At 35.3% G+C, this 72,089-nt stretch overlaps 1 protein-coding gene and 1 non-coding gene across 4 annotated transcripts; one reads left to right on the top strand and one right to left on the bottom strand.

Annotated features, from left to right (window-relative positions):
• Positions 1-22,793: 22,793 nt before the first annotated feature.
• Positions 22,794-27,340, top strand: LOC131076605 (probable vacuolar amino acid transporter YPQ1). 3 transcript variants are annotated; one of them, XM_058013874.2, is made up of 13 exons: positions 22,794-23,189; positions 23,288-23,369; positions 23,576-23,618; positions 24,942-24,968; positions 25,104-25,202; positions 25,323-25,468; positions 25,653-25,824; positions 25,939-26,079; positions 26,234-26,347; positions 26,547-26,567; positions 26,672-26,730; positions 26,842-26,932; positions 27,070-27,340. In XM_058013874.2, the coding sequence occupies exons 2-13, from the start codon at positions 23,353-23,355 to the stop codon at positions 27,154-27,156; spliced, it is 1,017 nt and encodes a 338-aa protein (XP_057869857.1). In that variant the 5' UTR covers positions 22,794-23,189; positions 23,288-23,352; the 3' UTR covers positions 27,157-27,340. The 3 variants fall into 3 exon arrangements, with proteins under 3 accessions (XP_057869857.1, XP_057869856.1, XP_057869855.1); XM_058013873.2 differs by having other exon boundaries at positions 22,794-23,046; XM_058013872.2 differs by having other exon boundaries at positions 22,794-23,369.
• Positions 27,341-28,946: 1,606 nt separating this feature from the next.
• On the bottom strand, positions 28,947-34,169 carry LOC131076604 (uncharacterized). Its single transcript, XR_009372549.1, has 12 exons — positions 33,773-34,169; positions 33,357-33,399; positions 31,729-31,755; positions 31,506-31,592; positions 31,181-31,387; positions 30,662-30,842; positions 30,406-30,543; positions 30,191-30,319; positions 29,790-29,810; positions 29,616-29,674; positions 29,408-29,498; positions 28,947-29,234 (listed from the first exon to the last, which is right to left on the bottom strand). It is a non-coding gene; the product is annotated as an uncharacterized LOC131076604 (transcript).
• Between the last annotated feature and the right edge of the window lie 37,920 nt (positions 34,170-72,089).

A 72,089-nucleotide genomic window follows, 5' to 3' on the forward strand; every position in this document is an offset into this window, starting at 1 on the left:
AATGAAATTACAAGCACTCCAATGCCTCAATTGCCTGTATCTTGTAGAGATTGCATTCAACTCAGAAGTCAAATACAATTGGCTGACTAGTTCTTCATAGAAGAATACACTGTGTTAAGGTTTTACGGATCAACAATAAAACCCTACAAACTTCCAATACATGTGACAGAGGGGGTGCATTGGAATATGTACGACAGTTGGAGAGCAAAGATAGGCACTTCCATGGTCAGCAAAAGAAGAGCATATTTCCTTCCTTGCCTTTCTCATGTGTAGGGTTCACATTTGAGAGAAAAGCATTCAATGTGGTACATGATTTTTTGATAGTTTTTAGCTTTGGTGATGAGGGTCTTTGGCAGTATGATCCAATCGGTGTAGTTCAAGCAAGGCTTAAGAAAAATGGGAACTCTTCAGCTTTATGTCAACATGAAAGTAAACCATTAGTAGAAAAGCTTAGAAACATGGACTCCTGGGATGAGGTAAAAAAAGAGATGGAGAAAATTGCCGTTGACAATAACATTTCAACAAAAGAATTGTCATCACAAATTATGGCATTGCACACATAGAGGACAAAAAAGGAGGGCATCCAAAATAGGAGGTCCTACAATTTCTACCAAAAAACTGCTAATCCATCTAACAAATCTATTCCAAAAATAATTCTGCAAGAATGTAAAGATAGTTATTGGACTCAAACCAAAATAAATGATTTTTGGACTATGAGGAAGAATCTCGGTGAACCAAAGACCAGTGCAGAATTTGAGTCCATCGACGAGGATGAAGAGTTTAGCAAATTATGGAATATGGAGCATCCCACAACAACATATGACATGAGTGAAGATGAAAATGAGTATGAGGTTGAGCCCACTCCAACAACTACTACAGTCCCTAAAATATTAGGTGGAGTCAATGAGTCCATGAAAGAAAAATATAGCAAAGGGGAAAACATTGTGGAAAAAATGGGTTTTGAAGGTGGTGGTCTAGGTCTCAGAGGAGAAGGCATTTGGTATCCACTTGAGGTACAACTTCCATCAGATTCAAAATCAAAAGCTCCTGCTAAACCAATCATTGGACTTGATTCGTTAGATTCATCATAGAAAGGTACTACTCATTACCCTCAGGGTCCACCTGCATTTGTTATAGGTTTAAATCCACAACCACCACCACATCATGGTATTCCCATTGGTGGTGAATTAAGTGCCACTGCCACTGGTGGGGAATCTGGGGATAGTATTCCTATTAGTGTTCAGTCAAGTGCCACTGCGATTGGTGGGGTTGGCATGGGTACTACTATTGATGCTAGTTGTCTTGGTGTTGGACAAGTGCAACAACAAAATATCTCTCACAAGAGGCCACTAGTGGTAGATACTCATACTACTCAAAATCCTATATCAAGTGCCACTGACACTACAAATCTATCATTTGCAGCTTCAGAACAGACTCCTCAAAAGACTATAAAAACTACACATGCAAGTGACAGTGGGACAGGATCAGGAATGGTTTTTGGTTCTCCTCGTAATGTATTAGTTAAAACCACAGGCATAGGTGGAATTGGAGCCTTTTCTATTTCACCTTTCAAACATTCAATTGCTTCAACAAGCCCAAATTTTCAATTTCATGATTACTATGAAAAAATTGAACACACAACAAATGCAAATAAAGAAAAAAAGAGAGCATTGCATAGGGTTGCCCTGACTGAAGTTTTAGACGAACAACCTACAAGGAACAAGGTATTTCCAACATATGACCCACACAAAGATATGATGGAGTTCATGGTTGTTATGCCCCCAAATAAAGATAAAAATCCACCACACAGTTAGATAGATCCCTCTAAATTTCAAGTTAGCACCCTCCAAATGGATTTTTCCAAAGTACAAAATGTGGACAAAATTAGTGTTTCAAAAAGGACTAATGAAGTGGTCTACACTTCACTGCTAAAGGTGGAGAGAGAACAAAATAAATTGGAGAAACAAATAGAAAAGTTACAGGCAGAACCTGGCAAACGAAAAATCAAAGAGGAAAGAAATAGATAACAAGTGCAATGATTTACAGAAAAGGATAAAAAATTCGGGCTCTACAGTAGAAATTGCAGAGTAGGAAAAGATGGATGTATAATTGAAGGACCTGAGTGAAAAACTGGCTAAAACAGTAAAAAAATTGATGATGAAAAAGCCAGTTTTAAAAAATTATACAAAAGTTATGAGTTTGCTGCTGCCAAAATAAGAAAAATACGGGACCTATTGGATCATGAGAAGGAAAAAGAAAAACATTTGGAAGAGGAAGAAAGAAAAAAATGTGCACAAATGAAAGAAGACCCGCACAATACAAATAATAAAATTAAAACTTCGAAGGATAGATTGAAAGATAATATGAAAAATATAACGAAGTATATACAAGAAAAAATTTGGGGGCAAATAATGCAGAGGAGTGACAAGTTGTGTGAATGGTTTGAATTGAACGAAAGTCTGAGATTAATTTATATGAAAATAATAGGGCACATTGAGAAGAGCATACATGTTTATTCAACAGAGGATATGGCAAAACAGGTTTTGCAAGTAGTCTAAAGTACCAGTGACAACTATTTGGCATCTAAGGGAATTAACAACCGCATTGATGCCATAGTTAAGACATCATCTATCCTTAAAAAATGCCAGAAACTAAGGGAAACATCAGAAGTTATGGGTAAATGTGACAAAAAGATATTGAAGCTACAAGAAAAGACAACTACTTTGATTAAACTTGGTTTGCCTAAGACCGTTGACCCATCAAATAAATTCATTGGAAAAGAAGCTCACAAAAAAAACATGGAGATAAAAATGAAGTCTGATTTAGACTTGCTTCCTAAGAACACAACTCCCCAAAGCTTTCTAGAATTCATCAAACCATTTACAACTCTGAATGCGGTATTGGGTGAAACAGTGATGTCAACTCACTCTTCTAAATATAGACTATTGACGAAGTCAAAGTTGAATTTTCATAGTTTAAAGAATATTGACCTTCCATCAGATGAAGAGTGGAGAACCCTACAAAAATTGGCACAAAAATCTCAAGAATCATAGTATGTATTACACAGTTTTCTGCTTTTACTCTTAATTTCAAGGTTTTATGTTTTTCTGTTTGGAATTTGGCATCTCTTGAAATAACTTTGTTTTATGAACAGGAAAAAACTAGTACTCGCTATTGCTAATCCAGCCTATGAATCTATGATGCACAATGCAAACTTTCAACCTGTAAATTTGTATTCTCAAATTCTCCCAAGTTTTAACATTTTTGCATTTCTCTATTTCAGATTACTAGGTTTTGGGCACTGCTATTATCTATATTTAATTTGTCATGGCTTAAATTAATATTTAATTTTGAACTCTTTTTTTTGAACAAGAGACATCAGACATGTAGCAGTTGTTAAATTGTTAATCCGGCCTGTGATGGCCATGTAAATTTGTGCCGAGTTTGTGATACTGATGGCAGTCAGGATGATATATTCAATGTTCGGTGCCTTAGTAATTGATTTTGATGTTGAGTGTTCACATGTTGCAAATCGACCTGAAGCTGTTGTTGCTCCCTTGTTTCTATAAAAGGGAATTCCGGGTCATTTGCAAAGGGTTTTGAAACTTTGTATTGACTTTTGCATGGAGAATCACACATAGTGGTGTATTGAATGAATTGTATCATATGGCTATATTTTGAAAGAATTAATGAAAATCTAAGTTCTCAACATGTCTAAATAAACATCTCTGTATCAATAAACACATTATGGTCTTTTATTATGCTATTTTAAATCTTGAAATAGAAAGTTGAAAAATACAATTACAAATCAATATTAAATTTTAATTCCAAAAAGTTGACAGACTCATAAAATATCATCAAGTTATCAACCATAATAATATGCTTTTGTAATATGAATGATGGGATACAGTAATAAGACTAATAAATACTAGTCTCTTATAGTTGCCATTCATCCTCATCAAATTCAAAGCTTTCTTGTTCCTTGTCTGTGTTTTCTTCACTCCGAGTCTGCATACCTTCGTTGAACTGCATCTCAATGCTACCAATAGGTCCAGTACATGAGTCAATAGTCCGATTGACACTTTGGTTTGAAGTGTTGCCCAAACCTCTTCTTTCACATTTGGACCTCCAGATTTTTAGTGCCCTATCGTAAGGAAAAGTGTGGACATCATACCTAGATGTATAGAGCCTCAAGCAATTTTCCAAATTTTTGTCTAGTTTGTTTCTTAGCTTTGATTTTAGGAACCCCAAAGCACTGAAAACTCTCTCATCTTCCACCAAACCCAATATCATGGTAAGACATAAATCGACAAGCTTCAAATATTCTGGCATTGAATCACGCAATGCTTCGTTCTCATCTATATATTTCCAAAGCCTTGTTATTGATCCCTCTTCACGGGGGTTCTCCATTCTGCCATATTGTTCCCTCATAGTGTATGCAAAACAAGATTATTTCTCTCTAAAATGAGTTTCATCTAATATTTCATTATTTATAGTTACTCCATTCAATTCTCTGGATATGCAAAATTGTTTTATCAAAGTCAGTAGCTTACTTCAAAAATCAGCTGCACTGTTGAGGCTCCAATATTGAGGAAACACAATAGACATGGCTTTGAGTAGGTTGTCAAGAGGGAATCTACTTCTAATCTATGAGGAAAGATCATAGGCAATTTTCTTCACAGAAGTAGTTACAAACTCAACAATCTTGTCAAAATCTTCCCTTGTAACTCTTGCTAGTTGCTTCCCAGGGCGCTTTCCTGGTTCCTTGGGGTTGACCGTGGCATAGAAGTGCATTGGTATCTCAACTCCCCATACATTGGCACATACCTCCTCATTTGCACCGATTTATAAAAAGTTATCAGGATTGTTCAAATCTATGAGTGTTCGCCACTTAACAAATTTTTCATCAATTAGTGTTGGTTGATTTCAATAGAGATTGTCGAGGGTCATGCATGTCATCTTACACAACGTAGCATATTCTGCAATATACAAAGCTCTTTTTTGGGCAACCTTCATAATATTCCTCATTTCCTCTAGCACGGGCAAAAGAGCTGCTAAAGTTAAGAGTGTCTCTAGATTACTTAACCTTCGAAGAAAGTCAGGAAATTTTGGTTGCTCTGATTTGTCGTGAGTTGTGTGAAATAGTCCAATCAAGGATGGATATTCTGAAAAAACTCGATGCACTGGACCATTTAAAGAGATCCATTTGGTATCATTATCCTTGAGAAGCTTGTTCCCATTAATTATTCCATCAGCAAAGTGTTGAAATTCCATAAATCACTTGGGACTTCGACAGAAGTGTGAGTAGAGCTCTCTGATTAAAATTTCAATTTTTTTTACTGAAGCATACTTGCTCACAATTCCAAAAGCTAGATTCATTCTATGAGCCATGCAGTGAATTGCACTAATGTACGTCGCAAAAGAAGTTTCAATCTTTGTACAAAGACCGTTCCTGTGACCTTGTATTACTGAAGCTCCATCTGCTCCAACACACACCAATTTTTTGGCAACCGTCATGTCATCCATACCTCCATATTCAATTAAACATCTCTTTACTAGTTGAAATAAATTTTCCGCTGTCGCACTATCCTTCATTTTAGCAATAGATAGTAGATGAGGTTGGCGGGCATGATTCTGTACAGTATAAAAATGCATGCATACCCATGAAGTATTGTCTACTGCCGTAACTTCGTCTAAAGAAAATTCAATAAAGTTTGACTCTCTTATTTTTTCCTTTACGTCTTCTTTTTCAACCCCAACAAGACAACTTGCCCATTCCCATCCACTGTTTACTGACCAGTGACTATTAGGATAGTTAGGAACTTTCAAAAAGTGTAATAAACCACTAATTGATGGGAAATCTATCATAGCATGCCCTCTACTCAAAATATAAAAAACAACACTTAACTGAACAACTTTTCCCAGTTGTTCTATTTGTATTGCTTTTCTAAAACTAGCTTCAATAGAACCTTTAACTTTAGCAGGCTTCATTTGTATTTTGTCATGAAAATAATACTCTTCGGCATTCCTCACATGCTTACATTCCTCCTTTGTTTTCCATCTTATCACTGATTTTTCAACTCCGTCTATCATTTGTTTTTCATAAACTTTACCCATATGCTTTTCTATGGTGTCAAAATTTAGTTGCAATCTAATTTCCTTGTTATGTTTCCAAGTGCAAATCTTACACCTGCATTCTATTGGAGGCTCGCCTTCAATTGGATTCTCCACTGGTTCAATGAATGGATACTTTGATGCCCAATTAATTTGAAAATTCCTCACTGACATATCCCACTCCCGATCCTTTTTTGATTTTGGTTGATCCTTTTTTGATTTGGCTTTTCCTTTCCCCTTCAGTGCATTATCATCAATGGCATTATCACCCAAGTCGATTATATCATTCCGACTAACTTGGGTATCTACCAGATAATCTTCTTCAAGATCATCCCGATCTGAGATATTAGGTTCGCCGTCGTCTTCAACATGCAGTGTAGGTTGTGAATTTTGTACTTGTACTTGTGATGATGTACCTTCCTGATTTTCACCACAATCTTTTCCAAAGCCATAGTACGAAGACAATGTTCTGCATTTTGTTGGCCTCTCTTAGCCTTCCCTACATTCAAGTTTCCTACCCTTCTTCCTGTTCGACATCTCCAACGAAATAAAGGCTGCAAAAAAAATATCAATTTGTTGAAGAAATAAAGTATAATATATGTTTCATTGGCCCTACGACCTACAATCTAGATGTCTAAGGTTTGAATCTCTCGGCTGACCACTTGGCACTGGCGGGTCCCCACTGAATAAGAATGAACTCAACAGTGCAAACAAATATAGATAAATTCAGAATAATATAATAACACTTCAAAAATATGATCGCTCACCTTTAGGTCACTAGCAGTCGCCAATGCAGTCAACAACAATGATTTTCCTTGGTCTGAAACTTCGCTATTGATTCAAATTCAGAGCCTAGAACCCACCAGATCGTGTGAAGATAGATCTAATCTTTGAATGTATTTATACTAATCCTTATATGGTGAATTTTGCAGGAATTTTATATGGTATACAAATATTTGGCGAATCCCACTTAACTATAGCATGACTCATGTAATTTTCGAGGCGAATATGGGTCGTCCAAATAATTGGCAAATACAATATAGTTGGCAAAAATTGGGGTGAATGGAGACACGTGTCAGCAAAATGCCAGGCGAATTGGGTCCTCCTAGCTAACAAATCTTCATATGCCTATAGGCGAATTATGGTCGTCTATTAAGACAACCTCGAAGAGTGTAGGCGAAAAAATTAAATTTACCGTGTGTCCACCATATATTGTATTGGCGAAATCCTCACATAGAAATATTTAATTACATAAAACATATTGCGATTGAGCCATGAATTTGATGGAAATTGATAATGTTCTAGCGACATGGCCACCCCCAGTCGGTACAAAATATTCACCATTTCCCAGGTCACCAACATGAAAAATTTGCCATTGGCAAATATTTGCCACTAAAGTAATCTCTAAGTGTGTTGAGCGAAGTTGAATCGGGTTAGGGTTGATCTCCGTGACTTGTGGATCATTGGAGATGTTGCTTTGGGCCTTGGCCGGTATTCTTGGAGGTCCGCACATCATTTTATGTTTTGGAGTTGTTCTTAGTGATTTGAGCCAACATGTTATCGTTGCATGTTTCATGAACCAGTTGGTCTTTGGGTTGACTTGATCAAGTTGTTATTATTTGTCGATGCCATAAAGAGAAGTTTTGTGAATCATTTGAGAAGAGAGAAGATTGAAGACAGAGTTTTGAGATTGAGCGAAGATGTAGATCCGACGAGATTCTGATCTGGTAGGATTGAGGCCGGAAGGTTGAGGTCTGGATAGGGTTGAACCGAGAGACTGTTTTAGGAAGTCGATTCTATATGTGGATGATCTGCAAATCTTGTAATTGTATTGTGGCATTATTTGTATCCTGGACTGTGATCCAACATGTGGCATGTGTAATTCTTCAATCTGTTATAAGATTCATTCATATTGTTTATCGGTTCTGTGTCCTGTCTTGTTACCAGTTGTTCTTTCTGCTGCTTTTGGCATCTTGTTACTGGTTATCAATATCTCTTGCATGGTTGATGTGTTAAGCTGCAAGGTTGGGCTGTTCTTCATTGGATCTCCCTGCCTTGATTGCATCAAGTGGTATCAGAGCTGGTTTGTGAACCTATTGTTGGATATAGTGTTGATTGTGCATCGGTTGGTTGGAGAGAAAGTTGAGGCATCTTGTGGACTTGTTCAGATTACCGAACGTGAGACAGAGCAAGGTTTGCAAGTAGACCGCATATCCTGAGCTGAGCTTGAGGCAGTTAGTGGGTGGAGACTTGAGTAGATCATCGATTGAGGCAGATTGTAGTTTGGACCGGTAGATCGATGTGGAGAGGCAACCAGAAGCTGTAGTCAGATTGCCGAACGCCCTGAGGCAGTTGCAAGTACCTACTGATAGATCACCGAACCATATCAAGTGATAGGACTCACTTTTCTATTAACCCCGAGAGTCTAATGCAGGAGCATCAGTCTAGTTCTTACCGATTGAGGCAATTTTCAGTAGAATTGCTTGAGAGTGTGGCATTTCTTCATGTTTGAGATTTTAGTGTTGTGGATTTGGATTTATTCCCTTGTGTTCATGGTCTTTATCATGTTAGAGTTTCATAGCATTTGGCTTTGTTTCTGGTATTGGCCGGTTGATCTGTTCTTACCGGTTACTCTAGCAATGTATCAAGCGAAGTTGAATCGGGTTGCAGTTGATCTCCGTGACTTGCAGATCGTTGGAGATGTTGCTTTGGGCCTTGGCCAGTATTCCCGAAGGTCCGCACATTGTTTTATGTTTTGGAGTTGTTCTTAGTGATTTAAGCCGACATGTTATCGTTGCACGTTTCATGAACCGGTTGGCCTTTGGGTCGATTTGATCAAGTTGTTACTATTTATGGATGGTATAAAGAGAATTTATGTGAATCATTTGAGAAGGCAAAAGTTAGAAGATTAAAGACAGAGTTTTGAGATTGAGCGAAGATGTAGATCCGACGAGATTCTGATCCGGTAGGATTGAGGCCGGAAGGCTGAGGTCCGGATAGCGTTGAACCAGCAAATTGTTTCTAGAAGCCGATTCTATATGTGGATGATCTGCGAATCTTGTAATTGTGTTGTGGCATTATTTGTATCCTGGACTGCAATCTGACATGTGGCATGTGTAATTCTTCAAACTGTTATAAGATTCATTCATATTATTTACCGGTTCTATATCCTGTCTTGTTACTGGTTGTTCTTTCTACTATTTCTGGAATCTTGTTACTAGTTACCAGTATCTCTTGCATGGTTTATGTGTTAAGATGCAAGGTTGGGCTATCCTTCATTAGATCTCTTTGCCTTGACTGCATCACTATGATAGGGTCAATTAGAATTTTCTTATTAAAGTTTTGATGGCCTTTGGTTTTGAGAGGAAATTTCTAGAAATAATTTGGTAGAGCTTCTCTCTACGCCTAAGTTTTATGTGTTAATGAATGGTTCTTTGTCTATTTTTTTTAGTAGCTTCAAAGGCATTAGACAAGGAGAACTCATTTTTCCTTTCCTCTTTGTTATTATGGTTGAAGCTCTAGGGAGATTTTTGCAGAAAGCTATTGTGAATGGATCTTTGAAAGGGTTGACTTCATCCTCTTCCAATTAGGTGTGCTCTCTTCAATAATTTGTTGATTATAATATTTTGACAAGGGAAGCTTTTATGGTTGAAGCCAAAAATCTCAAATTTACTCTACTTAACTATGAAGCAACTTTGTGTTAGAAGGTTAGTCTCCCCAAAAGTACAATATTCTTTTTTAATACCCAGAGCCTAGACAAAGAATAATTTCAAGAATTTTGGATTACAAGGTTGGTTGCCTCCCTTTTGCCTATCTTGGTCTCTACCTTTGTGATAAAAATGATGTAGACTCTTTCCAGTTGGGAATTATTGCTAGATTCCATACTAAAGTTGTTGGTTGGAAAGGTGCTTTGCTTAGCCAAGCAGGGAAGGTTCAATTGATCAAGGTCACTCTTTAAAATTTACTTGCTTATGTTGAATGTGTTTTTAAAGTCCTAAGTAAATTCATTGAAAGGATTGATCAAATTCAAAAAAAAAAAATGTGGAATGGGATTGAGGAGTGTAAGTGGCTGAATTTGGTTTCTTAGGACCAAGTTTGTAAACCTAAATAGGTAAAAGGATCTTGGTATAAAAAAATAAGGGAGTTCAACTTTCCCTTGTTATCTTAATTGTCATGGAGACTTTTGACTAAAAATAAAGAATGGACTAAGATTATGTTTCAAGCAAGTATTTGGTTGGTCTACATAATGTCGAAACCATTTGTAATGTCCAAGCTCTTCCATTGGGTTCGACCTTGTGGAATAATACTCTAAAGTCTAGATTTCTCATCTCCAAAGGTTTAAGATGGCTTTTTGGAGATGGCAGATGTATTGACTTTTGGGAAGATTACTGGTTTGGAAATGGCTCGTTGGAAAAATGAGCCTTGGGTGCTTCCCTCTAAAGTTGTTTGTATTAAAACTTTTCATAGCTATTTGGTGAACTACTTTTAGGATGGTGGTTGGAAAAATTTGGTTGCAATTGATCCTAGCCTTTTTAATCTCCAATGTGTTCTTCCTTTTTTCGCACATCTCAACTTCTCTGGCTAGTGATAGGTTGATTTGGAATCTCACTCCTTCTGGGAAGTTTTTTGTTTCTTCATACTTTAGTTTATTTTTTGATCAGTTTTCTCCTCCCTCTTTTTGGAATTCTAATTTGATTCTTGAGGTGAATATTCTCCTTTGGCTCTTAGCTCAAAACAAAGTGCTTAGCTTGGATAACCTTTGCAAAAGAGGCTTTGTGTTACCCAACAAATGCTCTCTTTGTGAATCTTATTTGGAAAATAACTCTCATTTGTTATTGGGTTGCAACTTTGTTAAGTAAATTTGGGGTCATATTCTCTCTCTTTGGACTGTTAATTGAGTGTTTTCAAACTCCATTTTTGATCTTTGGCTCCAATGAATAGCCTAGTCTAAGAATCCTATTATAATTTTCCTTTGGTCCTTGGTCATTCCCCATGTGGCTTGGGGTCTTTGGAGAGAAAGGAACAATAAGGTTTTTAAGGAAGCTTATGTGAATCTCAAAAGAGTTTATCTCAATATTTGTAGGGTTGTCAAGGAAAAATTGCTCTTGAGGATAGAGTGTATATCTTTGATTATGACAATTAGGTGGTTAAGAATTAGAATATACCTTTGGATGAGTTTATTCCTATCAAGAAAGTGAAGAAGTCTAAAGAGAATATTGTATGGCATCCTCCTCCTATAGATTGGGTCAAGATCAACTTTAATGAGGCAACCAAGGGTAATATGAGGCCTGCTAGCTTTAGGGGAGTGTTGAGATATTTTAATGGTAGGTTCATTTCAACAGTGGCACTCCCTTTGGGTACCTAGGTTGACCACCTAGTTGAAGCTATGACAACCTATCACATCTTGAAATCGGATTTTTCTCAAAAGTTTCACAATATTTGATTGAAAGGGACTCTCTAAATATTATAAATTGCCTCAAACATGGAAGTATCCCTACTTAGTCCGTTGAATTTAAGTTATCAAGGACTCCTTGGCCATCCTTAAATCTTGGAGGCTTTTTATATCTCCCACATTTATAGGGAGGGAAATGACCTTGTTGATGCATTCACAAACATGGGGGTCTCTAGTGACTTAGCTCACTTTTGGCATAATAATGAGACCTTACCTCGTAACATCAAATACATCATTAATAATGATGAGGAGTGAGGAAGCATTGTAAAAATCAACTAAGGCTATGATGGGTTGGGTATTCCTCACACAGATTATGAGTGTTGTTTTGGGCTCTTTTCATGGTTTTCATTAGTGGGGTTGCAATTCTCTCCTCACTTTCTCGATTTTATCTTTGGTGATCACCATGGGTGGCGACAAGAGCATAATTGAGCCCCTCTCTTGTGATAGTATTAAAAAAAAGGAAGGATTTGAAAGATTGGATGGCAAGGATATTACCCCTTGCTTAGAGAAACTAGATGGGTATAACCTTGAGATGACCAATATTTTTGTGAGAGGATGGAAAGATCACACTCTAGTAGTTGATGGGAAGGTAATAGCTATCACTAAAGAGATCATTGTTGATATCACAAGCTTATCTACCAATGTTAGGAAGATTTTCAAAGACAAAAAATCCTTTGACAAAGCCATGAAAATGTTCTTCAAGGGTAAGGAATGAAGTAAGCTTTTTAAATTTTCTTCTAGTGGGTATAATAGAACGTCACTCAAACTAGTTTGGGCCAAAGTTGTTGAGGTACTGTTGTGATAATTCACTCTTGATGATTGTTTTACTACTGTCTCTGACATCCATTTTATTTTACTTAATCATTCTCATCGTAAACAATATGTGTCCTTTCCTTTTAATTTTCTCGCCTACTTGGAATTTGGGTTGAAAGAGCACATTAAGAATGCTCAATTTCCTATCTTGCATGAAGGTCTTATTTTGTTGATCATGGAACATTTTAAAACCCTTCCTTGACCTTTTAAGAAACGTGCGAGTGGCCAAAAAAATTATACTTTAGAAATTTCTTTTGACTTTCAAACAGATATTGAGGGGTCTGAGAACAATGAGGACTAGAGGGTCAAGGAGGAAGTTGAAACCTTTTCCATTCCTCCCTCAGAAGATGACAAAGGGAAGAGGGTCAAGCCTACTGAGAAAAGAAATAGAGCCCATAAAGGGTCACATGTGGGGGTAGAAGATTCCACTAAAAATATGTTTGCTTCAATTGAGAAAGGAAAAAGAAAAAATTAGGGGCCGATAAAGGCAAAGCTTCCTCTAAAGGTAAGGGGAAGGCTAATGTGACCCATAACAATACAATCAAAAGTCTTGACATTTTACTAGAGAATGCTAGAGGGAATCTAGGTCTTTCTCGCTAGAGCTCTCAGAGAGTAGGAAGAATATTTATAATATGCTTGGCCTTACAAAAGATAGCGTGTTATGGTTGGCTAAATTCCTAAAATTTTAAGTCTATTATATGTGCTTGCAAGGTTAAACCTTGCACCCTTGAACCTTTGTGTGCTTTGCATTATATTTTTATGTTAACCGACTCTTTCATGCTGCCAATTGTGTTAGGCATAATTTAAGTCATTTGTAATGTTGTTGCAACTAACCCTTTGACCCTAGTCTTTTGGTCATCTAGTTGATCAATATTCCCTAAGTCTTATATCCTTTATGACTCGCGACTATGTGTCCTCTCTTGCGGTCCCTAGCCCCTAGTCGACTTACATGCTTATTTCATTTTGAAGTCATTCTACAGTGTGTCGAACAAGTGGGCCCCTTTCGTCTTAGTCAATGTTTTTGCTAAAGCTATACTGTTCGCTAGAACCTTTTTCTTGTTCCCATTAAGTGAGTAGAATGTCCTAAGTGGCAGTTAATATACTGAGGTTTGTATTTCACTACAATTGAAGTATTCGGACTAGAGTTTCTTCCAACCTCCTGCGAGCTGTGGAAATATGTGAATATCCAACATGGTCACTGACTCAACATATTGTATTTTTTTACTGGAGTTGCTCCCTTCGTTGAAGCCATTTTGGAGCTTCCTCGAACCAACGAAAGCTATAGAAGTATGTGACGCAGACATAGAACTTGGGCATGCGTAGTGTTTCACGGGAACTAATGTATTTGCTAGGACTTTTTCTTCATTCCCATGAGTGATTGAAAAGAGTAAACATCCAACATGAACGAAAACTGGTAAGCATAAAGTATTTTGTTGGGGCATTACTCTTCGTCAAAACACTTTACCGGCCCCAGTGGTTGAGCGAAAAGGTGAACAATGGGACATGGAAGTGTGTTGGCTGAGGAATTAGTTTCACCAAAGCTAAAGCATTCAATGGGACATCTAAAGAGTTCCCACAGGCTAGCGAATTGCCTATGGGGACATTGTGTCAAGTCAAAGGTTATGGTGGGAATTCAATCTTTCCCTTTCTCAGTTCAATGTAATTATATGGAATGTTGGCCAGTTTTTCGCTAGAATGATAATTTTTGTTGGGACAATTCTTGTGTCCCAATGAAACCGCGAAGGATGCCAGAATGGATTCACACGTGGAGTAGGAATTTTTCATTGAAGCTAAGAGCTTCACTGAGAGCAATTTTGAGGCTCTAGTGAACACACAAAATTGTTGGTAGGCATGATTGAAAATAAAAAAAGGTGTTTCTCTTTTCGCTGAAAGAAATTTTTAAAACTCTGCCAAAAACCGTTGATCTATCTTGATCAACGGTTGAAATTCAAAATAAAATAATGGTTCATTGACAGTTAGCTAGTTCCCATAAATTTGTATTTATGGAGCTTTCCAATGGGATTTTATCAGATTATTTCGATTTTCTTCTCACAAGTCGGACAAGCAAGCAGTTACACAGCTATTAGTGAGTGGAAAAAACATAATTTAGTGACTTTTCAGCTTGCAAAGAAGGATTTTTCAGAGCTACTGCGCAGAGTTGGCGGCATTTCTAACCAATACTTGTGCATCTATGTTTTCTCTTGCTAAAATTAGGGTTTTCCATGATTTTTTTGAAGCATAATAAAAAGGAATTGCTTGTAGTATCTAGTGGTACCCTAGTTTAGTGTGAGACATCAATGATAAGGTGGTCCTAGGGTTCCTGTTCAAAACCTAGAAGAGAGAAATTTCCAAATCCTAGGTCAAGAATGACAAGTTCATTAGTTAAAGGTGAGCCATAAATCAAGAGAATTAAAAAGGAAATGTGACTTCTTCATTGACCAATTGTCTGATTCCTACATATGATCTCAACATCAACAAGGGTCTGGAATCACTTTTAAGCTTATAAGTCAAAGCTTAGTGTGTGTGATTTAAGCTATCCGAGGTCGATGACATCTAGAGTAATTGAAAGGATGACATTCCAATAGATGGATATGCACTCTTTAAGTACCATTTTAGGAAATGCTTTAAAAAAATACCTATCTACAACCCTTGGAGGTTAGGTTTAGCAAGGGTTGTGGTGTCAAATATTTTTGTTAATGTTGATCTAATTAGGGCTTTGGCAAAGAATTATGTACCCGAGAAGAAGACACTTTATATAGGAGAAGGATTAAAAATAGTCAAGTTTAAATTACCCAAATCTACCTAACATTATTTAATAAACATAATGAATAAACATAGTCAAACTTACCATAGTGAAAGATGACAACTTCAATTGACAAGTCTTGATATTGAAGGCATATCATCCACCTATTTAATATATCCAATGTGAATTTTAAGATTACCATTCATATAAGATAAATGCATTCACATGTACTATATCTACTATTTCTTTACTAATTAAATATATATGGACTCAACATCATCATGTAATCCTTAGTCAAAGGGTCACCAAATGTAGGGTGAATACTCTGATCCTAAAATTGCAGTAGAATCAATTTAGAAATAAGTGATGAGATTGCAATGCATTTTTGGATTTATATGTTGCAATAAGTGATGAGATTGCAATGCATGTCATAGGACTACATTATTCATTTTCACATAGTGCTCACGAAGGTGTGGAAGTGGTCAAAGACACAACTTCATAGAAGTTCTTGAAGGCATGACTAAAGACAACCTTTCAAGAGAAATGATAGTAAGGGAAAATGTGAGAATTTTTCATGACACAACTGTCGAAAGTGCTTAGAGGCATGGCTCAAGACACTCCCCTTGATTCAATATTAAAGGTTACCACCCCAATTTTTGACACTTTATAAATTAGTTCTTTTTTCATAGAAAATGTCAAATCATTAGCTTTTTCAAAAAATGGTGCTCAATTTTGAGCTATTGATCAAAAGTTATTAATGAAACAATTTCTCATAAAATGGCCTAATTTTAATTACATTTGCACTAAAATTTGAAAAAGATGCCTAAGATGGGATCAAACCTATCCTTTCAACTACTTATTGGAATTGGCACGAAAAATGCTTTCCGTTGACCATGAGTTTGTCAAATTTTGTCTCCATGAACAAAAACGATGACAAAAAGAAATTATGCCCCCTCTTTACAAACTTTTATTGTTCACAACAACTAACATTAAATAGTAGTTTTAAGTGTTAATTGTGAATTTTAATACCAATTTTATACCTTTTACAATGCTATAAGTCACAATAACTTTACAAGATGTGACTTCTAAAATAAATACAACCATCAAATGTGCAAGTATGTTGAGCCACAAGTGCGGTCTTTAAGGGAGGGACACAATTAATCTCTACACAAAATAGCGTTCCGTACAGTTTCTAAAATCTGCAAAACACAACGGATTTCCATGAAATTTTTAGTAGCTAAATCTTCATGATATGCATTCCCATTGTTGTAAAACCACAAAAAATCAGACGAAAAAACACGGTGATTTACAGATTTGAAAGTTTTTTTACAGTACTATTTTTGTATGAAGATTAGCCGCTGATTTAAGGGAGTGGCTCTTAAAGAATACTCATGACAAAAATGATGGTTATGATAGAGCATATAACACCTTTGCTACAAATTGAATACAAACCCTTTTTGCTTATCGTAGTGGAAAGTTGTGGAGTCTATCCGGTGGCTGGAAAGGAAGGCAAACAAAACGTCCCTATACTACTACATTCTTTATTGCAGATGGCAGAAAAAGGACAATGAATGGAGGAGAAATGTGAGTGCTTCTGTGTCCTCTCATGATCTACAAAATGTTGAATCGAGCCTCCAAATAGACCGAAAGAGTAATGGCAACTTTCAGATGGGGCGTTGGAGTTACGTGTAGGTCCATGTGCTGCCTGTAAACCACGTAGAAGGGGACCATGCAAGTCTCCTAACTGGAATTGGCTTCCTTCTCGTTCGGACAGGATTTGAGAAAAACACACGCTGATCTCTATGAATGGAGGGCAATGTCAACACACAAGATAAAAGTAAATTGCAATAAGACCTTTACTTAATGATGGCGCAACAATGAGCATCAAAATCCCAAAAGGGCACTGCAAAAGACAAGTTATCTTTGTCTTTCAAATGCCAATTTAGGTCTCCACTGCTCCTTTTGATTCTTTAATTCAAAAAGGAGATCTGCTGATGATTATCGACACGCCTCTGTATGAGGCCGTGGGGTATGTGCGGATAAGTCTTTCAAAGCTCGCCTAGATCCACGATGGCCTCTACCTATTCCATAAACCAATAAAACAAACACAAAAACTACATATTGTATGCACTAGCTCACAAAAACAATCAAACTAGCATTCAATTGTACATGATTTTGGAAAGGGTTTTGCTAGGATGTTTTGATATCATGTTGGAATTTCTAAAATCAACAAGCAAAAAAATAGAACTTTGATAAATTTATGAACATATAAAAATCTAAAAATATTAACAAAGAGTTGAAATTACGTACATAGTGGGCTTGTTTATATAGGTAAGCTAGTGGAGGTAGACAAGTCCGACACAATAACTGAAAAGATGAGATACTTGTTAACTTACTTGACAAATGTTCTAGTAAGTAGAAATTGTGTATATAGAGGTGTCTCATTAAGTGAGTGCACATGTCTCAACTAGATGAAGTGAGACAAAATCCTAAAAGTCCCTAAATAGAAACTTAATTAACGTGAATAGGACTATCTCTAGGTATGCTATAAGCTAACTAGTTTGATAAAGTCACTATTTACATCAACTGTTTGCTATAGTTGTTCTTCACCAAGATTTTTGTGAATTGATGAATTAGGGTTTTCATGAACTAGTGGGGTTTTTTAATTCCTAAAAATTAAGTTATAAGATTCAATCAAAACAATTTCTCACTTGATATTAATTGAATTTTTATATTAAAAACTAATGCACTACCTACCTCCTCAACATTGCATGGATGTTATGGCAAAAATGTTTGTGGCAGTTTGAACAAATACAAGACACATGCATACTTTGCTTGGTTTGTGGTCTTGTGTTGGTTTTTGAGAGGCCGAGTTCAAATGATATCAAGCTCTATGCAATCAAGGTTTTACATCAAACAAGATGTTGTGCTCACATTATGACTTGGTAGTGACCAAGGCTTAGGCTCAATCATTACCAAACCATAAAACAAGCATATTATAACATGATCGCATTATGTTTTAAATGGGCCAAAAAGTGGTTGAAGCCACTTTTTGGCCCCACACCTTTCTACACACACCCAATGTTGATTTTGCTAGTTTGCAAAAAAATTCAATGTAATAATTATGATCATTGACTTTAAGTATACCAAAGATTAGAAAATATAGCATTTGAAAGTAAGTGATTCTATAGGTACTATGCATTTCCAATGTTTATTTTGTGATTAGTATGTGTTGTTAATGTATTTGATGATGTTATAAGTAAATAAAGCGTGTTACTATAATTAGAGTTCGACTTAAATAATATAGCTTATGAACTTGCCTAAAAGATTAAGACTCAAGTACACTTAAAATGACATTTATAATGTAGAGTGCCCATCAAGATGAAAGTGGAGTAAACCCACTAACTTGAACATCACATCATCTATTATTATAATGATTATTTAGATGATACATTTTTTATTAATATAATAATTATTTATTATTTAAGTAACTATTTATCATTTATAAAGATTGTCATTTTTTAATTATTATGATCGAAAATCTATTAATATTTAAATAAAAGTAATTCTTTTGATGTGAATGACTATGATGCAATTCAATAACTTTTTTCAAGTGGTAATTGAAAACTTTATATCCAAGTTCCATAAATTCCCATTAAACTGATTAAAATACTAGTGGAATTCAAGATCACTGTAGTCCCACTGATTTCAGGAATTATCCAACAATATATCACAAAGGAGGGCGACACTTTTCCTATCGCTGATCTTTATGAACAGAGGGCAATGTCAATACACAAGATAAAAATAAATTGCAAGAAGACCTTTACTTAATCATGGCGCAACATGGGCATCAAAATCTTAAGAGGGCACTGCCAAAAACAAGTTATCTTTGTCTTTCAAATGCCAATTTAGGTCTCCACTGCTCGTTTTGATTATTTAATCCAAAAAATGAGATCTGCTGGTGATTATCGACACGCCTCTGTATGAGGCCGTGGGTATGTGTGGATCAGTCTTCCAAAGCTCACTTCACACAAATAGATCAAGATCCACGGTGGCCTCTATCTATTCCATGAACCAATAAAAGAAACACAACTACAAATTGTATGCACTAACTTTTTTTTTTTAAATACTCACAAAAACAATCAAGCTAGCATTCAAGTGCAAACAAAAATCCATGAGGAACTCTCGACTAGGCTTATAGGATTATGGAAGGGCTTTCGTAGTGTGGTTCTGATATCATGTTGGGATTTCTAAGATCAAGACGTAAAAACTAGAATTTTCAAAAATGTATGACAATACAAAAAGTCAAAAATATTGTTAAAGAGTTGAAATATTATGTATCTAGTATGCTGGTCTATATAGGTAAGCTATTGGAGGTAAACAAGTTGGATACAATGACTGAATATCCTTCCAAAGATGAGATACTTATTAACTTACTTGACAAGTGTTCTAGTGAGTAGCAAATGTGTATGTAGAGGTGTCTCATTAAGTCAGTACACATTTCTCAACTAGATGAAACAAATGCCTAAAAGCTCCTAAATAGAAACTTAAGTAATCTAATAGGACTATCTCTAGGTATGCTATAAGCTAACTAGTTTGATAAAGTCACTATTTGTTATATAGTTGTTCTTCACCGAGATTTTTGTGAATTGATGAATTAGGGTTTTCATAAACTAGTGGGGTTTTTTAATTCCTAAAAATTAAGTTACAAGATTCAATTTGCAAAACAATTTCTCTCTTGATATTAATTGAATTTTAATATTAAAAACTAATGCACTACTTACCTCCTCAACATTGTGGATGTCATGGCAAAATTTTGGTGGCAATTTGGACAAATACAAAACACATGCATACTTTCCTTGGCTTGTGGTTTGCTGTAGGTTTTTGAGAGGCCGAGTTCAAATGATATTGACCTCTACACAATCAAGGTTTTACATCAAACAAAATGTCGTTCTCACATTATGACTTGGTAGTGACCAAGGCTCAAGCTCAATCAATACCAAGCTATAAAACAAGTGTAGACGTATAAATCTGACCACCTACTTAAATAAATATTTAATATTTATTTAAAATCACATCCCCCTATTAATTAAATCTTATTTAATTAATTTCTTCATTTTCATCTATTTGATTAAATGAATTATTCAATTTATTTAATTAAATTCATCTAACCCATTTCTAACCTTTAATTAAATAAATCACTTTATTTAATTAAATCCCCCTTTCACCATGTTAATTAAATTTGTCCTTGCATGTATTATTTAAGCGGCTATTTATTATTTGTAAAAAATATTATTTTTAATTATTCAATCAATCAAGAGGGGTAAAAATTTATTAAATCACATAAAGATAAACAAAACAAGAAGGGCCACACCCCAGGATAGAGAAAATTACACAACTCCGTCAATCTGCTAAGTGAGCCAACTGAAAAGATTATTTTTAATTATTATGATTGAAAATCTATTAATATTTAAATAAAAGAAATTCTTTTTGTCATTTGATGTGAATGACAGTGATGCAATTCAATAACTTTTTGCAAGTGGTAATTGAAAAATTTATATCCAACTATGAATACTTGTCTCAGCCGAAGATCTCAATCGATGCAAGACTCTCATATTTGCTTGTGGGTGATAGTAGAACAATCAATCTTTGTGTGTAAAAGTGATGGCCTTAAACTCCCTAACAATCGAAGTTGATTGCATCATTGAATTAGATATGTTGTAAAACAAAATTCATTAATGTTTAAGCCGAGGACTATAATGGTTGTTGAACTCTTATTAGATGTATATATATTTTTTTCTTAATATAATTAGCAATATAATCGTTATAAATATTGGAGTCCTAGTAACCAAGGATATCTAACTTAATCATATAAATCGTTCTATTAAGAATATCTTTTTTTTATTATCAATTTTTTTTTACATTGTTAATTCTATTTTTGAAGTGTATGTGTGAAATAGAATACTACAATTTTTCATATAAATGATTATTAGTACAACCCAAGACAAATTAAATTTAAATTTAATGGAATGATGTTTAAAGTGATCTTATGTATTTATCCTTATAGCCTTATCACTCTTAACTAGGACACATTAAAAAAGGCATTTAACAATTAACAACTTAAAAGCCCAATCTTTGGCTCTGATACCAAATGTGATGGCACTTTTCTTCAAGACTTATTAATTATTTGCAGTGGAATTAATCGATTAAATGTTAATGAAAAATTCATTAATTAAAGGTAGTTATCATTAAATTAGACGTAAATAACTAATGTAAATATAACTTTATAATTTGATAATAATTACAAAGTAAATTAACAACACAATAAATGGAATAACATAACCACTTAATTCATCTTTATTATGAGAAAATCATAGATAAAGCATTCTCAATATCTTATAGCATCAAGGTTTTCCAGTACCTATCTTAATCTTGAGCACTTGGAACAATCATTCTCACTCCAAGAATATTCTAGTGGCCTTGGGTCCTTTATGGCTATGGCACCCCATTGAGGAAAACAGTTCTTACATAAAACCCACCATATTATCTAGAATTCAAAGGAATAGTCAAAGGTCTAGGCTCTTTTACGACAAGTAAGCACTCCAAGAGGACAGGTTCTTACACATAACCTCACATGTCTTCATGACACGAAATAAACACAACCCTAGCTAGGACACTCCCTAGTGTTCACTGTACCTCGAGTTGGACACACTGTGTGCCCCTTCTCCAATGCCCATGCCAACCAATGACCTTAACCTTCATTCCTTTGTGCCTTCTGAATTCCTATATTTCCTCCCATGCCCATAGCCCACCAAGCCACCTTCTTCTTCTTCCTTGAGTGATCTCCATGCCCTCTTCCAAGACTCACATAAATGACTTATATAACCTTTTAACGGGTGGTTTCCAAACCATCACACCCTTTCGAAAAGGTCACCTTTATTTACCCTTTCATAAATATAATTATTCCTCTCTTTAAGAGAGTATTCATTAACATTCTTTATTAATCTTTCTTTAAACCAAAGGATTATAATATCTTTTATTTCTATCTCCCTTTTTAATTAAAAAAATATTTATTCCATAACTTTATCTTCTCTAGGAGAAAAAGTCATATAGCACTTTTTATTATTATAATAATTATATATTATTTAAGTGACTATTTATTATTTGTAAAAAATATTATTTTTAATTATTCAATCAATCATGAAGGGTAAAAATTTATTAAATCAGAAAGATAAACAAAACAAGAAGGGCCACACCCTTTGGAGAGAGCAAATTACACAACTCTTCAATATTCACTAAGTGAGCCAACTGAAAAATGAAGATTATTTTTAATTATTATGATTGAAAATCTATTAATATTTAAATAAAAGAAATTCATTTTATCATTTGATGTGAATGACAGCGATGCAATTCAATAACTTTTTTCAAGTGGTAATTGAAAACTTTATATCCAAGTATAAATTCCCATTAAACTGATGAATTACTAGTGGATAAAAATTAAATATTTAGATTATCTTGTAGCAAATGAATTCAAGATCAGCGTAGTCCCACTGATTTCAGGATGACAAAGGATGATGACACTTTTCCTATTGACAAGTAGCCTCTGCACGACAGGTAAGAGTGAATGGTGGGGACAAACACACACGGCTTCGGTGCGCTGCATACAAAAAAGTGGATAAGCTTGAGCAAGATAACAATAAGAAAACAGTTTTAAAAATTCAGGTTTCTTCTGATCATCTGTAATAAAAGCACGGTCACCTGGAACTGAACGACTGAGACTTAAACTTAAGTAGAAGTTTGAGATTAATTTTTGGAAATATAGGAGAAGAGTCTCACGAGTATTGGATTTTCAATCTTACACGCTTTGAAGTGAGGGCGGCATATTGGTGGATTACTGTCTTTATCTGTCAAATAAATTGTGAAGGTATCTCCCAATATATTATATATATCCTGCCTAGACATTCATATTTACAAGCTTTGTGGTTTCATGGTCTGAGGAAAAAAAGTAAAGAGGAGAAAAGATTCAGTGATGGCAAATCATTGTGCTTTTGGAAGGCGGTGTGTATGGTGGGTTGAGAAGTATTTAGGAGACTGTGTATGTGGAGTGAGAGATTATGTGTCTGTTGGTTTGGGGCTTACCAGTGTGTTCTGCTGGGCTGTTGCAGAAGTGCCTCAGATTATCACTAACTTCAAGAATGGATCCACTGAGGGTGTTTCCCTTGGCTTTCTCATGGCATGGGTTGTGGGGTAAGCAATCCCTTTCAATCAATCCCTTTCAATCAATCAAGCCCCCTAAATCATTTGTGGTTTTGGATTTTATTACCCTTTTGAACTTAAAATTTGTGTTATTAGAGTTGTTGAGGAACATTGGTGTTTCTTCTAGAAGATATTGTTGGTGCTTTTGTTGAGTAGAACTTATTGTGAATCTCCCCTGTATTTGATGGTGTTTGCAGGGACCTGTTTAATCTTGCTGGGTGCTTCCTGGAGCCAGCAACTGTGAGTCTTTAAAGCTTCATATTAGAATAGCATTGTTATAGTAACAGTTTACAGTTTCAACAGCTTTTAAATGTTGCCATACCATATGTTTCATAACGTCTGCTGTTCTTATAAAGCCCCCTTTGTCAACTAACATAGTTCAACATTGGGCACTCCTTCAAACCCTCAGTAAACATAGAAAGTTAGTAATGTCCACTGTAAGGGTGAGAGGCAGGGGATTGAAGGTTGGAGTGCACTTGGAATGCTATTATTTCATGAGCCTATCACAGTAAGTCATGATATTGGTTAGATTGGGCGGTTTGTATATAGGTCTAAAGATGATTTATAGTAATACGGGATTATTAAGACTATTAATATTTCTTGCGAGAGGTATTTAACTAGCTGTACAAATCGGATGAGGTAGTAAGTCATGATATTGGTCAGATTGACCGGTTTGTATATAAGTTTTAAGATGATCTGACTGATTTGTATATAAGTCTAAAGATGATTTACAGTGGAAAGTATCTAACTGTACTTGTACCTGTACACTACAAATCGATACAAATAATTTTCTTCTTTAAAACAAAATTTTCTACCATTAGACCAATTCAAATGTAGAAAACAAAAACCATTATCATTGTTAAGCCCTCGCTTTGCCTACTTAGCAGAGATGCTGTATGTTGATTCTTGCTACAGCTAGGGTAGACAATAGTGGAGCAGGATGAAAGCATCTAACTTCCCCTGACGTGCTAAATTTTTATGTAAACATGCTACTACTGATCGTTGATTAACTTGATTGGGCAAATTAACTGACAATAAATCATGTATGAAAATATGGACATAAAGTGGAGGGAGATACGTTTTGAGTCCGAATTCCAATACTCTGCAGATCTGCAGGTTTCTGTAAGCATTCAAATTCTGACAATGATTCTTCCAGCTGGATGGATGGATGGTACCTAGGATACAGCAGTGCTACAGTTCTTGGGCAATAGAAAATGAATGATTTTTCTGACATCAATGACTTGGATCCAACTAAACAATTTGGGACCAGTCTTATCATGCCGTGGGACACATTACCTAGCTTGTCTTCTAGTTAGAGATATCTTTTAGAATCTATTGGTCAGAATTATGTCTAGCTAAATGATTTTATGGATTTGACATAAAATTGTTTAAAAAAAATAACTTTATTGAAAAAAACCTTATCATTTAAGATTCAAGAACGATTAACAGAATATTCATTCTACTAATCCAAACTTCATGCTTTATTTTTATTTTTTTAAGATCCAGTAACTATAGATTTGTCCTCTCTCACAACTGAAATTTTTTTTTTCTGCGATTGTGCAGCTACCAACGCAGTTTTATACGGCACTGGTAAGGAATCTTTTGAAGATAATTCTAAATTATATTGGTCAAAGAATTCATCAAGATTCCATGCTCACTTTGTTGTCTCTTTCTTTGTTTTCCCTCTGAATATATATAATTTGTTCTGTCATTTGTGTCCTGCAGCTGTATACAATTACGACCATTATTCTAGTTCTCCAAATTATATACTTTGATTATATATGCAAGTGGTGGAAAGTGAGGAAAACGAAGGTTCAAGCCAAGGTTGCGATCTTTACATATCTAATGTATTTCATAGATCAGATCCATTTTAAATAATGAAAATGAATCCAGATGTATTCAGTAATGTATAATATATTTCAATAAATTTTCTCTACATTTCAGAATCTCCACAAAGAAGTGTTCAAGTCTGATAAAAATGATAATCAGAAGGCAGAGCCTGTAGAGGTGCCAGAGAACACGAACACTTTACCTATACCTGCTGTTTCATCCCGTGACAGATCCAACACAGGGAGGGACCTATATTACATGTAATATGCTTGTCTTCTCTGGATATACTCCTTTTAGTTAAAGGTCACTTACACATGATAAATCATGGGGCTGGACTTAAATATCCAGTAGGGTGATATTACACCTTTTTGGACTATATGCATTGAAAAGACTTTTTGACTGCAGTCATGATCATATCTTGATAAGATTTGTGATATTTCTCAGGTCTGCAAGATCTCTAGCAAGCAGTCACACTCCTACTTCTGGTTCATATATGTTACAAGGTCGTAGAATCAGTACAAGCTACACCATAAACCAGCCATCACTAGACCAGGAAGGATTGCTTACCAATCTTATATCCCCAAGTCCTGTGAATTCCAATACCATACTTCGCTCTGTAAGTTTTCATGCATTGCAGTATATATTTAATTGATTCAAGAAAGATGAGTGGCTACAGGTCTACATAGCAACCATTATCATAACTGATTTCTGCTACCATGTTTCTATCCAGGTAGCTTCAATTATATTCTTTGTTGGAGGGCTCAACTACTTGAACTCGCCTACTTACAATTACATTGCTTCAAGAAGCCCTTACTCTGTACAAATGGAAGAGAAATCTGTTGTTATAATAACAGGAAGGAAACTTTTGCAGGTAACCATAAAAACACATATTTTTGTGGGTCTCTTAATATGAGATGATTCAAACTCTTCTCTTTCTTGCTCCCCTCAATCTGTTGGGGTGGTTGGGAGGGGAATACAATTTTTTAACTAGAGGTTGTGTAATTATTGGTGTTGTGCAAATCTAGGGAATGGTTGGCAGTGCAATGCAAGAGGAGTCGTCTAGCCAGTTAGGAACTTGGTTGGGATGGATTATGACTGCTATCTATATGGGTGGAAGACTTCCACAAATCCGCTTAAATGTGAGTTCTTATAAATTGGTTTCTATAGATTGTATACAGTGCTTGAACCTCACTACATTCACACCTACTAATAAGACAACATCACCAATATTATTTTCCTACCAGACAGTTTTGTTAGACTATTAAGTTGCATTTGTTTGAAGATAAGTCTCTTAGAATCAAGTTAAAACTATGATTAATGGGAAAATTTTGGTTGCAGATCAAGAGAGGAACCGTTGAGGTAAGTTTTATCCTTTTCAGCTATAATTGTTTGATTGGCATCTATTTGAAATTATTTTTCACTGCACTTGAATAATTTATTCTCTAATCTTACCATGTTATCAGGGACTAGATCCTTTCATGTTCATGTTCGCTGTACTTGCGAATACAACTTATGTGGGGAGGTACAGTTACAAATCTATTTATGCATTGTTACTTAATATTGTTTGTACTGCTGGTTCAGTAATGCATATTTTACGAGACTAATGCTTTGTTAAGTAATATGTCACATGCAGTATTCTAGTGAGGAGTCTAGAGTGGAAAAACTTAAAGCCAAATATGCCATGGCTCGTTGATGCAGCAGCATGTGTCGTTTTAGATCTATTTGTATCCTTTGACAAAAAAATTATTTTTTTACACAGTTTTGATGATGAATTATAGAATTTGATCCAAAATGTTGACAACAATAACATGTGTTTTGTTTTGATAGCGTGATTTTACTCCTTAACAAGAAACTTGCAAAGATTCTTGCCCAATTCATCTACTACAATATTAGACGGAGTGATGACCAGGGAGACGCTGATGGAGCTTATGAAGCAGCCAAGACGTAGCATTTGAATGCCTACCTTTTTGATCCAAGATTTTGTAAGGAGGTCCATAACGGAATAAGAGAGCAATAAAAAACAGAGCAGCCGGCAGAAATAAAAACAGGGTATATGGCTAAAAGATATACTCTGAGTTGTATTAAGTTATGACATTTAAAATTATTTAAAATCTAGATCATTCTTATTTTTTAACAAATTTATAGAGTTTTCTAGATAATTTTTAAAAAAAAATTTATAATTTAAAAAAAAATCTAGACACTTTTAAAAAAAAAAAAGTTTTAACTATGTATCCAAAGTGTAATCTAATGTAATCCAAATAATAGATTTAAAGAATGCTCAACAAGTTGGATCATTAATTTATTAATGGACTTAACAATTCAATTAAATTACCACAATTCTCCTATCAATTATTGTTTACAATTGTATTGCAATAGGATGCTATACATGTTTCTAATTTTATTTGTAGACTAATTCCATTACATTCCATTTTAAACCCAGCTGAAAATGGTTTGCATGTTAGAAATGATTTTAGATGTTTGAAGGTGTAGTTAGTATGTTGTATGTTTCATTTTTGATTAAAAGTAAATTAAATTTATTTGTATATACTAGATTCAATTAAGTTGTTTCAATGGAAATATGCTTTCAATGGAAATATGCTTGATTGTTTAGATGAAGTCTACAAATATGACCTTAGGATGAATTACATTGTAATAAATAAATAGTATAATATGACCTTAGGATGAATTACAGTGTAATAAACAAATAGTATCTTTGTTATTTTATGTTCAACTTAGTTTAGTTTGATGATATTGTTTCTTACATTTACAAACATAAGAACTAAAGTTTGAGAAATTTTTATAATAAGATTTGACATCTTTTTTGGTGGTTAAGGGTTGTTCCTTTGTTAAGAAGGGCACCATTTTTTGGCTAAATTTTTTAAAGTACGGTTGTACATTTAGAGATTTTTTTGTATATGTAATAGTACTTTATGTTTTTTTAAGCACACATGTAATATTTTGATTCTATTAAGCATAGACAAGAGTTGATTTATATATCTATTAGAATCTTCATAGGATCTTATGGAATAATTTTTGTGGTGATTTTTTTTTCTTATCACAAGTTCATATTAAAGCGAGTGTTATTGGAATTAAGGCGTTAAAAGAAATTTGGGTGTTAAATTTTTTATTTAAACATCACACTCTTCAATATTCAAACAATTACTAGTAATTTTTTTGATAAGTAATTATCTAATTTTATTGATCATAATTTACTTTTTTGACCATAATTTACTTTTTTGACCATTAAGCTATGTGATGCTTAAGAATAGCTAGAGTTAAAAGACTCCAACTCATTAGTGATGACAACATAAAAGAATAGTTTGGGCATACAATGGCTTAAAAAAAAAACTATTTAATTGCTAATATTACCTTCCAAACCTCAATCTAATTATAATTTAAACATCAACAAAACATTCTATTTCACTATCATCTTTTGTTTGTGCCAAAATGCATTATTGATTTCAAAGGTGGTGTCACACATTCCCTCATAGGTTCAAATGAAATTCCTCTTAATTGTGACTCTCAAATTGATGGAGAGTATCACATACTAGAATATCACATGAAGGTAACACATAGTTAACTATGAATATAATTACTTATGATTTTAAAGCATGTATCTTATAATCAGTTTTTATGAATATTTCTATTGAATTTTATATTAATAAAAAAATGAATAGTACAATATTCACAAAAAAGGAGGGTGGCACACGACACATCCACAAGTCTAACAAAAGGATCAATACAAAGAGGTCAAACTCAAAACTATAATTATAGATTAGACCTCATGATCTCATGCCCACGGCAAGAAGTTATCACCAATCAAAGCAGGCCCCTCGCTCAATTCAATGTCAACTATTACAATAAAAAGTTACAACTCAATATCAAATATCTTCTAATAAAAAAATAGATTTATCATTTAATTACATCATCCTAGAATCACTAATCTTTAATCACTTTATAATCTTCATTTTCATCTTCATCTTCATCTATTCTTTGTACTTTATAATAGATGAACTGAACAAGAATCTAACAAAATTTATTAAGGATCAAATTTCTTATTTAAAAAAAGCTATGAGATAGAGCTCTTCCACATAAACTAATATTTTAAATAAATTAAATCTAAATAAAAGAAAACAAAAGCACCCTTAATAAAAAATAAAAATAAATGCTCAAACTAGAATTATCTGGATAAAGGATACAAAGAAATCCAATAATACACATGCTGCAGCGTCAACCAGCCAGGGCATATTTGGCTCAAGCTTCTCCCACTCGAGAGTTCTTAGAATTATACTACACAAAAGAACACATAAAAACAAATGGAACATGTGTTAAATTTACATTTGTCAACCATATAAACGACTGTTGGAAACAAAGAGGCAATAACACAAATGTGTGTGACTAAATTACCTTCCCACATAGGTTGTATTTCCAATGAGAGCAAATATGAACATGAGTGGATTCAGACCCTGATGCCATATAACATCATTAGAAAGGTGAATGATATTGACTTTAGTATTAGAATAGAGAGTAATGAAGTATATTAAACAAAAATGGATGGATATGTTAGAAGGATTAGCATACCTCAACAGTCCCTCTCTTAATCTGCAACAAGAAATTATCATCCAACATCATGCTTATTAGTGGTTGAAATTTACAATTTTTGGGACTAATAATGGTTTTACTATTGTTTTATTGTGAAGTAAAATATTATAATTAAAAAAAAATTTAGACTGTAAAATATTATCAAAACAATTTCAAAATTTGTTATAAATTTTCTAGTCTATGATATTAGTACTAGATGTTTTCAGATTTTATCGTGTGAGTTTTTCTAGTGATGTTTCAGATAAAAGTCTATGATGCATCGTCAAAATCTCGCACAATAAATTTCAAAAACATCTCATACTAATTACAACAATACATTATGCAAAAATATATGCAATCCATATAACTTGAACTTAAACTCCTAAATTCTATGAACTTACATTTAAGTGGATTTGTGGAAGCCGTCCACCCATATAAATTGCAGCCATAATCCATCCCAACCAAGTTCCTAGTTGGCTTGATGAGTCACCTTGCATCACTGATCTACTGAATGCAACACCACCCATTCCCTATATTTGCATCACAATAATAATTCACACACCCTATGACAGTTTGAATGATATTGTACAGAGTAATTAATTTTACAGTCAATTACCTGTAAAAGTTTTCTTCCAGTTATTCTAAAAACAGATCTCCTTTCTATTTGAACAGGGTAAGAGGTTGAGAAAATGCTCTTATAAGTAGGCAATTTTAAAAAGTTCAGCCCACCAACAAAGAATATTGTTGAAGCTACCTGAATAAAGACTTGGGAAAAAAACATCCATTAAAATGATAACTATATGTAAATGCATTCAATCAGATGTATTGAAATATATGTATATGGATAACTATATGGAATGAAGAAAACTTACAGAGCGAATAATGGTATTGGAATTCTTAGAACTTGGAGATATAAGTCTAGTGAACAGTTCTCCCTCCTCTTCTGATGACTCATCTAACATATAGTTTGTGCCGCTTTTACAAGACCCACGAGAGTGTAGCAGATACGAACCAGGAGTAGGAGTGTAACTGCTAGCTAGAGATCTTGCAGACCTGATAAAACAGTATAGCTTTTATAAACATATTCTGCATAGTTTCTCTGGTATAAACTGTATGAATTTATTTTTTCGATGTTTTGGATTACATTTCATGGTCTATTTTTTTTTTCTTTTCTTATTTTGCTCCCTTCTTCTTGATGATGGATCACAAAGAGTTTGATCCAAAACACGAAAAAAATAAATTTACATAATTTATTTCATAAGCTATGCACAATAAGAACATGGACTATGGAAATCATAAGACTACAATACTACCTTTTATTAAACAATTGACCTGTATAAGATTTAATACAACTATTAACTTATTTAAAAGAGCCAATACAAATGTATTACGTGTAATATAGATCCTTCCCAGTATTGGGTTTCTGCACAGAAGAAATGGTGGGTATAATATTAGGTAAACTGGGCATTATAGTCCCATAAAAGGATTTAATATTGGAGTCTGCACTGGTTTCCTTGGCCATTTCAGATGCACACTTTATGCTCTCTGGCACCTTTATAATCATTTTGCTCACATTTCGAGATTTGCTTAGTTTGAATCTGATATTAAACAAGAAAACATCACTTTATTAGTCACTTAAAACTCTAGTATAACACGTATCAATATCTATACAACTATAAATTGTTAAAAATGGAATGATTCAAGCCAAATCACAACCTTAGCTTTCCTCACTTTCCACCAGTTGGAGAAGTGATCATAATATATGATCTGGCAAACTAAGATTATTGTGGTGATTGTATACAGCTGCAGCACATAATAATAATAAAATGGGTAAAATTAAGAATGAGAAGATATAAAGTATATTTGTGTTTTGATTCTCCCAAGAATGCTTTGGCCTATATAATGTTGTTTTCTTTGAAAGGTTGGAAACTGTCCTTACCAGTGCCGTATAGAATTGTGTGGCTAGCTGCAGAGGCAGAGAAATAAATAATGTTAGTGAAATATAGACAATTGTTTTGAGATGTACATCTAGATTCCTTTCATACTAGAAGTTTATACATAACAAAACCTAAAGAAAACCCCAAACTTTAGGGACTTTAACCACAGTTATATAAAATTGAAAAAAAACACTTTAAAGATCAAAATTTGATATTCACCTACTAGTAAGCAGTGCACTCAATTTTGGAAGAATAGCAGGGTCAATAAAACATTATACATATGTGAGGACAATCAAGAACAAAATGACTTAGGACTAACAAAACAAAAGGTTATCAATATAGGATTCTTTCCAAAGTGTGTTGGTTAAGTGGTGTTGTGATCACCAAGGTTCAAATCTCCATTGGGTTATTGCGATTGCAGGCTTGTACCTTCCCTGATCCAGTGTGCTCCTAAGTTTGACCCTCAACATTGTTAAATGAGGATGAGATCTTCATTTATGACTTCACTGGTTCATAACTTGAATAAAAAATATTTAAAATGATACCAGAAAACATAAAATTTACCACACTTCGAAAAAAAAAATACTGTCAATCCAAAAAAAAAAAGATAATAACACCAAAAAACTAAAAAAAAACTAAAAAATACTATCAATCCAAAGAAAAATAGATAGTAACACCAAAAGACTACTAAAAAATTTCTGCTACCCCAATATCACAAAAGCAGCATAAATAAGTACAATTCAATGTATAGAAACTATATAAACAAACCTGCTAAGCCCAAACATGGCAAAAGCAGCAAAAGGAAAACAGGCCAGACCCAGAAGCCGAACACTAACAAACCAAAGAAGACCAAAAACCAAGCTAGAGAAAAACAGGTAAATTTACGCTGGTCCCCAGCCAGCACCACCAACACCAGCACCACTAGCAAATGCACCAACATCCCAGTAATCCTTGTTAGCAGATGCTCAACTAATAAAATTATTGGTTCCCCTCTTATTTTCTGGATATTTTGTATCCTCAACCAAAACAAAAAAAATCAGGTAGAAAACCTGAAGGATAGTAAAAAGATCTTGTAGAAAAGAGGCTGCTGCAGTATAATCTAACTTTTTTAATGCAGAGTCTGGCCCAGGAGTGCTTGAATATGTTTTGTCATCCATCCAGCTGGATGAGACAGAGAATATATAGATTTGAGCACCCACAAACACCCACCGTAAACCGCCAGCACATTCTGGGTCTATTGAATGTCCAAATTTGGCCATCATTGTGTCTCATAGTTGAGATTAACTATTTGCAGATATTATGGTCAATAATATCTATCTATCAATCATCAAATATTATCTTACAGCTGTTTTACGCATTTAAGAGTTTATTTTTTCAATTGATTTTATTGATGAAGGTGATGGTATGTTTGTTGATTAGGTTATTCATCAAAGTTCAATCTACATAAAGGATAAAATTTTTCTCATTAAAAGATAACAATGAACTAATATAGCCATAGAAGCTGAATCTCTAACAATGAACTAATATAGCCATAGAAGCTGAATCTCTGAAATAATTATTATCTTTTAAAATCTAAGAATTAATAGCAATGACCATAAATATAGTAGGTGGAGGGCCAGGCAAGACTTACAGTTGCTGGCTCCAGCCAACATCCAATAAGATTGAATATGTCCCTGAAATATGATTAATTGAACATTATATTAGACAGAAATTGAAATTGAAATATCCATAAATATCTACAAAACAAAATAAGATTGAGAAAAGTTGTATTGGGATTGAAAATGAAAATATCCATAAGCGTCTACAAAACATAAGAAGATTGAGAGAAAGTCTAATGACATTGAATTTGTTGAAAATATCTACAAATATCTACAAAAGATAATACCATTGAAGATAAAATCTAGTGTAATAAGTTAAAAAGAACACCTTGGATGAATAAGACTGGAAAAGATAAATCAAACCACTACCATCAGCAATCACTATTGAACAGGATTTTTTCAAAAAATCTATGAGAATTTGATTGAAAGGGACTCATCCATTGCTTACCCTACAACCCATGTCATGAGAAAGCCCAGGGAAACACCCTCTGTGGATCCATTCTTAAAGTTGGTAATAATCTGAGGCACTTCTGCAACTGCCCAGCTCAGCAAACTGATGAGCCCAAAACCAACAGACAAATAATCTCTTACTCCACACACACACTCCTTCATATACTTCTCACCCCACCACACACACTGCCCTCCTGAACCACAATGCTTTGCCATTGTTGAACTCCTTAAACCTTCTCTGAACTAAAAAAGCTTGGTGCACAATAGGATACAAATACATCCTATGTATTTATAGAAGAGCACAAGTTCCTCAGGCACTGTATAAAAAAACGTAGATACTCCACGACAAGAAAAATATATATTTAAAAATTCCAGCACCCTGCTTGCACAGCACCAAAAACGTCTGCTACCAGAAGCATAAGTATTGGGCATATTCCTTCACATACTTTATTCTTTCTCAAATTCGCACTTGATTCGAATCAGAGCATTTGGAAATGGCGTTCACTAAAGGTACTCAAATTTCCGAGACCGTGTAAGGTTCAGATTCATTCCAAGAACTTTGGAGTGCATTCCGGAGACCTTTGTTGAGCCTTCTTAGGCAACTCTTTGCATGTGACCGTGGGCTAACGAAAATAGGTTAATGAGGTGAGCCAGCTTTAGGATGCTGCGCCTCGATGCCGCTTTTTGTTTTAGCTTACACTTGTCAACTTAGCTCATTATTAGGCGGGTGACTAGTTAGTCAGGTGTGCCTTTTCGAGTTGAGTTAAGGGCCTACATGCTTATGTCATTCTGAGTCTATTCTTTCGCTCATTACACCATTGTCTATATACATTAATGAATTGAATTTGGGGATATAGGGTCCATATGTGGGGAAATTATGTAAGTTGAGGACTAAATTCTTATCATCGGCAAGTAGGATTTTTTTAATGCTTATATAGATGTGGACATAATATGTATTTTGGTGGATGATGTAATATGTCATCATCTTTACTAATTGGATTTATTAAGTAGGATTTAGATTATTGACATTTTTTTAATGTTATTGATTGACAACAAAACAAATATATCATTTATTATTAATAGGTAAAATAGTAAATATTAATAAAAGATTTAAATTAAGGGTTCGAGAATAATAAATATAAATGATAAAGATAGTTTGTGTTTAGTATTGTTTGTTCTTTATGTATAGTTAACATTGTTTTTTTATTTTGATATGGAATGTGATCAATGATAAAGATTGGACATTCTTTGAAGTTCCTCACTCATGGTTTAGTTATTGATCGGAGAGAAGACAAACACATCATTCATTAATTAATAGATATAAAATAGTAAATATTAATAAAAGATTTAAATTAAGAATTCAAGAATAATAAATATAATAAATGATAAAGAGAGTTTGTGTTTAGTGTTGTTTGTTGTTTATATATAGTTAACGTTGTTTTTCTTTTAATATGGAATGTGATCAATGGTAAAGATTGGACATTGTACAAAGTATTGTGACTCTATTTATAATGTCTTTTTTGCTTTGGACATATTGCACTCATGGTTTAGTATTTTTTGGTGCAATTTTATCCTTGTGGTGTGTAGTTTTGTCATTTGTACTAATTATTTTTGGTATATATTGTGCTCTTGTATATTAAAAGATAGGTGGTACTAAGAAGCATTATGATCAAAAAACATATTCTTCATTCAAATTAACTAATGTTTTTGGATTTTCAACTATTGGAGCCTAATGTTGGTCATGATTATTATAGGATTAAGTTTAAGACTTTTTGTAAGTGGAAGATGAGAATTTATTTGATGTGTTATCATAACATTAATGATTGAGAAAGTAAAACAATCCATGCAAAAGAAAATAATATTTGAACTAAAGACCTAAGAAAATGTAGAAACCATACTGAGAAATTGGAAATGAAAATAAGGCTCAAAACCTTAGGATTATACTAGAGGGGTTTGAAGATTTGATTCACCAAAATGTACGTAAATAAGTGCATCCTTAGAAGGAACAAAATATTCTTGATTTAATAAATGATGAGAAAGCAATGTAATAATCAAACCTAAATAATTAACGAGTCGTGACTTTTAAAACTAAATAGAAAGTTAGAAGCCACTTAGCTCTTAGATAATGTCAATTATTATTGTGATTGATTTGAGTATTTAGAAGTGTTTAACAATATGATTTGGAATCATAGAATCACATTTGGGTTGGGAACCCTATAGTTGATCTTAGCCAAATGTGATTACACGTGGTTGTGTTTTATTTGGCATGATTCAATTTTCCTCAATGTGATTGTGGTTTATTGTCACGTGTCTCCGAATGTTGTTCACTTGTGATAATGTTTGAATTTGGGCCATCAATATTAAAGAACACCTTCTATTTACTAGGATTGAAGTGTTCAAAACTTTCTTAATTCTTAGTCAAACATCTCTGTTTTTTCACAAGAGTTGAAGTTACAAAGGACATGTAGTCGTAATATGCCTAAAGTACAACATCTATTGTCAAAATGTTGATGCAATATAGTTTTCTCTAAATTTGATCTAACTTGTGATTTCAAATATATGTTGTCAATATGATTTTTTATTATCTTATGACATATATATTTAAATATGATATCTTAGATGTAAGATTAAAATAATTTGTCATGCAAGCCAACAAACAATAATCCAATTGGTGAAAGAGTCCATTTCTAATAAGTAAAAGGTGAGTTTGTATTAAGGGAACATGATGATGAGTACAATTTTGTTTAGAGGATAGAATTACATTTGGGAAGTCTAGAATGAAAAAATGATATGAATTAGGATGAGTCTAGTTCCTTTCAAAATTCCTAATCATCTTAATTATTTTATCATATTCATAAATTAAATCAACATCATTATAATTATAGAATTGAAAATCAATTTATATAAAATATAATAAATATATAAAATACATCTAAAAAAATTACATCTATAATGTATATCCATATACAAGATATTTACAATTAAATCATGATGGCAGTCTTATCTCATTCACTAACTGTACAGACTCATCCAAGCAATTGGCTCAACAAATTAAACAAACACATTTTAATCCAAAGAACAAGAGTTTATAGAAGTTTTACTCTACAAAATTATGAATCTTATCTTCTCAAAGGAGACAAATCAATGATCCCAAACTCAGTATGATAGAAAATCCATAAGAAAAAGAAATGACAGGGAATGAGAGGGACTGAAAGAATGATGCCCGAGTAAAGCGAAGAGGCACTCTTATTATCAATTATTATGGTAATAATCTGAGGCCTTCCTGTAATCACTCAGTTGAACAAATTGATTATAGCCCAAAATGAACAGAAACGCCATGAAAACAAAATCCTCGGAATAAAATAAAAAAATAAAAACATTAAGAAAGAGGACAAGTGGAAAGTAGATAAGGACTGGTTAAAATCAAGATGAGCTTAACAGCCTTTGTCCGTTCTTTCAAGTGAGTGGACGGTCACCTCCAATTCAAGTACCAGGGCCGTGGCAAATTTGGTGAAAATGGTATATCAGATTCATGAGATTTAAGTGATTTATAGATTTGCGTAGTAAAGATCATTGTAATGGGATTTGTTATGCGTGTAAGGGTCAAAAAGTGGTCATTTTGAGTTTATGTCTGATACATATTCTATATTGTCCTGTTAACCACAAAAAATGAACAATTGATCCAATACTTATGAACAAATGCCCCATAATCGTACACTATTGGTACCAATAAAGTTGCACAATTGATCTAATAAAAGCACTTATACCCGTGGATGATTATTGGTCCTCTAGATGATGTTTTAATGAACTTTTAATTAACAAAATCTAATGAATGACTATTGGAACACCTATGGTAATTGAGCCCCTTCCTCTATATCTTTAAACATTAAGGTGTTTTAATGGATTTAAATCTTGATTTCTACACACTCATTTAATTTTATTCATAATTTAAGATTTTTATGCTTATCTTTACAATGTTTCTTAATGTAAATATATCAAGTTATATTTATATATTAAAAATAAAATAAAATAATTATTAAATTATAAAAATAATTTTAGATATTAATTGAACAATTTTATAATATCTTAATTATTTATTAATATATCCCAAAATGTCTCTATTGTCTTTAAGAGTGGTGATATGGGCTATAGGGTAGGCAAGTCATCAATCCCTCTCAATCAAACTTTCACGATTTCCATTTGTTTCCTCTTTTATTTTATATTTAATGTTTTTCATAGGATTATCTCGTGTAAGAGAATATTAATTTTATTTAACATTATATTACGTTTTTGTTATTTTCTTATTAGAGTTTGTTTATCTAATTCCTTTAAATTACAAATCTAAAATTTCTTTATGAGGCTTTTTAGTCTTGTTAGAATTATGAGGTTGATTTTCCTACATAACCCTATGAGAGAAAATAATGCATACCAAGTTATAAAATAACTATAATGTAGAAATCAAAGACATACCAAAATATTACACAAGATATACCTTGAGAAAACCATCCTGAGAGAAAAATCCAACCTCCTGATGCATTTGCATTGAAAGCATTATTTAGCTATAAAATATTACAATACAGTTTAGAGTCCCCATGAATATTTCTAAAACATTAAGATCATTTGATGCATCCTCCATGTCTTCAAGCATCAATAGTAACCATGCAACCACACATACCATACCATGTTTTACATATGCACTCTACAAGAAAGCACAATGCAAATTATAGCCAACTCAAGCATTAAACATATGCTTCATTTTATTCAGGGAAAACTTTAAGAAACCGCACCCCCTTGGACAAGGTGTAAAAACCTGGCGAAAGTTGTATAATTCCGAGGAAAATTTTAATTTTACTGGCGAATTTTTGCGGTTTATGAAGAAAAAATAATAATCTCCATTGGCGAATTAGCTGTGATCGCTCAAAGTTTGTGAAAAATCCTGGCGAATTGTACTATTTTTAAAACCCAAAAAATAATTGCATGGGCGAATGGTAATGTTTTTAAAACCAGAAAAATATTTGCATTGGCGATTTCAACCTATTTTCAAACCATAAAAATAAAATATTGGCGATTTCATGCTATTTTCAAACCATAAAAATAAAATATTGGCGATTTCAAGCTATTTTCAAACCATAAAAATAAAATTTTGGCGATTTTAAGATATTAACTTTAAGTAATTAAAACATGTGGCACACAGTCGTCAACTCTCTGCCTCTCACCATTGTCAACTCTCTCTATCTCCAACTCGCAAGCTGAAAATGCTAAGCCTTCTTAACCTCGAGATCTAGCGACTGAGGGAAACTGAACTGGCACTTGCCAATTCTCGACCACAAATGTTAAGTCCTCGTCACCGCAGCGACTTGGAGATAGTGGTAACTTAAAAAATTTAACCCTTGTCGCGTACTCGCCAACATAAAACTGTTTATCTTAGACCAACTCGAGACTTCGCGACCAAAGCAATTTCACTAACAATCTCTAGCTCGGTAACATAAAATGCTAACACCCCAAAAGCTAGAGACCTCGCGATGTAAACCCAAACCAACTTGTCGCCAGCTCACGGCTTGATCATGTCTTCAAACATTTTACCTCGCGAGCTGGCGATGACCATAAAACTTAACCACAAACTATCTGGTCGCTAGCTCGGAACCTAAATTTTTTAAGGCTTGGATGCTGACTCGTTCCTGAGGGACTAGTTTGAAGGTTTCTCTTGAGTCGAGGTTGATTAGACAAGCGAGGACGACGGTTTCAGAGGCATAAAAGGATTTGATAGCTTCTGAGTTAGAGATGGGAGATAACGGATTTCTGTGAGAAATAAGAGCTCAGGTTGCTTATTGTCAGGGATTTTGAAGCAGAATTTGTCCAATCAAGGAGGAATAAAATCAAAACAAAATCATTCACAATAAATGAGCCTTAGAAGGATGCAGTGGATTTGATAGGCACGATGATGACTTCTAGGAATCTAGAGTCTACAGTCATGTTGAAAACCACCAAAATGATAATTTTTCACGTGAATGCAGAATGAGCATCACCAAATGAAGTGTGAAAATGTTATAAATACAATGGAGTGGTGACTTAATTGGTAGAAGAGAAAATAAACCTTTTTCATTTTTTGAGAGTGGTTTTTTTCCTCAGAAAGGAAGATGATGTTTGAGCAGGATCGTGCATGGAGTTGTACTTGTTGTGTGCTCTGTGATATCGGAAGGGTGTTTTTTTGTTTTCTTCTGTGTGAGTTTGTTTATTGTCAGAGGGGTTGTGAAAGTGAGAAGGATTGCCAAAGGGGGTATGAAAGCCTTTTTTGTCAAGAAGGGCCAAGCATGACACATCCTTTGTTTCTACTCTACCATAGGATGGCAAGGGGTTTGAAGAAGGAGCCAGTAGAGGAATGAAAGAAGGATTTGTTTGGGTGGGGAGTGGTAGCCAGTCATCTTTGTGATGACATGGAAGCTGCACCCCCCCCCCCCCCAACATATTACATTTACCCTAAAGCTCCTGTTTCCACTTTCCCTAATTGTGGGCATGAAGGCTCAAGTTCCTCTTTCCATTTTCTCTGTTCCTAAGCATGAAGGCTTCCTCCTCAATTTGGAAATGATCTGTTGGACTTGGACAGAACGTAACATCTCACATTCCATCCGAAATGAAGGCATCAGGGTGATAATGGCATGGCTCAAGCAGTTTTGCAAGTTGTATAGTCATTGGGGTTCTTTTTCTGGTTCCAGTAGTGATTCTAGACTCTAGGTGAAGGGAGCAAGTTGTATACTGTATAGTCATTTACAGAGCAAATGAAAAGCATTTAGTCTCAAGCTTTGTCTATATATAAATTTATTTTGTGTATAATTCTATCTCTTTCAAATGATCAGAATCATGAGATTTAATTTTTTTCATTTGTTACATTGTTATGGTGTATGCAATTTTTCATTTAATGCTTCCTAATCCTATTATGCCCAGGAATGCAAAATTTCTGTTAGTCTGGAATCATATTAAATAATTAAGGATTCACCTCATTGTAATTGGTGGGCGGATTATAGAGTCATAAACAGTCAGAGAACACTTCCATATATATTACATAAACATCAATAGCATATAAAATCATAAGTATTAAGAATGAAAGTATTAAACACCACAATAGATTACTAGATAGGAATACAATTATACAACATAATTAATAAAACATCAAGACAACAAACCAGTGCCTTATCCTAGGGCATATAGTCACTTACAATTCAAGACAACTTGATAATAAAATTCAATAAGATTCATTTGCAGATAAATAGGAATGAAATTATGAATAATGCCATTACATACAGTTACACAACCCAGATTCATATGTAAACTAAAAAACCCTTGACCATTCAATTCACAGTGAAAACATAAATTCAACACAAAGATAATTATGTGAAGATCGCATTGCTCAAACTGCAAATGATATTGATATTATATTCATAATGATATCAGAAAGTAAATTCGCAATGCGATTCAACTATGCACTTATCAAATTCTTGAACAGTTGAGGTATTATAACTATATTAATATAAGAGTTTTTAAGTTCAACATCATTGATCAATAAAAGTGGCAACCTCAACCCGAGGATTCAACAAGCTTAGGATTACTGTGAGGAATCTTGGGTAGCAACCTCAACCTGAGATTTCTTCTTTGGCTTTAGCATGGCTTGCCACCTGTCCACCTCTTTGTTTGTTGGCCAACTGAATGCCTTTACCTCTTCCAACTTTGCAACTGAATCTGCCCATCTGGCATCTGTAACTACCTTGGACTCAACAATAAACTTTGCATGGTCAACCTCAACCTTGAACAGTGAATCAAGCAGACCATTAAGGAAATCAACATCAACCTGTTCATTTACATGCTTGATTATTTCTTCTTGCTCCAGAATAAAATCAAATTCACTGGTCCAATCAGAAACTGATTTCAAATCTCCATTACTACCATAAATTGAAGGCACCAATTTATTATAACCTTCCCCAAATGTCTGCAATTTTTCATTTATAAGCACATCCTTCCCTATGAAAAATGCATAAGCTACATTCATTACCTCCACCATGTCTTTAGTGTCACTGATCTTGGGAGGGAACTCGTCACTATACATCATTGCAGTATCTAGCTTATCCACTAATCTGCTTCTTCCTAAGCAAACATTGAACAAAGGTCCAAGAAAAGCAACAACCTCATAGGATGTTTTGCTTGCCTCTTTCAAAGAAATGTGCATATCATGCACAACCATCAATTTGTCTTTCAATACACTAATCTCGTGTTTCAGAATTCCTGACACAACAGAGATAGCCTTGACATTTTGTTCCTTTTCAAGCTTTTCAATTTTCCCTACATATTCCTCCATTTTTGCTGTCACATCAGCTGGTATTTCTTGTACTTGTTCTGTAATCTGTATTGGAGGGGGCTCATTTGCAATTTTTTCTTTCAACTCCACTAACTCTTCCTCCAGAGCGCCCTTCTTCATCAGTGTCTCTTCATATTTTTTAGACAATGTAATCAATTGGGTATATGTTTCTGTGTATCTTCTTGACAAATCCTCTGTTTTTAATAAATTCATGAAAGAAACTTGAGTAAAAAATGAGGCAATCTCCATGTCAGTTGTGTGCTGCAAGTTCCAAATCATTCTATCAGCTTTCTTTTCTACTTGGATATTTAGAAGGTGGGGCTTTTGAGTGGAAGGGGCCAAAGACCAAGCAGCAAGTGTCTTTGACTTAGGATTAAATCCCGATCCTCTTATTACATCTCCAATTTGAAATTTAGTTCTAAACATTGCGTCCTCTTGCTTCCTAATCTGATCAATAATAAAAATAGACTGGATATCCCAGTTAGGCATCATAATCATACCAGTACTCTTCATCAATTGTCTTGCCTGTTCTATAGATATTTCCTCCCTGTCAGGATCCTATTCCTGCAGTGCCTTGATGATCTCCTCTTTCTTTTCTTCATTTGCTTCCTCTATGATCAAATTTTGTTTTAATTGATTTTGTTTCAACCTTGTCAAAAAACTTTTAGATTCATTTGACTTAATAAAGTCATCATCTTTCATGAACTCATTTGACAACATCACGCTCATCAAAGCCTTGAGCAAGGGCTTCATTTGTTTCTCCCTGTTCTTCATTCTGCCCTGCTTCTCTAAGATGTGTCCTTATTTGATGAAAGTAGTGTCCTTGTTCTGTAACAATTGCTCTAGCAGGGTCTCTCCTCACAATTGTACCGACCTTAGTGGTTTTTTGTTTCTTTGCAGCTGGCACTCAAGTAGATTGAACTTTGTCCCCACTCTCTACATCATCAGCAGACACACTAAGTGGCCTCTTGCCATGTGAAGAATGTCCATCTTGGGGGTCTTGCTGCTGAGCAGTCACTTTTGGAATTTGAGGCATTTGTTCCATTAGAGTTTCATATAAACTCAACATTTTGTTAATCCTCTCTAGGTACGGGCTATCAGGGCAAAAACCTGAGAAACTAGGGTCAGCAGCCAACAATTCTGCTTCAACTCTCATCAAATTTTTCCATTTTCTTCTCCTTTATTGTACTTCATCTTTTCTCAGCAAATTTCTAACCACATCTTCATCATCCAATGGTTCACGGTCCTTTATTGGGGCCCAAGGTGTCATTTTTGGCATTGCAACTTTAATAAATTGTTTCGGATCACAGAATCTAGACACAACATTAACCAACCTATACTGTTTAAGGAAATTGTTTACTTCATCAAAGGAACTCCTACCAATGGTAAAATCAAACGCAACCCAAAGCCTAGGAAGAAAAGTACCCTTCCTATGTTTATCAAGGTATTCTTTTTCAACTATGGTCAATTGCTAGATAAACTCCATAAAAGCAATCCTAATTGGAACAAATTTTGGTAAAATATGGGGAGGCTGAGGACATCCATAGACTCTCATCACAGTAAAGTTATCAAAAAAATAAAAGTCCCCCCAATTATGTGAAATAGGCCAGTTTGGAACATATTGGTAAGGTCTCAAAACTCTCCTAACATTAATTGGCAATCGTTCCCTATTTATTCCTAGCATTTCCATAATTGGCAAAACTATCCAATTTTCAAAGAAAAGGAAAGAAGAATGGGAAGAACTACTGTCCCAAACCTGGGTCCATCTTTGTATTGGCACTAAGACACTGAATTCTTCTTTGAAAAGCTCCAATTATTTATCCATGAACTCAACATTATAGAACAAGATTAAATGCATCAGCAATGAATAATGCTTGAATGTAGGGTTGGGTGCACCACTCTGAATTTCAACTAGAGCATTATGAATTTGTTCAACCACATAGCCCACATAATCATAATCTTTGTTAACATCTGGGTGTTGAATGTCCATAGCCATCATCAGTAATTCAGCTGACACTGTTGAATCACCATCAAAACCCAACACTCTACATAATCCATAGATTGTACAATGCATATAATGGTGGAAAGGTGTGATGTCAAATGATGGTTCGATACTCTCTGGAATTATAAGCGGCTTCTTATTCACCCTAGGCATGTATCTGGGTATTGCATGCTTCTTGATAACACCTTTGTATTTGTCATAATCCTCTGCAATCTACTCCAAATCTATATCTATACATGTAGCACTAGTAATCTGGAAAGCTTCAACAAAGCTAGCTCTGTTAATTGAAACTAGGGTAGACTGGTTCTTTCTTCTAATTACCCTAGATACTGGGCAATAACGTTTGCCCAACTCTTTGATCAAATCCACATCAACATACACATATGGCACAATTAACTTTGCCATATTTAAATCCCAAGGGTTTGACATCGGGACACCCTTAACCCTATTTTTCCAGAAATAACGAAACAGAGCAGAACCAGTCATGTTAAGCGTGGTAGGGTTTCTACATTGGCTCCATAAATCTCTCCATGCCAAATGATTTGTATTCAAAGCAACGGAAGTCCCTGACATCAAATCTACAAATTCATCTTTGTATTTCTTAACCATCGTTTCCTCAGTGGCATTGGCCTTGGAACCTCCAGGTCCACCTGCTTGGGCTTGGGCTTGGAACCTCCAGCACCACTCGTCGCCTGGCTCATTTTAGCTGCAGGAGAAAAAATTAACCAATTTTTTGAAATTTTCTCACACCCAACACTCTGAATTCTCCAACGTTGTTGCAGAGCTCAATTCACTGGATTACCTCGAAGATAGAATGCATTAATGCAATTATACAAAACCTTGGCTCGATCATGCAATTTATGGTATTTACTATTTGAGTTTTGGGCACCGTCACTTCTCTCAAGTCTCGAGTCTCATTAATTGCCACACTTGCATGAACTAGCTAGTAGCTACTGTGGCATAATGACATTAATTCAAACTTCAAACTGAAGTACTCGAGCAAAATTTGAATTCATGCCCTTCTATTTGATTGGCGATTGGCATTCAAAACTTTTACAGAACCTGGCAAACAAGTGCACGTGTTAGCGAGTTAGCGACAATGCTACCAAATCCTCTTAATCGCAAGCTCGCAATCCCTTTTACGAATCTTCAAATAATCTCGCGAGTGAGCGACAACCGTTGATCTAACAAAACAACTTATTTCATCGCAAGCTCGCAACTAGAAACTTAACTTGACCTTAACCCTTGCGATCCCACGACAACAAGACACTTAACCGCCTTCGCATGCTCGCAACACTTTTTGACTTAAGACTTACAAACCCGCGAGCATGCGATGACCACAAAATCAGACCAAAACTTACCTGTCACCAGACCACAACTTAAAATGCTAAACAACTTCAAAACCTGCAAGCAAGCGACTTAACCACATCGCATGATCACAAATTAAAATGACTTAACCGCGAACACCTCGCGACCTTGCGATAACATAAAATCACACCCAGTCGCAACCTCACAACATAAAATGGTATTTGGGCACCGTCACTTCTCTCAAGTGACCAAGTCTCATTAACTGCCACACTTGCATGAACTAGCTAGTGTAGCATTAATTCAATTAAACTAATAGAATGCATTAATACAATTGTATAAATGTCAAAATCTCGGCTCGATCGTGTCAAAAATTTTACAGAACCTGACAAACAAGTCCACGTGTCAATGCCCATCTTTAATCGCACACTCTCAACCAGTTATAACAATCAAGAAAGGAATCAACGAGTTAGCGACAATGCTACCAAATCCGCTTACTCGCAAGCTCACAACGCCTTTTACAAATCCTCATAGAATCTCGCGAGTGAGTGACAGCCGTTGATCTAACAAAATAACTTATTTCATCGCAAGCTCGCAACTCAAAACTTAACTTGACTTAAACCCTTGCGATCCCGCGATAACAAGGCACTTAACTGCCATCGCATGCTCGCAACACTTTTTGACTTAAGACTTACAAACCCGCGAGCATGCGATGACCACAAAATCAGACCAAAACTTACCTATTGCCAGATCCCAACTTAAAATGCTAAACAACTTCAAAACCTGTGAGCAAGCGACGAAACCAACTAAGCTGCGATACCTCATACCAACTACATCGCATGATCGCAAATTAAAATGACTTAACCATGAACACCTTGCAACCGTGCGACAACATAAAATCACACCCAGTCGCAACCTTGCAACATAAAATGGTCAAGTGCAAAACATCTTGCGAGCTAGTGACAACTAAAATCTCCTAGTAGTCGCAAGCTCGCGACTTAAACTGACTTGATGATAAAGGACCTGCGAGCTAGCGATAACCATTAAACATGTCTGACCAACCGTTTGACCACACTTGACGTTGACATGGACAAATAAATAGAGGACAACTTAGATTTTCAACGCACGACAACTTCGATTTACTAGCCAACTAAGACAAAAAACAAACACAAAATCGTGATCGCCATGAACATCATTTTAAGCATTTAATGTAGAACAGTAGAAAGGTAACAAAGGTTCTAGCAGTAACAGTTATGCAATATGAATAATTTTATGGTTCTTGTGACACAAATTTGTTGCATTTCATGTTCAACATGTTACATAATGTGGAACCAAATACCAATTTACTAATAATTCAATTGTTTAGTAATAATTCAAATTCATAATTAAAAATATGAAATAAGTATCCATTCTACTTCTGATTGACAAATTCAAGGAATACAATATCAAAAATCATCAATGACAACTATAGTATTGCAATTTTGCAAATTGAAATTGTAATATGACTCAAGAATTGTAGTATAATTATAAATACCTATAAACTGACTGCTAATTCACTTCAGTGATTCAGTCCGACTGTCTGAGGCTTCTATATCCCAAATGGACTCAAGATCTGGAAACTAACTAGTACTAACAGGTTCATCTTCATTCTGAGTCGGGTATTCAAAAATGTCTTCATCTTCATGCTGACTCTAAGTCTGCAATCCATCATATTCATTTGTCTCAGCACTAGCACTAGCAGTAGCACCACCAACTTTTAAAGTGTTGCACACCCCTTGTCTATCATGCATGGAATTCCAGATTGCCAGTGCCCTATCATATGGAAAATCTCTAACATTATACTGGGTTACAAACAACCTCAAGCAAGTTTCCAAATTCTTGTCTAATTGTTTCTGATCTTTGATTTCAAAATCCCTAATGCACTGAAAACTCTCTCATCTTCCACCGACCCCAATATCATTGTTTGACATAAATAAGCAAGTTTCAAATATTCTGGTATTGCAATACGCAATGCTTCACTTTGATCTATCCTTTTCCAAAGCCTTGTGATTGATCCAGGTTCAAATGGATTCTCCAAGTTAACCAACTACTGTTTCATAACCAATGCAAACTGTTTACATTGTTTTCTAAGATGATCTGAATTTAAAATTCCTTCTATTGGCTGTCCATTGCAATATGTATCTTTTGAAAATGTCAATATCAATTCCTCTAGTTTTTTATGATACATCTTTGCGTCATTTGGATTATCTCCAATTGAATGCCAAAATTGAGGATACACACAACCCATGGCTTCAAGTATTTCTTCTCGAGGGAATCTTTCTCGAATCTCAGGTGAAAGTTCATATGCAATAGACTTCAAATTATCACTAACAGATTTAACAATCCTATCAAAATCTTCCTATTTAACTGGTAGTGCTCTGCCTCGCTTGCCCATCTTAGATTGGTGCATTGGTATCTGAAATCCTTTTATAAAGACACATAACTCATTTTTTGTATTGAAATGTAAAAAATTTTCAGCATGATCCAAATCTGTAATTATGTGCCACCTAAAAAAATTTGGGCTTTGCCCTGTTAGATTTGAATATAGACCGTCCAGGCTCAAGCATGTCATTTTACATAGAGTGCTATACTCATTGATATACATAGTTCTGTCTTGGGCTTTCTTAACAAGTTTGTTCATTGAATCCAACATGGGGAGAAGACTATCTAAAGTTAACAGAGTCTCTATATCACTTAACTTATGTAAGAGATCAGGAGCTTTGTCTACTTTGAGGCGTTGCTCATACATTAGTCCGATCAAGGATTGATATTCTGTTAGAACTCATTCCGCTGGTCCATGCAAGGAGATCCATCTGGTCTCAACATCCCTGAGAAGCTTGTTTCCTCCTGTTACTCCCTCAGCAAAAATCTAAAATTCTGCAAAACATTTAGGACTTCGGCAGAAGTATGAGTGGAGCTCATGGACCACATCTTCAACTTTTGACACTGTAGGGAAATTGCTTACAATTCTATATGCTAAATTCATTCGATGGGCCATGCAGTGAATGCCAACCATGTATGGTGCAATACTAGTTTGTAATCTTGCGCAAAGACCGATCCTTTGACCTTGCATTACTGCAGCTCCATCAGCTCCAACACACACCAACTTCTTGGCAATTGTCAAGTCATCCATACCAGCAATTTCATTCAAAGCTTTCTTAACTTTCAATATAATATTTTCTATTGTTGAATTACCCCTCATTTTACGAACACAGAGTAGATGAGCTCAGCGAACGTGTTCTTTTATGGTATACACATGCATACAAACCCAAGCAGTGTTATCTACCACAGTAACTTCATCTATGGATAATGAAATGAAATTTGACTCTTTTACACTCTCTTGTAAATTTTCCTTTTCCACCTCAGCGAGACAGTTTGCCATTTCCCATCCAGCGTTTATTGACCTATGTGACATAGGATAGTGAGGAACATTCAAAAAAGATAATAAATTACTAAATTCTGGGAAATATTTCATAGGATGCCCTCTCGACATAATATGAAAAACAACACTCATCTGAATAGTCTTTGCTAGGTTTGCATCTTTCGCTGCATGTTCAAGCCCAGCCTTGATTGTATTTCCAAATCCACTATTATGAATCAGTGTCATTTTGTGGTTATGCTCTTCATATTTCACGACATACTTAACATGAAGACATTCTTCCTTTGATTTCCATCTTACTACTCATGTTTCCTTTCTGTCTATGATCTGTTTTTCATAAACCTTACCAATATGTTTTTCTATGGTGTCAAGCTTTAGCTGCATCTTCTTCTCTCTTTTAGTTTTCCAGCTACAAATCTTACACCTGCATTCTGTTGGTTGTTCATCATTGTTTGGGACCGGTTCAATGAATGGGTACTTTGCTACCCAATCAATCTTAAAACTCCTTGTCATCTCCCACTCTTGCCCTAGTTTTACTTTCCTTTTTCTTTTTTTCCTACCAACATCATCTTCAGTACTAGCATTTGCATTCGTCAATGGTATCTCATTGTGTGTATCCCTTAGAACATCTTCTGTCGTGTCGGTATTGTCATCCTCATTTGATGCATTTAACTCAATGACAATCCCACCTTGTGGTACTGGTGGTGGTGAGCTACTGTGAATGGGTTCTGCAACTGCAGAGGTTGATGGACCAGAAACTTTGCCAATTCCAAAAAAAGACTTTATGGTACTATCTTTAAGTTTAAGTTTTGGTCATTTTGATGGCCTCCCAATCCCTTCAGTTTCACTGCCCTGAGGAGTCTTACCCTTGTCTGACATCCCAATCCCTTCACCACCTTGAGGAGTCTCACCCATGTCTGACTGTGACATCTTGAGTCTTGACCTCTCACTACGAATTAAAAGTTAAAACTAATACTATCAACTATCAAGTATGAAGAAATGATTACTCACATTAATGCCTTCTCAATTCTTTGAATCAAGAATCAGGAATGAATGCCTGGGCCTGTGTTGCAGGATTGTAACTCTGGCCCTCCGCCCTACAATGAACTTCGACTTTCCAACTCAATTTGCGGAAAGCGAATCGAGACTCGAGACTCCGAGAGCTCCCAATTTACTAATCAAACACGAACAAATTGTAAGAAAGAGTGTATTTATAGCAATCCATGATTGCATTTTTGGTGAATTGCGCGGGGCCTAGGCGTCGCAATTGCCAATAAACATTTAATTTAATTGCATTTTTGGTGAATTGCGTGGGCGTGCAATGAACATTTAATTTAAGCGGGGGGAAATGGGTCCTCGAATGCTTATAATGTTTTATTTGATATTGGTGAATTTGGCCGATGCATGTAATGAACATGAAATTTACCATTGGCGAATTAGGTTTTGGGTACGTGGTCATTTAACTATTGTTGGTGAATAGCGGAGGTGATCTAATACCCACGTCCAAGTGATTCCAGGTGAATATTATGGGCATGCACGTCGATGGGGTGTGGTCATTGGTGAAGCCAGTTTCAACAGTGTGTCGTTAACCCCGAAATTCCAGGTGATTTGACCACGATGGTGCCCAAGACTATTCGTGCGGAATTCGCCAATTGGTGAAGATTCGCCACTAAAAAACTCTCTGATTTTATTGATTCAAGCTCACATAAAATCATCAAGTGGTATTGGGTAAACCATGTGTCTTAATACCATAAGAGCACAAAATATTGACCTAAACATTTACTTTTTGGTACTAAGTCTTTCTAATATTAACATTTTTTCAACACACAACCCACACATAAAATATCTAACCAATTTATCATACAAATTTACAAGTGGACCTAAATAAATATTTAATATGGGTTAACACATCTCCAAATGTACTAAAAATAATTTTTTTTTACATTATACACACACACACACACGCACGCACGCACACACACACACACACACACACACACACACACACACACAGACACACACACAGACACACAGACACACATACACATACACATACACATACACATACACATACACATACACACCCACATGTACATGCACATGCACATGCACATGCACATGCACACAGACATACACACCCACATGCACATGCACATTCACAGACACATCCACACACACACAGACACATACACATACACATACACATACACATACACATACACATACACATACACACACACACACACACATACACATACACACACACACACAGAGACATACACACCCACATGCACATGCACATGCACATACACACACACACAGACATACACACCCACATGCACATGCACATTCACAGACATATCCACATACACACATACACATACACATACACATACACATACACATACACATACACATACACATACACATACACATACACATACACATACACATACACATACACATACACATGCACATACACATACACATTTACAAGATGTACAACACCCTTTTTACTAACATAAAGTTCAAGTGATGAAATAAATCATCATAGCCAACCATGTAACATTTGAATCTTCAATGTTCTCTTTTGCTACATCAAGATATGAACATCTAAGGTGATTTAACCATCTCAAGAAAGATTTTTTGCATTCTCTAAAATGCCAAATATGAAAGAAAAGGAACAAGCCAAGGTGAAGATGCATTAACCAAAAGAATAAAATCATCAGATCTAAGTGATAACAAAGGCTCCAAGCTATTTCCAAGGAAAAAATCACATGATAGGAGATAGCAACCACAATGAATTCCATCAAAAGATATGTAAAAACTATCAATGAATAAAATTATGCCATCATCCCATCATACATACATCTAAATTTATCCAAAACCATCAATAATAATCATTTCAACAAAATATCCAATCCATAAATCATAATCACAAGCTCCTTGCATGAAACTTGTCAATAAAGAACATACACATCCATGAAATCCCACTATATGGGTAATGTAAAATCTAAAAATAGAAAAGAGCATACCACGTTTACTAATAAACACCCAAACCAAGGTGTGGCGAGAAATTAAAACCACATAGTGCAAAGAAAAATCACACTAATCTATATATGCAACAAAAAAAACTATTGCATACTCCCTCATAAATAGTCACCACAGCTCTCCTATATTATCCATTCCAAACCATGTGAACATGAACCTCCAATAAGTAGCCATTAAATAAGGATTGAAAATATCAAGATTAAAATCACGCAACATGTTGTAAGGACCTTTATAATATTAAAATTAACTTAATAAACAAAAAACACACAATTAAATATTATTTAATTAATCATTCTCAAAATATATTATTACATAATCCCAAAGAATAGGCAAAACATATTATAAAGAAACTATTCTCCTTTACAAGAGGCCATAAGGTTGAATATAATGAATACAAATTTGTATAAAACTAAATACAATACTTAAAGGCAATCCTAACTCATGATCATCATAAGAGAACACTATGGGTGAGAACATCAACAGAGATATTTACCACCCAATTGTAAAGAACTAGACGCTTTCCCAAAACCTTTCCACTAAAGAGTACCTAACCTTGCATGATGATGCCTAGCAATCCAAAATTGGAAAGGTGATGGAATCTAGTGCAGTATGATATATCTACATTCTAGATCCTAATGTAACAATATCATGATATGGAAGAGAGTGTGGAACATATCAATCAAATAGAAATAATATAGTAGGAGATCAAATAATCTAAATAAACAAAGCACCTTTTTGGGTTAATTATCAAAAAATAAGTTTAAAATAGAAAATTACCATTCTCTTTGCTCCATATATCACACTCGTCTAACCTCACATAAATTTTTTATTGAAAACACAAGAAATATCTTTGCATACATAAGATTATAGAAGCTACAATACAAAATAATTGATAATTATGTGCAAGCATGGAACAAAACAATCACATATAAGGACACACATGCATATAAAAACATTGATCTAACATGGAATATTAACTCACACAATGACAATCCATTAAAGCATGAGACATTTATAAGAGTTAATTCACGAGTAAAGGTATGATCAAATCCCCATTAATTTTACCCAAGAGGTACAATATGATATCTAAATTATGAATCATTTATTGAAAATCGACCTTAGTTTGAAATATCATTAAATTATAATTCATAAAAGGAACTACATTACAATATTATAATGACATCTTATCAACAAATACCCTTGTTCAACAAATAAAGATTCTAACCACTTGAAAAATCCAACTCCATATCAGTTTGAAGGTTTTTTATATTATTTCCTAAGTTTGGATAAATGATTATGTGCACTAAGATGGTGCACAAAAAGGGGGGTTAAAAGTGATTTTTTAAAATTGAAATTAGCTAAACCTAAAGTTGGAGGAATAATTTGAGACTCATGCACTCAAAATTTGAAGATACTAAAAGAACAAGAATTGTAGCACTCTAAATCTAGTTTCTTCACTACTAAATTTTTTCAAAAATAGGTAAGATTTAGGGAATCAAATGCTTTCCACACACAAAAGTGCTCCAATTTTTTTTTTAGCAAAAGATAACGTATGAGTTGGTGTGCGAGCATCAATTTTTTTAGTTGCATTTAGTATTTTGAAAACCCACTAGTATAAATATAGTTAAGAGTGAGTACTAATAGTTTTATATTTCTTTGTAATTTTTTGTTGAGTATTTTTTGAATGATTTTTCAAAGTGGATGCATCTTGAAAAACACATCACTGAGTGTGTAGGTCACATAACTTGCACTAAAATAATGAAAAATTTGATTTTTTTTAATGTGTAAAGAATGAAGCATAGAACAATATTTTATAGTTTTTTTTTAATATTGGACAAGTAGGTCAAAAATTATTAAAAAAAGCCAATACATATGTGTTTGATAACCATGGAAACATTGGTGCAAGAAATTAAAAATAAATATGCTAATGTAGTTCAAATCTATTAAGAAAAAGTTAGAAAACTTAGAAGACTTGTGAAATTATGATGACAATTTTACTAATACTCCATATATAATGTGTAAAATTGATGATGAGAAAGTTGAGAAATGAGAATGCAAGAAAAAATCACGTCAAAATGAGACAAATGAACCTCTTAAGCCTTAGGATTGTCATTCAAGCCTATGCACAAGCCAAAAATGTATATGTTTGAAAGAGATATGTGTTATGAGTTAAAAAAGATAGAAAAAATGTACATTTTTTCTTCCTTAGCATAATGCATAAATATTTTTCCCACATAAAATTATAAAAAACCCTTTCTCTCAACCATAACCCGTGAACACTAATCCCTCAACCCTATACACTTAACGTTGAAACCTATACTTTAATCCTAAACTCTACACTTATAACCCTAAAAACTAGATACCCAATACCATCAATCCTATCCCTCAACCCTTGGCCCTAAGACATATATTGTTGGCAATTGACACTCAATTGATTGGTTTTAATATGTTGTCATTGATGGCAACATGTTCCGACCTTCACATTTTGGTTTGGTTGATTACCGATAGACACTTCACTGTCATCGACACCGACACCAATAGGTATCTTCACCGGTTGGAAGGAATTCTTTGGTTACCGGCATTGCAGGCCAACATGACTTCATCAAGTTATCGGTATTGGAAGTCGACATCATTTTGGGAGATCCAAAATCGACAATTGATTTTGATATTAATGTATTTATGTAATTGAGCTGACATGTATATTCATTCCATAATTATCTTTGTAAGCCGACATAAGGCATGAACGTTTGTAAGGGTATATAGGTCATTTGATTAGATCATTTTATATAAGTAAGGTCATGTAACGTAATGGAGATGCGAGATATATAAGAGAGATCATGTATGTGAGGATATTTATGAAAAAAAAGGTTATTCCGATAAGGGTTTAGGGTTCTAGACCGGAACAAACAAAGCTTAACAGGAGATGCTATCTTTTCAATTCACTCATTTCTCTAGATTGTTGTCTGGATTTGTATGTAGTCAGTGAGGCTCCTTTTGTGAGTGGATCGATATTGTGGGTCACAAATCCCACTGTGGTTTTTCCCCATTGAGGTTTTCCACGTATAAATCTCTGTGTTATGGTATTCATTTGTGTGACTGTCTTATTTGTTGCTTTACTTCTTTCAATCTTATAGGTACCAGTATACCGGTTGGTGAATGCATGTTTTAATAAGGTTAAATTTGATAGTTTCGGTAGAACACTGATTCACCCCCCCTTCTCAGTGTTCTTGGATTCCAATAATTGGTATCAAAGCCTTGTGCCTCGGAGGAAGTTTAAAAACTTGAGGGAGATCCTTAATATGGAATCCATGGATATGAGTTTGGAGAAGAAACTTGACGTAGCACTTGAAGATTATGACGCTGAAAGGATGAAGAACTTGAAATTACAAAATGAATTGAATTCTGCTCAGGAATTCATACTTATCCTATGGGAGAGGCTGGCATCTGTTCAAGCTAGGAGGAAGGAACTTTTACAAAATCAGGATAATGAAGAGAATGATGCCCTTAATGAGAGATGTAAGAAGCTAAGTCAGAAGAACATGGTCACGAGGAATGAAATACAAGCCTTAACTATGAGGATGACGAAGGAGATTGAGGACTAGAAGAAGAAGGAAGAAAATCTTGCTATATCTCTGAAAGACAAATTTGAAGAATGCTCCCGGTTGGTTCATGAAAATGAGATGCTAAGAAATGATTTAGTACAATCCTTGAGTAATGAACAAGAACTTGAAAGACAAATGATAATTTTGAGAGATGATCTGGCTGCAACAAGTGAGTATTAAGAAAAATTCAAGGTTAGTTCAACATAGTTTGATGAATTATTGAAAAGCCAAAGACCAAATGGAGATTCCAGTGGAATTGGATTTGAACAAGGTCAGAGTTCCGGTACTGCAAATGAAGATAAAATCTGTAAGGCAACGGTAAGGTAGCTTAATGCTTATAAATTTAATGGTAAATGCTTTTTTTGTAATAAATTTGGTCACATGACTAGGCAATGTAGAAATAGAGCAAATCAGAACTATAATTCTACTCCCGGTCAATGTTCTAAATGCAATAAGTATGGTCATAAGACAAAAGATTGCAGAATGAATGTTAAATGTTATGCATGAAGAAAATTTGGACATATGGCTAATCAGTGCAGGTCAAGCAATTGTACCGGTTTTAGCAAAACAATTTAAAAGAACAATGTTACATGCTATGCATGCAATGAGGTTGGACACATAGCTAAGTTTTGTAGAAGCAAAAATCTACTAGTTAGCAATGAAGGATCAAATGATAAAGGAAAAGAGAAGGTTAATGAAATCCAGCGAGATCATATGAAGAAATGGGTCAGGAAGTCAGTAGATCAATCAGTAGATGGGAATGCTCTGATTACTCAATTGACAGAGGTGGTTGATTCTGCACCGATTCGGTAACTAAGGCAGATGCCTTAGGGGTAGAAAAAATAATGATAATATTGTGTATGCCCCGGGAAAAGGTTCTGGAAGATGTTCTTGACATTGGAGATGCTTATCCAACATGGATATGTTAGATAGAGATTCAGTATCTTTCATCGCCAGTCATTCATATCAATGACGGATTAGGGTTTCTTGGAGGTTAAAGGGTTGAATTCACTTCACTTCTGATCACTTTGCATTCAAAGAGATTCAAAGTGATTCAGAGTGAGTATAAGGCAATTTAGTGTGATCAATATCTTCTTGAGCGATTTCACTAGTGATCAAAAGAGTTCTTTAGGGTTTTCATCAGCAACTATTTCATAGGTATTTATATTTCATCATGGAAGCGGGATCATCCTATGTTCCTACTTTTATTGCAAATCCTACTGTTGTTGAGGTCAAGGACCATCCTAGGCCGATTTTCAAGCGATCTCCACATATAGCCACTTTGGATGATTCGGTTGGTGCTATTTCTTGTGTCTTGGAAGGAGTCATATATGTCAAAGATGTCAGAGCTTACATTCACTGTCACATTGAGGATTTGGGAACCCGTGATATTAAGAGCATGTATATGAGCAAGTTAATGGGAGATTTTGGAAAGATTAAGCCCGAGTATCAATATATTGAGGATCTAGGGTTTATAGGTATTCTGGATATTCTAGAATTTGAAGATGAGATTGCCAAATATGTTTTAAGCTATACAAGTTCTCAAAGGAGACCATTAGGGCTATCAATGATTTACCGTAGGTTGGACAACATCCAGAGAAGAAGGTTTCTAATGATCATGCCAACAAGATCACCGATGCAACATCGGATAAGCGATCAATGAGGGTTAGCACTATCACCGACATAAACATCAGATTCAGAAGCATGATTATTGGTTACAAGGTAACTCAGTCAAACTGTCTTCTTTGTTCCTATCTCCTACATTTATGTAGGACATAAGATGATGAGGGAGAATGAGAAGTTAGATATCTATGGATGGATGTTGGATGAATTGTTAATTAACCTAGGGAAGATCAAAAGAGAGAAGAAGGGAACATTCCGGTATGGAAATATTATTGTCTATTTAATGCTGTTTTTCATTCATGAAACTCCTAGTTTTGGGAAGAGGCAATGGGAATTTGATATCTCAGTAGGGAGGCAACTGAAACAATCCATTTCGAGTTTGGGCAGTTAGCAAGATGATAAAGTGTGGGGTTACTTTAAGGCATTCAAGAAGGCTATGAATTCTAGGGAGAGGGTTCCAAAGCACATTGTTGAGAAATACTCAACCGAGATATTCTTCATGGTCAAGAAAGATGAAACTTTGATGGAGGCAGTCAAGCCCCAAAATATTTGGATTGAAGAGATGGGTTATGAAGTTGATGCACAAATTCTAGATGCTTATGCAAATTTGCTAATTGATACACCTATTGATGAAATTGTAAAAACCTTTGGCACTGCTAAGCATAAGAAGCAAGAGGTTGAAACTGAGTTTAATCGGAAGAAGAGGGAGAAGTAGTAGGGAAAGGCAAGCAATTTTGTGGAACAAGTATAACAAGACATCAAAGCATTAATTGATGCTGTTCCAGAAAAAGGAAAGAAGAGAAAAGAACCATAAATTTTTATTGAGCCTATTCCATCAGAATCTGCATCTGATGATGACACACCCTTAGCATTCAAGAGGGTATTAAGGAAGAAAGATGAAGAGACTGATAACTCAATGATGAGAAGATAGTACCAAACTGGTACTGAGAGGGGGGGGGTGAGTTAGTACAGGAAAAAAACAATAGTCTTAAACCGGTTTGACAGTAAATACTTCAAAAGATTGACAGACAAAGATACCAGTTTGAAACAGAGTGCAATTGGTAAAGCTAAGAATGTCTGAGACAAGCATTAATCGGTTACTCACTTAGCCTTTCACCCAACTTGATACTACACTACCATTTCATCCTTATGCATAAATAGGTGATCTATCATCAAATCATAATAACAACTAGTTCAACATGTTTTATTGATAGGCATAAAACACAGAACCATCATATGCTTAACAAACAATAGCAAAGCGTCACAAAATAAAAGCATCACACATGACACACATATTTTTCATGTGGAAACCCAACTGGGAAAAACCACGGTAGGGATGAATACCCACAAGATGTTTTTGAACTCTTTGAAAGTCCGCTCTATTAGGAGCCTTGTCCGGTTAGAGACATTACAATAGGTTCTGCTAGGAACCGATCTTGTTAGAGATCACTCGGTTAAGGGATGGCTACAATACCCGATTAAGGGTTAAACCCTGTTAAAGGTTACCTTGTTAGAGGATTTCAATAACTCAATAGCTAAAGGACTTCGAACTTAGTAGCTTAGAGTTACCCTGTTAAAGGATTTTCAGCAAGTCGGTTAAAGCAACCCTGCTAAGGGATTTTCCAACTGTTGAGGTGGTTAGAGATCAACAGGTATTACAATGATCTGGTAACAAAACTTAATGCCAATGCAGATCCACTTAAGATCCTTTTTTCCTTCCACACTTACACTCTGCAGGTATCACTTCTCTCCTTTTAGTCTGGCAAGAATCACATATCCCTTCTCTTGGATCCTCACACACAACTTTTGCCAGCAACCCTAGAAAGAGTCACAACATCGACCTTATAGAAAATAGTTAGGTCAGTAGCATAAACCCTAAACCCTAAACCTAATAGGTTAAGGAATTCAAATGGTTTAATCATGACCGTTGAGCATGCTGCATTAATCTCCATTGTTCATTTTCTGCCGTTTTCATGGTGGCTGATAACCCATCACACGCTATCACCATTTTACAGTCTTCTCATATTCCCAAGGTAGATAAGCAAAATCTTCTTCATGCACAATCCTTCATGTACACAGGGCTTACATGGCAACACGATCTTGTTCTTTGTTTTCATGCTAACTCATCGCACAAAGTCACCGTTTGAGCCACACAGGCTTGAAGCACTTCAACTGAAAACCCTAAAGTTGAGAGTACGAACTGGTAGTCATTCAATGCTTCCATGTGCCGGTTCCCATAACCATATGCCGGTTCACCTTTGAACAAGCACACCGCTTCACTTTGGCACAAATGCCAGTTCACAGTGTTATACCAGTTCTCACATATGCCGGTTCACACCTCTGCAACATATTGACATCAATGACAACATACAATGTCATTATGTCCTCATACCGGTTCACATAATGCCAACAATATCCCCCTTTGGCATTGATGGCAATATACAAAGATATCTCTCTGCTTCACTTCTTCTCCCCAAATTTTTGCAGATATCTTCTCCGCTTCACATCTTCTCCCCCTTTGATAACAATGCCAAAGTGGAGGCACAAGCTTCCCTGTTCGATTATGCTGCTCCCCCTGAGGAGTAGCATCCTTCAACACATCAATCCAAAATAAATTTGACTATGCAATATCAGACTGATGTGGAGCATATGCTTTTAGTTCACCTCCTGATGGGGCAGTACCCCTAATTCACCTCTTAAGTGTGTAAATGTAGTCTTTGGGAGAGGCTTGGTGAATATGTCTGCTAACTGCTCCTTACTGGACACATGCTCCAGTGCAATCTCTTTGTTCTGAACCTTTTCCCTCAAGAAATGATACTTAAGCTCAAAGTGCTTGGTTCTAGAATGTAAAACCGGATTCTTGGAGATATTAATTGCACTAGTATTGTCACAGAATATACTTACTGGTTCAGATACAGGGACTTTGAAGCCATTCAATACATGCTTCATCCAAATTGTCTGAGTGCAGTTCATGAAAGCCGCAACATACTCTGCTTCCACTGTAGACTGAGAGATACAACTCTACTTTTTACTCATCCAAGAGACCAGTCTACCACTAAGGAAGAATGCACCACCAGTTGTGCTCTTCTAGTTATCTACATTACCAGTCCAATCAGCATCTGTGAACACTTTCAAGTTGAAATCCTTGCTATATGGATACCACAATCCATAGTCAACAGTTCCCTTCAGATACCTAAGAATCCGCTTGATTGCAACCAAGTGGGATTCTCTTGGACTTTTCTAGAACCTTGCAGTAATTCCAACTGCATGTACAATATCCAGTCTGCTATGCACTACATAATGCAAATTACCAATCATTGTTTGGTATTCCTTCTCATCAACCAATGCTGAGCCATCCTCTTTGGATAGTTTACAACCGGTCACCATCGGTGTACCAACCGGTTTGCTGTCTTCCATGCCAAAGGTCTTCAACACCTCTTTGACATACTTGGATTGAGTGATAAATATTCCATCTCTCATCTGTTGGATCTGCAGTCCAATGAAGAACTTAATCTCCCCTATGAGTAACATCTCAAACTCTTTCTTCATCTCATCTGCAAACTCATGATTCATCTTGTTATCTCCACCAAAGATAATGTCATCAACAAATACCTCACAGATTAGGATCTGATCTCCTTCAGAATTCAAGTAGATATTGCTATCTTCACTTGTTCTCTCAAATCCAATCTTCTCAAGATGGGAATGCAGGCATTCATACCATGCTCTAGGTGCCTGTTTTAGACCATATAAGGATTTATGTAGCCTACACACCATGTCACTATCTTTAGATAGGGAAAACCCATCTGCTCTATATACACTTCCTCTTCAAGTACACCATTTAGGAATGTAGATTTTACATCCATTTGATATACTTTGAAGCCTTTAAAAGCTGCATATGCTAGAAGCATACGAACTCCTTCCAGTCTGGCTACAGGGGCAAAGGTTTCACCATAGTCTTCTCCTTCTTCTTGAGCATATCCTTTGCACACCAGTCTGACTTTGTTTCTAATCACTGTGCCATCCTCATTCAGCTTATTTTTGAAGACCCATTTGGTACCAATGACATTTTTGTGCTTTGGTCTAGGTACCAAGGACCATGTACCATTTTTCTCTATTTGGTCAAGTTCCTCTTCCATTGCCTTGATCCAGTCTTCATCCTTATGTGCCTCTTTGAATGTTTTAGGCTCGAGTTCACTGATCATGCATGAGTTTTCTCTTACTTTTCTTCTTGTAAGGATTCCTACATCCTTATCTCCTATGATTTGCTTAGGATCATGATTCAGCTTGACATACCGAGGAATAGTCTTGATAGATTCCTCTTGCTTTTCTTCTTCATCCTCATCTCCATTAGTATCAGCATCTACATCTGCTGGTGTAGGAGCACTATTACTGGTATTCGGTTGACTGACAACTAGTTCCCAGAAGGTTGCAACTGGTTCACTTACCGCTTGCTTAATACCGGTTTCCTCAATTTTCTCAGAGGTTTCATCAATTCTTACATTGATGCTTTCCACAATTCTCTGAGTCCTGTTGTTGAAACACTTGAGAGATTTGCTCTTGGTGGAATATCCTAGGAATATTCCCTCATCACATTTCACATCAAATTTGCTCTGGTGTTCGCTTCTCTTGATGTAACATTTGCTACCAAACATTCTAAAGTAGCTAACCACAGGTGTCTTACTGGTCCAATACTCATAAGGAGTTTTATCCTTACCTTTCTTGATGAGTACCCAGTTCATTGTGTAGACTGCAGTGCTCACCGCTTCTCTCCAAAAGGTGTGAGCTACCTTTCCTTGAATCAACATGGTTCTTTCTGCTTCAACCACAGTCAGGTTATTCTTCTCTGCTAGGCCATTTTGTTGTGGAGTCCGGGGGGCAGACAATTGCCTCTTGATGCCATGTTCTTCACAGTACTTGTTGAATTCACTGGAAGTGAATTCCCCTCCTTGATTAGTTCTCAGGCACTTAATCCTTTTACTGCTTTCCTTCTCCACTAATGCTATGAAAGCTTTAAACTTTACAAAGGCTTTAGACTTGTCTTTGAAGAATGTGACCCACATCATTCTTGAGCAGTCATCAGTGAGAATCATGAAGTACCTATCATCCTGCACACTTCTAGTTTTCATAGGACCACACAAATCAGTATGCACAAGATCAAGCAAGTTGTCAGCAATGAAATATTTACCTTTAAAGGTTGAGGAAGACATTTTCCCCAATTGACACTCTCTGCACAAGGTATTATCCGGTTTGCTTAATACTGACAACCCTCTAACTGCCTTGATCTTACTGGCCTTTACAATGTTATCAAATTTTACATGGCAGAGTCTCCTATGCCATATCCAGCTATCATCAAATTTAGCCATAAGACATGTACTTATATTTGCATTTAGATGAAATAGGTTACCTTTGGTCTGCATGCTGGTGGCCACCAATTCACCATCTTTTCCTTTGATTTTGCAAACTCCATTCTTGAATTCTAGAGTAAGACCACTGTCATTCAGCTGGGCAACACTCAGAAGGTTGTGTCTCAGACCATCAACCCAGTACACATTGTCAGCACTACTCTTTCCATTAAGAGAGATGGACCCTCTACCTTTGACCATGCATGGTACATTATTGCCGAAGTGAACCACACCACCATCATACTCCTCCAAGGATAGAAACTTGCTCTGATCACCAGTCATATGGTGAGAGCAGTCACTGTCAATGATCCACTCATTGGAATTATCAAACCGGGAGACAAGAGCCTTCTTGTCTGACACATCTTCTTTGACAACAACAAACACAATATCTTCATTTTCTTCATCCTCTAACTCTTCATCTGTGACACCTTCATCAATTGCCACAAAACAATTTCTCTAGTTTCCTCCTTTGAATTTCTTGAACCTTTCCGGTTTGTCCTTGTTGTCGCCATTAGGACAGTTTACAACAATATGTCCTATCTGATTGCAAGAAAAGCATTTCAAAGGAAGCTTACCTTTGTATTTGTCGGTTCCTTTAGGAAGTTTCCTAGCAAGGAGAGCTTCAAATGCCATCAAAATCTCCTCATCATCCATTTCTCTGCTCTGTCTTGGTTCATCACTAGTGCTAGCTTCTTTTCCTTTTCTGGATGGTATAGCAGAGGCTTTAAAAGCTGATTCAGTCTTTTGAACACTGCCATCAAAACTATTTAGCTCATAGGCTGTCAACTTTGCTATGATGGAGTCCAAGGATACCTTAGTCTTGTCTATTGATCTCAGCTCCTGAATAACAACAACCCTTATTGCATAGACCAGCAATAGGGATCTCAGGACTTTGTTTACCACAGTGGAATCTTCTATTTTACCACCCACACTCTTGATATCTCCAACAACTATTTTGATTCTTATTCCATACTGCTGAATGTTCTCACCTTCAACCATCTGCATATCTTCAAACTTCCCTCTTAGGCTTTCTTCGTTCGCCTGTTTTACATGTTCATCACCACCATAGATATTTTCAAGAGCATCCCATACCTCTTTGGGATTTACCTTGTCCTGAAAATCAATAAACTCAATGTTAGATAAACTACTAATTAGAGCTTCCATGACTTGCCCATTTTCTTGTATCTCTCTCTTTTGGTCATCGGTGAGAGTACCGGTAGGGGCAACATAGACATTATCAACATAGCTCAAGTGTTGAGCACCCATGCTTTTGATGAATATCTTCATCCTGTCTTTCCAAATACTGAAATTTTCCCTATTAAATTTTGGACCTTCCCTCTTCATCATTTGACTGGGATCTTTACCTCAAGCAGTTAAGCTTATAACTCAGAGGACCTGGAGGACACTCTGATACCAATTGATAACTCAATGACGAGAAGATAGTACCAAATCGGTACTGAGGGGGCGGGGGTGAATCAGTACAGGCAAAAAACAACAGTCTTAAACCAGTTTGATAGTAAACACTTCAAAAGACTGACAGATAGAGATACTGGTTTGAAACAGAGTGCAACCGGTAAAGATAAGAATGTCTGGGACAAGCATTAACCGTTTACTCACTTAGCCTTTCACCCAACTTGATACTACACTACCATTTCATCCTTATGCATAAACAGGTGATCTATCATTAGATCATAATAACAGCTAGTTCAACATGTTTTATTGACAGGCATAAAACACAGAACCATCATATGCTTAACAAACAATAGCAAAGTGTCACAAAATAAAAGCATCACACATGACACATATTTTTCACATGGAAACCGAACTGGGAAAAACCATGGTGGGGATGAATACCCACAAGCTATTTTTGAACTTTTTGAAAGTCCGCTCTGTTAGGAGCCTTGTCCGGTTAGAGACATTACAATAGGTTCTGCTAGGAACCGATCCTGTTAGAGATCATCTGGTTAAGGGATGGCTACAATACCCAATTAAGGGTTAAACCTTGTTAAAGGTTACCTTGTTAGAGGATTTCAAAAACTCAATAGCTAAAGGACTTCGAACTCAGTAGCTTAGAGTTACCTTGTTAAAGGATTTTCAGCAAGCCGATTAAAGCTACCCTGTTAAGGAATTTTCCAACTGTTGAGGTGGTTAGAGATCAACAGGTATTACAATGATCTGGTAACAACACTCAATGCCAATGCAGATCCACTTAAGCTCCTCTTTTCCTTCTGCACTTACACTCTGCAGGTATCACTTCTCTCCTTTTGGTCTGGCAAGAATCACGTATCCCTTCTCTTGGATCCTCACACACAACTTTTGCCAACAACCCTAGAAAGAGTCACAACATCGACCTTATAGAAAACAATTAGGTCGGTAGCATAAACCCTAAACCTAATAGGTTAAGGAATTCAAATGGTTTAATCCTGACCGTTGAGCATGCTGCATTAATCTCCATTGTTCATTTTCTGCCATTTTCATGGCGGCTGATAACCCATCACACGTTATCACCGTTTTACAGTCTTCTCATATTCCTGAGGTAGATAGGCAAGATCTTCTTCATGCATGATCCTTCATGTACATAGGGCTTATGTGGTAACATGATCTTGTTCTTTGTTTTCATGCTAACTCATCACACAAAGTCACCGGTTGAGCCACATAGGCTTGAAGCACTTCAACTGGAAACCATAAAGTTGAGACTATGAACTGGTAGTCATTCAATGCTTCCATGTGCCGGTTCCCATAACCATATGCCAGTTCACCTTTGAACAAGTACACCGCTTCACTTTGACACAAATGCTAGTTCATAGTGTTATACCGCTTCTCACATATGCCGGTTCACACCTCTACAACATAATGACATCAATGACAACATACAATGTCATTATGTTCTCATACTAGTTCACATAATGCCAACAAAGACTAAGGTGGAAACAAAGAAGCAACCGGTTAGGAAGGTTACAATCAGGGTACCAACACAAAAACAAGAATCTAATGTACATAACACAAAGATAACACCAGAAAATGTAGAAATACCGACATATACAAAGAATGTACAGGTTACTAATGCTAAGGACAATAGTCCTCCGGATAAGAATATACAAGTTGAAGACACAGTTCATAAGGAGGAACCAACAGTAACTAATACGACACCAAGTGGCGAAGCCACTGGTGCAAGTGAGGAAGCTATAAAAGTTAAACCATCAGAGGAGAAGAAAAATCTGATAGGGAACCAATAGTGAGCCCATCATTGTTGTCAATTGACACCTCGCAGGCTAAAAAGAAAAGAATAACTGAGATGAGTTCTACTGAGTTCATGATGATGGCTGCATAGAAAATGATGAAGGAAGGATCTATGGATGAAGGAGTCATTGATTAGTTAATCCCTATTTTGCAGAGACTTGTCCCAGAGTGAAAATTTGACAAAGAAGCAAGCCCATCCGACAAGCTTAAGATAATCATGGAGCACATTTCAAAATAATTTCAATCTTTACAACAGATATCAAACCGACATGCACTAGAGATGTTTACATAGGCCAAGAGAGAAACATTTGATTAGATGATTGAGTTGGAGAAGAAGGAGATTAATGATAAGCTAAATTTGATTAATAATGCTTTGAGGAAGTGTACTAATATTTATAGAGTATGTTGTAACATAGGTTTACTTATAGTAGAGACAGATAAACGAATTAAGGATACTTAGGAGAAGATTGTGGGTATAGTCAATTCTTTTGATGGTTCACATTCATTGAATACATCTATTGATGGTCAGATTTTGGTTTTGGAAGCCCAAGTTTAAGCTCTTGACAGAGAAAAAGATAAAATCATAAGGAGAACCAGAGGTCTTAGAGGTTTGGTGAGTCCTCGGTTGGATTCATTAGGTATACATAATAAGGAGTGTTTAGATTTGGTTGGTAAGCCCACATCGGCAGAACTTAAGGATAAAGAGTCATATGCCCATATGATTAATGGACTTGTATATAGTTTTGACACACTCAAATCAGGTTGGGATACCTATCTAGAGCTTTTGGAGAAAGCCTATCTGGAAATCTTTAAATATATTCAACTCCAGTAAGGTTTTTTGGGACATCCTTTGTACAGTCTTTCATTTTTCGTCCCGTTTTTTGGTATTTTTTTTGGCATTGATGTCAAAGGGGGAGTATAGGTGAAAAATATATTTTTGGCATTGGGAGATATGGAGTATGGAGTATGGAGTATTTCTTATTGATCATGGTCACATATATATATTCATCTCAGGGGAGCAGTCTCAGGATGAAACCGACAGATGGAAACCATTATCATTTTTCACATGAGTGTTGCCATCAATGCGGGGGAGATTGTTGGAAATTAACACTCAATTGATTGGTTTCAATATGTTGTCATTGATGGCAACATGTTCCGACCTTCACATTTTGGTTTGGTTGATTACCGATAGACACTTCACCATCACCAGCACTGACACCGACAGGTATCTTCACCAGTTGGAAGGGATTCTTTGGTTACCAACATTGCAAGCCGACATGAATTCATTAGGTTATCGGTATTGGAGGCTAACATCATTTTGGGAGATCCGTCATCAACAATTGATTTTGATATTAATGTATTTATGTAATTGAGCCGACATGTACATTCATTCTGTAATTATCTTTGTAAGTCGACATAAGGAATGAACGTTTGTAAGGGTATATAGGTCAGTTGATTAGATCATTTAATATAAGTAAGGTCATGTAATGTAATGGAGATGCAAGATATATAAGAGAGATCATGTATGTGAGGACATTTATGAAAAAAAAGGTTATTCCGGTAAGGGTTTAGGGTTCTAGATCGGAACAAACAGAGCTTAACTGGAACTGTATTTAGGCATAGGAGATGCTATCTTTGTAGTTCACTCATTTCTCTGGATTGTTGTCTAGATTTGTATGTAGTCAGTGAGGCTCCTTTTGTGATTGAGAAGTGTGCTCTAGGCTGTAAGCCTTCCTGCAAGTGCAGGCCCCTATATTTTGTAATACCTTTTCATATGGCCAGTGGATTGATATTGTGGGTCACAAATCCCACTGTGGTTTTTCCTCATCGAGGTTTTCCATGTATAAATCTCTGTGTTATGGTATTCATTTGTGTGATTGTCTTAGTTGTTTCTTTACTTCTTTCAATCTTCTATGTACCGGTATACCAGTTGGTGAATGCATGTTTTAATAAGGTTAAATTTGATAGTTCTAGTAGAACATTGATTCACCCCCCCTCTCAGTGTTCTTGGATTCCAACATATATATGATAAACTATCGACCATATATAGTCAACCCTAAGCCCTATACCCTATACCCTATACCCTCAACCTTAAACCATATAACCTTACCCATAGAAACCCTATCCCTCAACTGTAGGCCCTAAGGTCTATATATGTTAAACACACCACATGATTGAGAGGGGGGGTGGTGAATTGATCCGGATCTCATTATAATTTACTTCTAATCTATTAAAATTCAAACCATATTTAACTTATTACTACAATTATAAAACATGGAAGCATAAAGCACAACATACACATGAATACCAAATTTATATGGATAACCCTAAAGAGGGAAAAACCATGGTGAGAATCATACTCACAATATGAATAATTGATTATAATGTTTAGACCAGAGGCCAAGGAGCTCACTACCCCTGAAAGGAATTGCAAAACTAAGGTGCACAACCTTAGGGAAAGATACAAAGGACTTGCAGTATCGAGACTCACTGTCTCAGGGCCAGATACAAATGAATGCAAGAGCTACCAAAATGAACACACCTTCTTTTGGAAGGTACTAAGGATTAATGAAGTGAAATGAACAAGATCTCCTAATCATGAAATTTTCTCTTGAACCATTGTGTCAAGTAGCCAATATCATGACATACACATCTGATCTCAAACACTATCTCAAAGCTCTCCACAACCATCTTTCACACTTTTGCTATACCAAATCTACTTGCGCATCATTCAAATCCACTTCACATCAATTCACATACATACCATGCACAAATAATGCATCTTCATTCATATATATCCAAAAACCACACATGCTAACACATCCTCCAAGGTTGGAATCAAATGAAACATGTAGACAAACAATGTAGCATGCCAACTAGTTAGTCCAAAGTCATCTTCCGATGAACAAAGATTAATGCAGATATATACATGCCACATTGAGACCCATATCAACCTTCTATCTCATCTATCAAAGAATATATAGACCAAAAGAGCATGATCCAGATAGGATACACCACCACAGTCAATTGGAAACTAGACTAGCTAACAACACGAGACTCAAAATATCATAACTTCACTTGTCAATCAAACTGACACAAAAAACAAACTTGGAACACTACAAAAGAAAATTGATATGTCCTCCAAGCTACAACACGTGAATCCATAAACTAGAGAACCATCAAGTATTCTTTGGAATAGTTCAAACAGATAGCCACTTTCAGAAATAACAACAATGACCTCTACCATCTTAGCAATAGAGGACCTATAAATTTGATAGTGCAACATTAAAAAATCATAAAAATTATATCTAGAACCACACTCCATAAAGTTCATATATTAGAGGAACTCAAAGAATTATTTCACTAGGACATTAAAAACTCTTTACTGCATAAATACTATTTATTACATACTGAAACTTCCACTACACTGGTGCATAAAAGAACAAAACTGTGTGACGTTTTAGGCCAACTTATCAGCACAAGTTAATTTAAGTAATTCTAACTAAAAATTAATTTTAGTCAAACATATGGTCTATAGAGATGCATTATAGCTATTTTATACATGGGCCACAAATTATCCAATTGGAATTGTCTACTAAATGCATATTTTATACTACTTTGGATATGATTACAAAAAAAAAAATATTTTTAAAAAACTTGATGTTTCAACGATTCCTACTCTTATAAATAATATTTTTTTGAAATGTAAAAATACCCTTTTATAGATCTATAAGTGAATTTTCCAAAATATATATCTTTAATATTTTAATTGGTTTTTGTATTTTATATTTTATTTTTATTGAAAGTAGGTCATCAACACTAAAATATAAGGTTGATTATCTTGTAAAGGAAAAATAATAAAATTTATTTTAAAGTTTTGAAAATAAATAAATGCACTAGAGAAAAGAGTAAATTAAAGATGATATAATTATTTTCTAATTTGGATAAATAATTAAGAAGAAAGGTGACGTCAAATGGAAAGAGTTATATTTCAGTACACACAACTTTTACATAAAAAATATGTTTTTGCACTAAAGCTTCGAGTTATCAATTTACACAAAAAAATTGAAGAGAAAAAGGTAAAATTTACTATATAAAGTGTGACGCCTTGTGTAACTTCAATTTCAACATTTCATTAGCTACTAAATTATAGAGTTTACTTTGTAAGAAAGTATATTCAAATAATTTTTAAATTTTTTGAAAACATTACAAATATAAAATACACAAAAAATATACATTTTATTAGTTTACATCATTTCAAAATTCAAAACATATATTTCACTTTCTATTGATTCAATTTAAAAATTTGAATTAGTATTGGTCATTTCCTTTATAAAAGTGTGACACAACTTTGTGCTTTTACCTACCAACCTTTTGTAAATAACTCAATATCTTCACCAGACCACACAAAAATACTAGAACACTCATTTCCAAACCATCTACAATACATAGTGACATCAATGACAACACTGTTAGATAGATCAAATAACCGAAAGACAAATGAGAGCGGGGGGGGGTGAATCAATTGTCTCAGATTATCAGAACCTTAAGCACTTTAATACCAGAACCCAAAAGATCAATACCAGAATGCATAAACCAAATACCGAAATAGCAGGTAAACCAATTAAGCATAAACAACAATCAGAGAATAAATACCATCCACATGACACCAAGATTTGTACGTGGAAAACCCGGTAAAGGGAAAAACCATGGTGGGAAGCCTACCCACAGTCAGATAATACTTCTGCAGTGAGTATGTGAATTAAAATTGAGGGGCCTCCACTTGAAAGAAGACCAACAACCTAGAGCACACTGCTCATCACAAAAGGAGTCTCATTGACTACATAGAAATCTAGACTACAATCCAGAAGAAAGAATGAACTGCAAAGATAACATCTCCTGCGCTTAAGTACAGTTCCAATTAAGCTCAATACCGGAGGAGTAAATCCTCTTACATAAACCCAACTCGATCACCAATGATCGACCAAATCCTCTGCCTGAATGATAATTACATTATTCGATCATTACATCCTCACATATATTTCCCATATGATCTATAATGAGATATTACATCATTTATATACAAACCATCAACCACAAACAATAAGGTCGGCCACCAGACACTAAAACAATTACATAATTACAAAACATGTAGGCTTGACACCAAACAAATAATATCCAACCCATAAGAAATGCCAGAAATGCATCGAGAAGTCCAATCCACACATTACATTATGTTAGTCCATATACACTAGTACATTTGGAGCAGTTTTTCGACGAGCATTTCTGACGAGCTATGGGATTTAATTTGTTTTGTTGGATTAATTTGTTTTTTTTTCCAAAAATTACCTCGTGTTCGTCGAAATTTCGACGTGTTAAAATTTCATGTCAGAATTTTGATGAAAAACCGATGAACATTTCCGACTGGCTATGGGATTTCTTTTGCTTTGTTGGATTAATTTTATTTTAAAAAAAAAAGCATACCCTGTGTTCGTCAGATTTTGGACGTGTTGAAATTTCATGCCGACATCCCGACGAACACAAATTTTACCTATGATAGGCATATGTTGGTCTGATGATTTTTATAGCCTCTTGATTTCTTCTTACTCATCGGGATAACATAAGCCGATGACCTCTCTTCCTTCTAATCGGTGCGAGTTATCCCACTAGTCTCATCGGGCATCAGGATAGCTTAAAATATGTTTAGGCAATGGGCATAATTTCCTCGATGTCTTTTCCCTCAGTGTAGCTCCTCCCAATACATTATGTCTCCTTAGCATAAGCTTTCACCTTTTATCATCGTAACCTTTTTCGATGCATTTTAATTTTGCCAGTGTCCAATGGGATAAGTCTTACCGATAGCATCATCGACTATCAGCAATACAAGATTTCTCCATTGCCGCTAGTGTGCGTTCTGCCGATGGAATTCATCAGTGTATTCTATCCCGATCACATGCTTCTACTTGTGTGTTACCATCGAGTTTACTTTTGGTGATAGTTCAGATTTTATATTTGACATCGGAATTCCGACAAACATGAGGTATTTAAAAAAAAAAAGTAATTATGCACCATCATTATACGCGGGCTTAGGGTGCAAAAATTGGGAGGAAGCGGGCACAGTTGTTGCAGATAGATGCTCGACAATAGCTGTACAAGAGGTTGGCCCTTTCGTTCTTGTCATCAAGATTTTTTCGCAAGTTCCTTTGCTTTCCTTGCATTCTCTTGTTCATATTTCCAGCTGTAACCAACTTTAATTCCTGGTGAATGGCCCCATAGAATAGTAGGGCCTTTGCTTTCAGTTTGAATGAATTGGAATTTAATTTGA

The sequence above is a fragment of the Cryptomeria japonica genome, chromosome 5 (assembly GCF_030272615.1).
Source record: "Cryptomeria japonica chromosome 5, Sugi_1.0, whole genome shotgun sequence".
Lineage (NCBI taxonomy): Eukaryota > Viridiplantae > Streptophyta > Pinopsida > Cupressales > Cupressaceae > Cryptomeria > Cryptomeria japonica.

Bases quoted from the DNA above. Each gene is read 5' to 3' on its own strand.
- LOC131076605 (XM_058013872.2), top strand. From the start codon at position 23,152: ATGGCAAATCATTGTGCTTTTGGAAGGCGGTGTGTATGGTGGGTTGAG. The intron at 23,370-23,575 runs GTAAGCAATCCC...TGGTGTTTGCAG, and splicing joins CTCATGGCATGGGTTGTGGG to GGACCTGTTTAATCTTGCTG. The intron at 26,731-26,841 runs GTACAGTTACAA...TGTCACATGCAG, and splicing joins AATACAACTTATGTGGGGAG to TATTCTAGTGAGGAGTCTAG.